The following is a 64,415-nucleotide window of genomic DNA, read 5'->3' on the forward strand; positions in this document are numbered from 1 at the left end:
TATCTGAGCGTCACCTCGTCTGCGATAGCGCGGGCGCATTTCTGTTCATCGTAAGAAACCGTCTTAAAACTGCTGCCACGCGGAAGGGATCAGAAGCGTAGATTCGATTTTGTGCCGAGACGCAAACGATTTTAGACTACGCTGAGGAAAACGGAATCGCTCTCCTCGGGCTTGAGACTAAATCGCGTTTTTCGTGTGTGAAATTGGATCGGTTTGTGTGCGTGTCGGTGGCGAAGGATGCCGCGTTCGAGTCCGTCTACGTTTTCTCCTCGTGTCGGAAAGGGAATAACGGGCGAGGTCCAGCAATAATGTACTCAAAAATAAACGCCCATGTTGTGGCGTACTCGAGAAACGATGCTTAGGTGTATAAATTAGACATTTGTAGGTGAAAACATTGCACCGTAATTGTCATTTCCCCCCCCTTAACCGAAGCCATGTCATCTGTGAAAGTGAACTTTGTTTCTATAGCTTGCCAGATTGAAATGTGAATGACGCCAGAAGACTGAAGCCAAGTTAGATGCGGACTGCATTCAGAGCAGGCTACGTCACCGTGAACTTCACCGCGAGGATCTCAGACGCCGGGTTCCTCGTCTCGTTCTCGCTGTCTGTCAGATTGAGACGTAACATTGTTTTCCTAAGTATGGTTTTATGTTTTTAAAAAAAAAAAAGTGTGAGATATATCTATATATTAGCAATTTAACCAAATTACAATAGAATGGTTCATGATTTTCATTTTGTACTCCTGTTTCTCTTCCTAGCTACCCAGCCATTTTACAACACACAAATTAATTGTGCTGGAATAAAAATCATGCGCAGCAGTGACCCACCGGCTCTTCTCTGAGTGTTATTGATCTGAAGCGCCCCGGCAGAGTTGCGTTTGTTCGTCTTAGTCATTCTGATCAGGCTTTTAAAGTCCATGTGAATTGCAGTGTTTGTTCTTTGGATTAACATGCATCAATGAATCAGTCACAGTAAAATTTGGATCATGCATTTGATCGATTTGTTAAACATGTGCCTCGGCTGCTTGTGTATATTGCATTTCATGTTCCAATGAACAGCCAGAGCTGGTCCTTTCTGTGAATAGGGTACAAATTGGTTCTGTTGCTTCAGAAATAAAAGCACAAATCCATTTCCGTGTCGAGAGAAATGTTAGATTTGAATTATCTGACACAGAAAGCTAGTTCACCAAACACATCAACAGTGAAGCAGATTCTAAAGGTGCATCAATCGCAGCCTGCACAGAGTTAATTCTCTTTTAGTTTATAAACATTTAATTTTTTTAATAAGCATATTTTATATATAGGTTCAATATATTATATATATATATATATATATATATATATATATATATATATATATATATATATATATATATATATATATATATATATATATATTTATATATATATATATATATTATATATATATATATATATATATATATATATATATTATATATATATATATATATATATATATATATATATATATATATATATATATATATATATATATATATATATATATATATATATATATATATATATATATATATATATATATATATATATATATATATATATATATATATATATATATATATATATATATATATATATATATATATATATATATATATATATATATATATATATATATATATATTATATATATATATATATATATATATATATATATATATATATATATATATATATATATATATATATATATATATATATATATATATATATATATATATATATATATATATATATATATATATATATATATATATATATATATATATTATATATATATATATATATATATATATATATATATATATATATATATATATATATATATATATTTATATATATATATATATATATATATATATATATATATATATATATATATATATATATTATATATATATATTATATATATATATATATATATATATATATATATTTATATATTTTCTATATATATATATATATATATATATATATGTAGAAAATATGGTTTTATATATTATATTCTCAGTCATTTGGGATATATATAAAATAAAAATTATATAAAAATTATCATTTGCAATTTTCCTCAATGTTCATGCTTCATTTTAGTACATTCGATAAAATCAAAGCAACATTAATCTCTTTTTAAAAGAGAAATTTTTACATTTTTAAAAATCCTATTTTGTACCCTGTTCTGTGAAATTGCCGGCTGCTTCGGTTACATATGTACAATCATATGCAATTATATACAGTATATACATCTGTCTTTTTGGTACATTTTAATTGTAATTGGGTTTTTGGAGGTAGCAGTAGTCTTGAACATGTAGACATGAAGCTTGCTGCGAACTTGAGATCTCACCACGAGTATTGAAAAAATAAAAGAAACAAAGGTGAAAGAATGACAGTGAGAGATTTTCCACCTTAAGTGGAAAAAGTATATGTTGTCCTTTTCTTTCTTTGCTGGAAACGGTGTTCTTGGAAGCCCTCAGAAAGAAATGCTGACCTTTATCAGTTCAGTGCACAAACTTCTGAATGTTTAAAACTGGTCCTGACTGATTACAGTGGGGGGTTTTTTTTCTTCTCTACAAATAACCAAAAAATGTGTTGTACCTTTTAGCTTTAGCTGTATCGATACCTTTGAATAGCTTCCGCCAAGATGTTTGGAAAGTGAGAAATTAAGATGGGAGAAGAAAATAATAGCTCATTTCAATAGGATTAAGTTTTAAGGGATCATTTTATAAAGTAAGATTTCCACACGTCCAGTATGTCTCTTATGTGGCTTTTATAAGAACGCTGGAAGCACATAGAGCACCCACCTGTGCCTCATAATTGAATATAGCTCTAATAATGCCTCTCTCACAATGAAATGAAGCTATCTCTTGTCTTCCTGTGAAGACTTGCGGTGGAAACGGGAAAGGGCTTTAGATGAACTTTGGCTCTGCCACACCCAGACCCGTTGGGCACGTAAAAACACACTGCCGCCACCCAGCGGAAAAGCCGTCCGTTTACACGCTACTGCTTCAATAACGAAGTAACGGGCGCAGTCACCGGTCAGTCTGCAGACGACCCGTTTCTCAGAAGTAGCCTAGTTTTGTTAAAAAAAGGAAACCGTGTCTTTGGCGTTAAAATATGTATGTGACCCTTGACCACAAAACCCGTCGTAAGGAGCAATTTTAAGTTTTATACATCACATAAAAGCTGAATAAGTATCTCTGTATATATGAGATACAACTATTTAATCTGAATGGAATCTGAGGGTATATATATATATATATATATATATATATATATATATATATATATATATATATATATATATATATATATATATATATATAAAATCGATCATTTTGACCCACACGATGTATTATTGGCTGTAGACTGAAATATAGCGTTATATACATTACTTTTTTAGCTGATTTTGTAGTACTGTGTCATTCTAATAATGAAATAAAGTTCAAATGTTTAGTATTTACGATTGCGTTCACGTTTTATACGCGGCTCTCGCGCTGCCCCTTTAAGAAATACTCTCCAGCTGTTCCCGCGCGTTCTCGCGGCTCTTCGGCGCCTGGCAACGCGCACGCGGTGTCCTCATACGGACCAATGGGATCAACGCTAACGATCAATTCCGGCCAATCAGAGCCCAGGGTTAGTGCGCACGTTTGAAAATCGGCTCGCTTGTTTCTCGCCTGTTTGTTTCTCAACACAAACAAGAAACTGTAACGTTTTTAAAACTAAAACGTATACGAAACAATACGAGACACCGGAAGTTGAAGCACAGAGAGCGAGAAGTGAATGCTTGACGGTAAGTGAACGAATCCTGTTGTGTTTGTTAGTGCAGTTGGTCATTTACTCGATAAATAATCTCTGTTGTGTTAATCTGAAGTGTGGAGCTGCTGCGTGCACGATGCCGTCCAAAACAGAGGACTACGAGGTGATGCTCACCATAGGATGCGGATCTTATGGGAAATGCCAGAAAATAAGGAGGAAATCAGATGGAAAGGTCAATAAAATACAGATTGCACTCTGTTTATATGTTCATATTAGATAAATCAATTACCGTTTAAATTACGTAGTACATACAACGTGTAGCATTTGTCTTTATTCGGTTGGTCTATTTCAATGGTTAAGTGAAGTTTAACTAATGTAGGGTACTGTGGATTATCACATTGTACTAACTGGTGTCTCCTCCAGCTTGTTGATTTGGACCATGTCATCTGATTTCCTTAGATTCTGGTTTGGAAGGTGCTGGACTACGGCACCATGGCCGAGGTCGAGAAACAGATGCTGGTGTCAGAGGTCAATTTGCTCCGTGAGCTGAAACACCCAAATATCGTCAGATACCACGACAGAATCATTGACAGGACGAACACAACATTATATATAGTGATGGAGTACTGTGAAGGGGGAGACCTCGCCAGTCTCATCAACAGATGCATCAAAGACAGGTAAAATGAAGCCGTTCGGGGCTTCTAGAGGTTTTGAAGTCTTAACCCTTTCACAAATAAAGGCATTGAAAAGGTCGTAAATCAGAGCAGAAAGTCCTAAAATGGTCAAGTTGCGTATTAAGTGTTGCATGCTTTGCTTACATTTTTTTAAAAAACATTTCTTCAGTTATTTTTTTTTTTAGTCTTAAATGTACCTCTGTAAAACTTTCAAAGCCTGGCTGCTGTAATTTTGTTGTTCAAGCTGTTTTCCTGTAGTGTGTTTCTTTTTCATTGTCGTTACAGACGATGCATGGAGGAAGAATTCGTACTGCGTGTGATGGCACAGTTGTCCCTGGCTTTAAAAGAGTGCCATGGAAGAAGTAACGGCAGCAGTACAGTGCTTCACCGTGACCTCAAACCCGCAAACATCTTTTTGGATGTTAAACAAAATGTAAAGCTTGGCGATTTTGGTTTAGCTCGGATACTGAACCATGATACAAGCTTTGCTAAAACATTTGTTGGAACTCCATATTACATGTCGCCTGTAAGTGTCCTTTTTTTTATAAAATTTTAACAATTTTGACCCTCCTGAACATCTGGAATGAGTCCAGTGTATCTTAACAAGTTTCAAAATGAAGAGAAACTGCTATTAAATGATCTTACAAGTATATATTTGTGCCATAGTTTTATAATTATATTGCCGTTGACTTGTTTGTGTCTTTTTTTTGTTGTTGTTGGGGTTTTTTTTTTTCATATTTTCCTCCTTTTAAATTCACAGGAACAAATTAATCGCATGTCTTACAATGAAAAATCCGATATATGGTCTTTGGGGTGTTTACTCTATGAACTATGTGCTTTATCGTAAGTATACATGTTACTGTCTTTATTACTATAATTAACTTATATTCATACTCAGTCCTGAGTCTTTGTTTTTTCTTCTTCTTCTTTTTTAAGTCCCCCATTTACAGCATACAACCAAACAGAACTGGCTGGAAAAATCAGAGAAGGGAAGTTCAGAAGAATCCCATACAGATACTCGGATAACCTCAATACACTTCTGTCAAAAATGCTCAACTTAAAGGTAAATACACTTTTGACAGAAGTATAAAAATGTGTGTGTGTGTGTGTGTGTGTATATATATATACACACACACACACACACACACACACACACACACACACACTGACAAATGTACAATGTAGGACAATATATAAAAATTAAATGGAATAAAAATTAAATTTAAAAAAATGACCCTTAAAGTTGTCCAAATGAAGTTCTCAGCAATGCATGTTACTAATAAAATCAAGTTTAAATATATTTACGGTAGGAAATGTAAAAAAAAAAAACATGTATTTTTGGCTATTGCTGCAACTATACCCTGGACGAATTATGTTGATCAATTTAAAAAAAAAAAAAAAAAAACTATATAATAAAAACATGCAAAAATGCATTCTGTATGAAAGGCCCAGCGTTCATTTCTGTGTAATTTCCAAATCTCAATTAGGCTTTTCCATTCGCGTCGCCTCTCGCGTGCTGTTTTGTCCCATTCTGGCTGTCTGTTTTGTCAGGACTACCTGAGGCCCTCGGTGGAGTCCATTCTGCAGAACGGCCTGATCTCGGGTTATGTAGCCCAGGAGCAGAAGAGGCTTCAGGAGAGACAGCGGCGCAGATCAGTAGACATAGAGCAGCCCAAACATCCAGAGCCGTCGCTTGTGGCAGAGCTGCGGCTGAAGGAGCAGATTCTACGCGAGCGAGAACAGACCCTCAAAGAGCGAGAGCAGCGACTAGAGCGTAAGTCTACGGTTTCATCAGGCCTCTGACAGCTGATACACAGCCCCAGAGGAAAATAAGCTTTCACAAAGAAATGTCATCATTCTAAGCACATAATTCTTCAATTTGTTTTAACCCAAATAAACACATGTGGTCAAGCATGCTTTCGTAATATCCCAAAATGAGCTTCATTGCTGCTTTGCGTGTCAAGCAAGTGCATTTGAGCTTAAGTTATCAAATTTGATATGCTCTATGTATATTCGTTAATGAATTTTTATGAAAAGTCTAAATTCATTGTTATTAAAGTGGTGTTGTCCCTTTTAAAGACTATTGCAGAATTCAGTTTAGGTGGTAAATCCTGCTAATTGGCAATTTTTGTTTCTTTTTTTTTCTCGCACCCCCCCAGAACGGGAACAGGAACTGTGCGTTCGAGAGCAGCAATCCAATGAAAAGCTGGCCAGGTAAATCTATATGAGCTGATCGCATAAATGCATAAACCACGTGCTCCACAGCTACCGAGCACACCATGTTCACGCGCTGTGATGTTAATAATGTATTGTTGTAATTGTTCTCTTGACAGAGCTGAGAGTTTGTTGAAGGCATATAATTTGATCCGGCAGCAGAGGGCACTGTCTCTACTCAGCGCCAGTGACACAGGTGAAATTGTTTTTCTATACAGAAATGAATGCTCTTAAATGACTGAACTGGTTTTGTTTCTTATTGTCTATACAGTCTTATTTCAGTGCAGTATTAATGTTCAATGTTAGTGCCTGGTATTTCTTTATATATATATATATATATATATATATATATATATATATATATATATATATGCTGCAGGTCAGACGTTTAGAATAACATATAATTTTAATTACTTTTTTAAAGTTTTTATTTTGTGCTAAATTATTTAGGATTAACTAAAAAAAGAGTTTTAGTTAAATAAAAAAAGTAATTCCTAAGCCATTATTAGATGCCAGTGTTTCCTGTCATGGCTATGTAGAAATTAGATCATAAATATGATATTCAATTGCACTGTTATGACTAAATTAGGGATGCTCCAATCAGGAATTCTGAGGCAGATCTCAGATCACGCAAACGGTGCGCTATCACTTTAATGAAGCGCGTGCAAGTGGAAACGATCCGTGCTCTGCTGCAGACGCACCGCTCCTGGAACGCTTCGCCAGACTGCAACCGCGTGCACTCTTTCCATTAATGATGAGCTCGGAAAATGCACACACGGCATGCTCACTAAACTGGTGGGGTGTGTCTTCGTGTTTCATGCCTTTTAGGTCCACGTCCACGAGTAACAAAACGCAATATAGGAACCATATAGCTTTACTGTAATTACACCACAGGTGTGCTGGGTTCGTGTGTGAATGGTTTAAACACCGGGAAGAAAAAATAAATGCAATTTCTGAACTTTAGTGCAGGTACGGGGTCCCGCAATGGAAGAAAATGCTTTCTTTTGTGTTTAAAGCATGAGAGTGACAGTGAAATTCTGCTTTTGACAGAGAACGAAGAGAACCTCTCCCCGGGAAAGAAGAGGGTTCACTTTGCAGGAGATGGCAAGGAGAACGGCAGACCTGAAAACAGACTGATCACTAAACCCCAAGAACACTGTCTTGTAAAGAGGCATCAGTGGGCTAACGTGCGTATCCCGGCACTTGGTGAAGAAGAAAAGATTAATTCACCAAAGCCCAGAGAGATGCAGGGCATCCGCTAACCATTGAAGCACAATGTGATACTGATAGTGGTGCATTAGTCTGATCAAGTCAAGTTTTTGTACATTAGGAAATAAGATTTCTGTTTTTATTTATTTGCTGCATCCTACAGTAGAGTGGAGCAACACTTGATTTTTGGTCATCACACTGGATTATTTCATCAAAGATAATGTCTTGTATTCTTCTCATTTTATGGATGTTTTATTACTGTGATTAATGTTTTATTGCAATAAAGCGTTGATAATATCATCTGTTTTAATTTTTATTCATTGTAACATGTTTGCTGTTTTGGGCTCCGTAAATGTAATGGCCAACATTTCAGGTTTGCGCACGTGCATCTATTTGACACCTGCTTTTACATCTGCAAGACATGTGTTTGGTGCAATACGTCTAGGGTATTTCCTATCTGATGTCTTTTGAGATGCTTATGATTTAGAATGTATGTAAAACTGCGGACGCTTTCCAGATCAAGAGATCTTTAAGGGACATCTTGCGGACGTGAGATGAAAGCTGTTTCGCCGAAGACCGTAGAATACCCTTAAAGGGACTTGACACCTAAAAGGAAGCCTGCTGTAAACGTATTGCAGATAAGCGAGCGAACCTAAAAGAAAAATACGTCTTGCAGATGTAAAATCAGACTCTAAAAAGATGTCTCTGAACTTGCGCTATCGGTGAAGTGTGGGTATTTTGACAAGGGGTCTGAACTGAGCGATGCGGTTCTTCGCTTTTCCTGCAACGAGTTAAATTGTCTCCGATCCCTAGCGTCCAGCCAATCGCAGGCGGGTATGGGCGTGGCCTGACGCTGAGCGTGTTTCGTGTGGAAAGTTCGCCGGTCCGGGTGCAAAGTTTCAGCCGTCTGCAGACGGGAGACGGAACACGAGCACAATAACCAGATAAAAGAGTCGCTTACCGGCTGCCGGCGTGAACGGGTTCAGTTATGGGATATTAGCCCGAAGCGGTGTCGTGTTCGTTTACAGCTTTGTTCGTCTCGCGGCGGAATCATGGCCTGCGCGCCGAACCGGGTCCGCTTGCTCTGCATGCTGTCGCTCACCTTCGGCTTTTTCATCGTGGAGGTGGTGGTGAGCCGGATCACGTCTTCCCTAGCGATGCTGTCGGACTCCTTTCACATGCTCTCGGACGTGATCGCGCTGGTCGTGGCTCTGGTGGCGGTGCGTTTCGCGGAGCAGACCCAGTCCACCAACAAAAACACGTTCGGCTGGATCCGGGCCGAGGTGATGGGCGCGCTGGTCAACGCCGTGTTCCTCACCGCGCTCTGCTTCACCATCATCCTGGAGGCCATCGAGCGCTTCACCGAGCCCCACGAGATCGAGAAGCCCGAGGTGGTGATCGGGGTGGGGGCTGCGGGGCTGCTGGTCAACCTGTTCGGGCTCTGTCTCTTTCACGGGCACGCCGGAGGCGGCGGACACGGCCATTCCCACGGAGGACACGGCCACAGCCACGGGGGGCACAAGAAGCACAAGAACGGGAAGGTTCGCCGTTGTGAGACGCTGGAGGATAGCCGGTCCGCGGGCGAGGAGACCAATAACCTGGTCGGGAATCAGAACAACAGCCCTAATGGCGTTAATCCGGACAGGCGCAGAGCCAGTATATCGGGTTTGTGTCATTAAAACTTATTCATGTGATGAGTAGGTAGATGTATAATGCCAAAAAACCGAGATCGGGCATGTTTTAACCATATTAAAGTAGGCTGATGTGCGGGTGTAACGAAAGAAACGTGTGCAAAAAACTTTCCACTTTGGGCTTTTGTTTCACGTTGGGCATGTTTGTTAATATGCAACCGTTGGCAACGAGATCAAGCGATTGTTAACCTTAAAATAAATTCTGGCATCGTGCACACCATCTTTGTGGGGGTTTTAAACCAGGCTTGAATCGTTTTGTTTTGTGGAAGGTGAAATATGTTTTGAGAGATGTCCCTGTGGGGGGGTTTGTTCGCGCGACAAAACCATTTGGTTACGGAGAGCCATCAGAGTTCGTTTTAAAAAAGTTTTAGCCGAAACTGATCGGTGGTTTGGAAGAACGCGACTGAACGCGTGTTAAACCATGTCTGTGAGAAAAAGCTCTAATTTATAATGCCCAAAGAGGGGAAAAAAAGCTAAAACCAACCTATGCTGGTAAATGTTCAACTGGTCCCCCAGTAGGACCAGCTAGAGAAGTAGTCAAAACTCCTCTAAACACAGCAAAAACTAGTTAATCAACTTAGGCTGGTTTTAGTTGTTTATATATATATAGATAGATAGATAGATAGATAGATAGATATAGAGCAGGGATCACTTAACTAAATTAAACTATGGCTGCATGATGCATGATGTCTGCTAACATAGTTACTAATACTATTACTACAGTCAAATTAGCTGTCACTGATTTTTATTTTTTTTAAGATGAATGCAGAGATTAGTAGGTAGGTACTTTATAGTCAGGATACTGTTGTACCACTGAACTGGTTCTGGGTTTTGTTTAGGGGCTGTCAAAAAGAGCCTTCAATCTAAGCCTCATAGGTGGTCAACTAACGGTTCTGTTTCTTAACCTCCTAAGTGTCACCCCCATTTTTAAACGTAAATGTGAACGCTCATTTTCGTAATCTGAATCTTGCTATAAAATTAAATCCTAGTGTCTCAATAAGTTCTGCTCCAAATTTGAAGTTGATACAAACATAATTCGGGTTCCTGTGAGATTTAGGCCCCGTTTGCGCTAGTGCGTTTCAGTTTGAACGGTTAAACTACTCCGGTGAACTTTTGCTTCAGACCGCGGTTTACTTCGAAAACGCCGGGATTTCGTTTCAGTGTAAACGGAGCGGCCCGGCGTATCCTTGACGACCGTGTAAACAATAATATCGCGCTTGTCTCTGTTCCCATAGATGTTTGTTTTTAGATTCCCTATTTGATCGTTCCAAGCACGCGGACGCTTCCGCGATTTAAATAATAGGGAATCTACATGTACGTATCTATGGTTGTACGTTCATGAATGGTCATGTGACGTGCGCTTTAGGTTCCCTTGTCCCGTTCAATTGGCCGCCATATTTGTAACGCTTCTGGGCAGCACAAACAAGGCCTGTCTGAAAGTCGTATGCGTAAATAACATTTTAAAAGCTTATGTTTCAATCTAGACTAGCCAATGTACATTGGTTACAATAAAGCCAACGCGTTTTTGATAGCGCACACTCCATCTGGTCTAGTCTCAGGTTTCTATGGGAACCGGAGCTCCTAATGGCCCTTGCAGTGAAGCAATGACTTTAACCAATCAGTAATTGGTATTTTATTTAGAGGACGGTAGTATCTCGTCATATTGCGCACTGCAGTTTTTAACATTCATATGTATAGGGGTGAACCGACTTAGTGTTTGAAAATAACCACCAAATATGGAATACTGAGACTCACTCCTGTTATCTTGTCAAGAATTCAAAACTTTTTGACCTTAAAAGACCGTAATACCTTTTGCAATATGATATTTGACACCGCCCACTAAGTGGGAGGAGACCGTCAAAAAATTTTAAAGTAGCATTTCCATGGTAACGCAATGTCCGGTTTGTTTGTTTGCTAGCCGACAACAACAACGGCGGGTATGCAAACCATTAAACCGTAAGCAGTGCTAGCTATGTTTGCATTTTTTTTGGTTTACGAATAAGGTTTTTTCTTAAAACCAACACCAGTTCAATATGCTTCGTCGAACAAGAAGCCACAAAAACAGCGCCTGACTAACAAAGCAGAACTTACCGAAAAAACTGTGCTGACAGACGATCAACAATGGCCTACCATTGGACAGCACCAGTAGACCATTAACTTGGTGGGTCACGGCCCTTAGAGGTTTTCCTGCTTATCACACACTATTTATATGATTAATTTGTTTTTGTGATTAGTTTTTGAGTAATTAGGTTAAATGAATTGCGTTTCTATGGATTCACAACAATGGGATGCCGTTACGGCTCTTTACTAGCGAAGCTCATGACCAAACACTTTCTTTCTGTTTTTTTTTTATCTGGTTTTATCAGATAAGCAGAATTGTAATCAGATAACGTTCCTTCAAGGAAAGCAGTTTACTCCAAACACACACTGAAGCAGTCACTCAGCTTATCTGGAGGAATTTCAACCGAGGCCTTGTCTGCTTGCATGTTTAAGACACCCCAGATGAAATATGAACAGATGGGTCATATCACATGAGAGATGAACAGATGGGTTACATCACCCACAGGCCTGTCTGAAGCTTCTGTGTATTTTGACAGTACGTTGTTAGTGTGGCTTTTGAAAGAACATTGCATTGGATGGCACACCATGGGCGATAACTTTTTAATAATTGTTCCAATTCGGAGAATAGGGAAGTGTACGCTGTAGATACAATTATGTGACCTAGAGCAATGATTTCATTGGAATCAACATTTTTTTCATGTGATGAAAACGCATCAACAACCAATGTGCAGTTTTGCGCAGTGGAATGAAGAAAAGATATGTCTTGAGAGTCCGAAAGCGTTTGATGTGTGCCAAGAAAATAATTATGGATGCTACAATCGTGTGATCATTCGAAGCAGCAATGGATTGTTCGTTCAAATTCCACTTACGTTGTTCGGTGTGCTTGTGTTTTTTGCTTTCTACATGTTACCCTATAAGGGTTTTTACTGCTTTTATTTAAAGAAGAAACCTATCCGATGTGTAGTTCACATTTAAGGCTTGATACTGTAGAAAAGCAATGCATTTTTCAGTTGTTTTTAGCTTGTTTATTTTCACCTAAAAGTATGGCATGCGGTTGCTTCAAGCAATGGTACATACATAATTCGGTGTAAATTGCGATGATTGTGTTGGTGTGAACGAGTCTACTTTCTGCTGTGGACACTGTTTTGTTTGTTAATTAAAGTCGGCGGGGTCCATTGTTTTTGGGCTAATTAATTATACGGGTTAAAACACATTCTAAATGTCTTCCATTGTGTTCCACAGAAGAAGGTAGGTTGTACAGGTTTTAAATGAGTATTTTTAGGTGAACTATCACAAGCAATACCACGTTTTACTAAACTGCACATATTTAAAAGCTGGTCTGGAACGGAATATGTGAGTTTTCCATCTCTTCTGAAAGTGTTCTGTAATCACTTGTTCCCTGCTTGTTGGCATGAAACACACTTTAAACCAGAGAAACAGTATTTTTTAAAAAAGGAGAGAGAATTCTTCTAACTCTAGTAAAAAAGTAATGTAACTTCCACTTGACGCTGCTCCCGTACTGTTGTGTGGAATGCTGTGAATAGAAACAAGTTGTACATTGTAACACGCAAGGTTGACATCTCCAGTGCTTTTTCTCAAATTCAGTTGGTGTTCCTCTTCGGTTTGTCTTTTTAGAATAACTGGAGCAAAGTATAACTTCTGATTATTTCAAGTAATATACACAAGCTGCTGTTTTGTGCAGATTTTTCTTGAATATTCATGCTTGCTTTCTTTCTCCTCCGTAGAGATGTGTCACAGCGAAAGCCTGGACTTGCAGATTAACGGCAGTGCTCCCTACGAAGAGCTCGAGAACGGACAGGACACGGCGTCTCAGCTCAACATGCGGGGCGTTTTTCTGCACGTGCTGGGCGACGCTCTCGGCTCCGTTATCGTGGTAATCAACGCCATCATCTTCATATTGGTATGGAAACCGTGCGAGCCGGGCAACGTCTGTGAAAATCCTTGCGTGAGCCAACACTGCGCAGACCATTCGCTCAACATCAGCAGCGCGGCGGCTAACAGCACCAGCGTAAAAGGGCCGTGTTGGGTGCTTTATCTTGACCCCACGCTCTGCATCATCATGGTCTGCATCCTCCTCTACACCACGTACCCGCTGTTGAAGGAGTCCGCGCTTATCCTCCTGCAGACCGTTCCCAAGCAGATCGACATGCATCAGCTCAACTCTCGCCTGCGGGAGCTGGAGGGCGTGCTGGCGGTTCACGAGCTGCACATCTGGCAGCTGGCGGGCAGTCGCATAATTGCCACGGCGCACATCAAATGCCACGACCCCGCGTCCTACATGGACGTGGCCAAGCGCATCAAGGACTTTTTCCACGACGAGGGCATCCACGCTACGACCATTCAACCGGAATTCGTCACGGTGAACTCCGAGTCGCGCGCTTCGCTCTGCGAGCTCTCCTGTAGAACGCAGTGCGCCCGGAAGCTCTGCTGCGGCGCCGTCGATTCGGCAAAGCCTCCCGATGGAGCCGCAGATGCGAAGAAGTCGTGCGAAGCCAAAACCCCAACGGTAACCAGTACTTCTGCTACGTCTCTGGAGATCATCAGCGAGTCTGTGGAGGAAACGAGCAGGCCGGAATCCATCGTGATTATGACTAGGGAGGTGGAATCGTCATTGTGAGCGACAAGCGGGTTAGACGTCTCTTCTGTTAAGGGTGTCGACGTGTATTTGATCAGCGGACCGATTTCTGCCATGCTGTGAGGAAAAACTGAGCCCAAATACACTCATGATAACACACACACACACAAACACCACACAACTCCACGTCTCAGACACCACACCGACATACAGACAATATAAATAGGCCGGAGAGCAAGGCTGACCTCCTCTGCATGTGTGTTTACTGCATCGTGGTGTGTCCGTGCCAAAGCTTATCTTCATAAAGGACATCAGATACTCGTGTACTTCCTGTGGATGTAATGCAACGACAAGCAATTTTAACGTTCAGCTGCTGGACGAAGTAGAAATGTCTGGACCAGTTTTTTGTTTTTCTACCCATGTGTTTTATTCTTTCCTAGTCATTTAAACATTCAATTTTGTGAGATGTAATTTATGTATTTAAGTTATTAGTAATCGAGACTATTGTAAGCCTATTGTAAGATTAGGCGATTATGATATTAGAGGTTTAAAAAAAAAAAAATTGTTTCTCTCATAGCAAATGATCTATGCTTTAACAGAGAGTATTTTTAGACGATGCTTTCAAAGACTGCTGTTCAATTTTTTCTACTTTTTTTTTTTTTTAGATGATCTCTTTTATTAGACAACAGAAGATGCGTTGACGGTACTTCACCACGCCTATAATTCAGACTGCTGTGTTCTAGACAGGAACTAGACAGACCTTCTTACTGGTTTTTATAAAAGCTGATGCCTTGTTTGTTCTGTTGTTGTCAATCAAAAAAAAAAAAATAGTAGATATGCTGTAAAAAAAAAAAAAATCTTTTTTTTTTGTTTTTGTTTCTTTGGGTGACAGCGTGACACGTTTTATCCATGCTGTCGTTAAAGCGAAGGGACCTACTCGGACTTGTGGAAAACATCAATTTGTGCATGACCAAATAAAGCTTTTGCAGACCAAGCAAAATTTGTAAACCAAAAGACGAGGGATTTGCTTTCTGAAATATACAGAAGTAGGTTTGAGCTGAACACGTTTGGGGTGTTGCACAATCTACTCAGTGGCCTTCATTGGGGGAAAAATATGTATCAGCTCTTCATGACATTATTTATGTCGGCAAACTTTAGCGTTTGATCAAAATATGCAATAAAAACACACACTACTAGTCTTTATTATTAGTTCTTTAGTGAATTACTTTACTTAGAAATCTGTAGAGGAAGTCCGTAAAACACTACACAGTAAAGCTTACTGTAAAACGTGCTGAAAGTGTTTGTATCACTGAGGATTTTAAAAGTATCATGCCAGCGGCGATGTTTTTGATATATTACTGTCAAATGTGTCATTGTGAATTAAACATGCTTGTTTGGTACTGTTCAAATTATGTCTGTTTTTTCACCTTTTTAGGGAAGCTGATTGAGTTTTATTTGATTTCACCAAGTAATGACCAGAATAGGATACCTGAACCGTACAACAAACAGAAAATCTCTATGAATATTATAAATCAGGCCAAATCAACTTTGCAAACTGGCCAGGATAAAACTTCGTAAATGCTAAAGAGCAACGGGCTCGGCATTGAAACCGGCCTTAACTTCACCGAAAGATACAAAGTGAAAACGATTAGATATAAAACTATTTTTAGAACAAAGACATTGTAGTGCTGATCAAATTTAGTAAACAGAAATGATCATATTACAAGTCAGTTCTGTATATAACAAAGACATGTTTTGTTTGATTCCAAGGCTTCCTATCCAGAAGTAGATTATACCAATATGGTGTATTCATAGTCGTTGTGGTATGTAACACAGAATGCAACAAATATTGTTTGGTTTAACAAAAAATAAATGTAATTTGTTTAATTACAGTGTTTTTACCAAATGAGCATATAAAGTAAAACTTAATTGAATAACAAATTATATAACATTGCAGTGTAACAACATTGAGCTATTCAGAATGACTTTCTTATTCTGGAATTTTAACATCATTCCCTTGACAATTCAACTCAACGATATATGTATAGCTATATTAATATTTCAAACATGATTTAATTCTACCACTGTTTGCTATAACCCCTGTGAACTCTACCTCTGCTATTAAAAACCTTGCCGTATGCAAACAGTGGAAGATATTTGGCTAAGTGCTCTAGTTCTTAGACATAGTGACTATTCATCTAAAAAGAACTTGCATTGCAAAAACAGTTTCTATGAAGAAGTATATCTGTTGACATTACATTCCAGCTTCCACTTTACAAAAAAAAAAAAAGTTTCGTTTCAACAATGGTGGGGCCACAAACGTTCATTGTATGCTGAACAATGTAATACCTTTTAAAATCTTATGAAATCTAAAGATAAGATATCTGTGGTCAGCACAATGCTATTCTGAGAAAATGATACTGAGATGTAAAAGACAAGAGACTCCATTCAGCCTGTTGCAGAACCATGATGGAAACTAGCTATGGCTTAATTAAAAGCAAAAAGGAGAGAGAAAGGTATTTCCATTGCACGAAAGCCGCATGCAGCCTGTTAATTAATCCCGCACAGCAGCGCTCTGGCTAATCAAAGCCGTCACATGAATCTGCAGTCTAACCGAGAGGTTCAGAAAAAGCCGTCTTTCATAATGACCCAGCACCTGTTCCCCTGTCGAAAGATTCACGTTAACCCCACAAAGCAACCTCCTTTAATGTGAAGAACAGTCAAAATCCTCCTCAATGTTATACAAGAATCTGAATATCCATTTAAACACTACTCAGAATATGCAGTCACTATGTAAATGTTCCTATAATGGGTTTACACAATAATCTTTTATCTTAGGTTAATCGTTCAGAATACATTTAGTCACATGAATCAGCATCTTAACATAAAAGGGTTTTTTTTTTAGTTCAATGAGAATCATTTCTGTAGATGTGAGAGTGGCCTTAGTACAGTAGAAGGTGAGATCAGGAGAGTAATAATGTGGCGAGAGATTACGCTTCGCTGCCTGCTGCAAACCACGGTCATATGCAGACTTTGATCTCACCTAGGTCAATAAGTACAATGTCATGTACTTCGGGTGATGTAACAAGCAATAACAGCAGATTTCAGATACATCAAAGATGAATTTCTAGCTATTTCAGTGTTTTTTCTGATTTTTATTTCAAATTTGTATTTTCTTCTGTCTGCCGGAAATGAAAGTTGACTGTATTTATTTGGTTATAGCTGTAAAAAAATAAAAAATAAAAACTGATTGCCTTCGTAATCTTTAAACCAAATCTGAAAATGCTCCTCCCCTCTAAAATGATGGGCCACTCCAATTGTCAGTGTTCATTTCCGAATGCAATGCCTACTTTTCTACATCCAATCCAATCAAAGTCTAAAAAAACAAGCCACGCCGTCCCTTTATAGTAATATTCAGTTTCTCTCGGAAGTACATCACAATACTGAAGTAAAATCAGGGTCACGTAGACTTTAACGCATATATTACTGATAAGGAATTAATCAATCCATATATATATATATATATATATATATATATATATATATATATAATATACAATACATATATATATATATATATATATATATATATATATATATATATTATATAAAGTCTATACTATTAACAAACCATTAAGTCTCACTATTAACAAACCATTAACTGCAACGTTTTATGACTACAACCCCAATTTGCTGCTTACTAATAGTACATAGGATGTAGAATATGGTCATGCAGAATATGTGCTTTTAAAACTAATAAACAGCCGATATGTTATCAGTATGTATGCAAATAAGCAACTAAAGTGAGAATTCGTCCCTATACTAAAGTGTTACCTTTTTTAACCTTATATTGTTTCATCAAAATATCATAACTTGAGTGGTATGACTCACTTATCTGCTGATGTATGCAGGCTGGACTGCACTTAAGACAGTTGCATTTAATCTATTTCGGTATGCAGCTCTCACTTTTCATGATTAAGTCAACAACCGCTGGATGAAATTCAAAAAAGTCTTGTCCAATATTTTGGTTTAATTGCAGCATCTGTTTCGTGCTGACATGACTGCCACTGGCATCTTGAAATGAGTGATTTCTCAGTTTTAGTTCACATTATACTGATTGGTTTTTACTTATTGTTCATTTCGTCCCTATATATAATGAGTATGTACATATCTTTGTGCGCTATAGAACCTCGCCCCAAAACACACACATTCCTCTCACAGCTGATACAAGAAACAAAGATTAAAACAACAGCCCAATATCACAGCGGGACTTTAAAGTTCATGGTGATCAGATCACATACAGAAACAACATAAACATGGGTGTGAACCTGGAGAGGCAAGGAGCCGAGAAGAACCTTCTGAGTGGAATGCTGCCTTAATGGTTCAGTTCACAGAAATGTCTAGATTTTCATTTCTGAAGACATAATTTCGAGTTTGTCGAGTTCAAGTGCTTTAGTTGATGGAAAGAACTGAAATCATGAAGATCACAAGGTCCATTCTTAACTACTCATGGGGAAATCCTATTAAAGCCAAAATGCATTGAAGACATTCAATCAATCAAAAAGGTAGTGTCCCATTTTGTTGAAATCCATATAAACCCAACTCTGGTCCACTTTCCTGCAGATTGTAGCTCCAACATTGATCAAGCTTGTAACTTTCTAGTGATCCTTGCTTACCCTTTTCGGGTGTAATTGATTAGGGTTGGAGTGAAACTCTGAAGGAAAGTGCTGCTGAGAACCTCGGCCTTAAACATGACTTTATACGGCCGTTCATGTTCTTACAGTTCAACAGAAGATGAAGGCGGAATAAAACCATGTGTTGTAGATCCCAAAAGGTACCGTTTTCTTTAAGAGGTTCCATCTCTCCTCGCAGAACAGAATTAGCAGGAATTAGTCTGGCAGGGAAGGGGTTTGTGGCAGGAGAACAGCTGTGAATGTCTGAGGGGTTTCATGTCAAAACACATCACGGCAAGAATGAATGGCAGCTGCTCTCTGTAAAACACTGCTCCTCTCCATTCGGGCAGAATGGAGAGCTATCCTATTTTTCTGATGGATAAACACGCAATTTCTGTGCATTTATCCATTGGGAAAAAATATAACACTCAGCAAAATCAGGTACTACAGACGTCTCTGAGCTCAGGGAGAGCATATCATTTGCAAATATATGTCAACGTCTACTAAACCTAAACCTACTCTAATAGCCTACTAGACTTAGTAGACAGGTGGTTGCAAATGAATGAGAATTAGTTGACAGTTGCTTATAGTTAGTAGAATGTCTGAAGTTGACTTTCAAAATAAAGTGTAACCAAATGTTGTAACGTATAAATGTATAATTTATAATGTAAAAGGGTAAAGTGTTTAACAAATCCATAATGTTGAAAGACTTCATTTGAGATTCTGAGGTTGTTCTAGCAATTTGTTAAAGCTTCTACACAGGTTTGCTTTTGATGTTCAATGGTTGATGAGTACGGAGAATAATCTCACCTTATTGTACCCAGTTAAGAAAATGAAGAAAAAGGCGGACTGAAGTGTTTTCCAACCCAGTGTTTGCTCACTCACTTGTTCACTGGACTATATTAGTGCAGTAAATAAGGACATTTTGAAATACTTCACTTTTTTTCCCCCTCAAACCAGTTATCCTATCCCAAAGTCATCAGTCAAAAAGGTCAAACGTCCTGGAAAAACCCTATGTAAGGAAATGATAGCAATGCTACCTGTCAAAAATGTATTACTAAGGTGTAAGATTAAAATTCACATAACCTAAAATGAAAAGGGTCAAATAAGGAAGTCATCCAATACGTGAACTGCTGGTGTGCTTCCAGAAACAGGGTTGGGAAACACTAGCCTATTGCCACACACGTGCTGAGATAAGACATTGCACATCAGTACTTCTACATGTGACCAAAACAAGGAAATAAAAACAATCACCTCTGAACTTGCTGACTAGAATAAGGCCAGATCCCAGTGGAAAACAGCTCCGAGAGCGCCGGCATCAGCACGCTGTTGCACTGGCCATAAAAACAGCCATTAACCCACTTTCACTGATAAACTTTTAGACGTAATTTCAAATTTTTTTATTCTTTCTGTTTTCCTTCCTAGAATCACATTTCAGGGATTATGCAACAAAAAGAAACGCTGAAGAAAAAGCGTGTTCTTTCTTCTACATGAGTCAGACTTACTGAGTCAGAATTGCGAAATCCTGAAAAAAAAAAAAAAAAGAAGAAGGGTGGAATCTAATGGATTAGTTCTCGCTTCATCAGAAGATGTAAAACTCCACTGATTCTTTGAGTTCTCTCAAATATCAAAATTCATTTAGTTTACGGAAACACGGGGCTGTCGAATATAAAACACGGCAGGTAAAAGTAAAAGGTAAAAGTGCAATAAAAGTATCGTAAATGTAGTCACTTTGAATATTATGATAGTTACATCATCACTATTACAAAATCAGTGGCAAAATGACAAAGAAATAAATCTGTAGGTGAATCCAAACACAGGCTAGAAGCGAGCTTCTGTGGGAAACTGATGCTGAACATTTCGATATGTTCTTCACACAAACTGCTTCCAGAAGACCTGAAATGTAGTAAACAAACCACATGCACTACTTAGTATCTAGTATCTAGTTAGGGATTTGTAAAGATTTCTGCCTTTACGTTCCGCGAAAAGGATGATGGCATGCAGGTCTGGACACGCGGCTGATTAAATAAGCGCCATTTTCACTTTTGGGAAAAACATTGCTTGATAGCCAAAAAGCAGAAACAAAAGTTGAGGCAACGAGGCCTACTGTAGCTTAACAAGATCAATTACACATATATTTATATCAGCGTGTGGGTTCCTAATCATTCCCCATTATCGATAAGCAGTGTGGTAAAGCTCAAATATACAGTCTAGGGTCATAAATAGTTTAGTTGGTAAATGAAATTAGTCCTTGAGCAAAGGCCATTAAAAAAGCTTGTGTAAGCAAATGCTGGAAACTCCCATCACTGGTACAAACCGCTCACATGATCTGCACTCGCACTTCCTTTTCTTTTCATTATTACTTAAATATCTCATTTCTCTTTTTTGCACAAAGTGTACTTTCTCTAATTATAAGGCTCTCTGTAGAAAAGGCAGGAATGGGGGCTCATTATAACTTGTATACGTCAGAACCGATTAACAAGAGGACGTTGGGTGGCTGGGTCACTTTCTTTAATGGCGTTCGGATCTCAGCGTAAGAGTAAAGCAGTGCAGAACTCTGTGTTGAAGTTAAAACGTCTTTGCTGCAGCATTTGATAAGCGCCTCGCAAGTCTGAATCACAGTCACACCAGACATGTGACTAAACTCTTCCTGTCTGTGTTCTGCGGCTTGTGTTCCAAGTCGTTCCTTTAATGAAATTCCCCCGATGCACTCATCCTTAGTGAGATTTGTCAAGGCACATGCATAAACCAAAAAATGTTCAACCACTGGCACGTGGTTCGGTTTTACAGGCAGTTTGCTATATCAACTAATTAAGCTAAAAACTAAACTGAGGTTTACAGAATTATTAGTCGGCTATCATTATAAAAAACTCGACTGGATTATATAATCATACTATTCAATATTTTTTTCTGTAAAGTTTGGGTACCAATTCTTACTAGTAGCATATTAGCATGGTTGTTTATCAGTACTTATTCTCAATGAGCATATTTTAAATCCTGTGTCATACCTAAACCCAACAACTACCTTGCTTATTATTAAAAAACATTATAGATGACAGTTAGTTAACGGTTAAAACTGGTCCCCAAATTAAAGTGTGACCTATAAAAACCTCTGAATACAATATTGAAGACAATACAGTCTTAGCAAATGCAACAAAAATAGCCTACATTTGCAGGGAAATATTTAATAGAGATATATTAAGTAATATATGTAATTCCTGTTCCTATAAGTTGCTGTGACAACATGTTGGCTGTTACTCCACAACAAAGGCCTATTGATTAACTTTAGCACTTTTAACTTAACTCTGGGACAAACTGTTTGAGGTAATTTCGCTGGAAAAGCTATATATAAAGTAGGCCATGTTAGCAGCGGTCAAAGTCTCCCTCTGGCGGTTAAAAGGCAGAAAAGCACATTTCTTAGGTCGTGGATAAAGTGAGGTTTTGCTGTAATGGCAGGTAATCCTAGAGTCAGACATTCAAACTTTAATCCAGTCGAAAAGCCATATTATATTTAAGTAATTTAAGCGTTGATTGTCGGTCTCTCAAAGGAAGGAATCAGGGCATCCATTTTAGCGCGTGACCAGGTTCATGCCTTACGCAAAGAAAATGTATTCTCCAACAAACGGACGATAAATACATTAAATGACATATTAAATGAAATTACACAGAATAATATTGTAAATATATTTCAAATAGTACATAAGAATCGATGCTTTCGTATATCGAAAAATACGTATATATCACGATATATGTTACATGACTTTTATATTTAGTAATACGCTATTTTGATACATGGTAGTGGTTCCAAACACGTTCCTGGAGGCTCCCCAAAGCTGCACGTTTTCCATCAACACACCTGTTTTAATCAAACACACCTGATTCAGATCATCAGCTCATTAATAGAGACTACAAGAGCTGAAATGTGTGTGAAACAAAGGAGAGACGCAAAATGCGCGGTGCTGGGAACCACTGTGGTAGTGCCTGTGTAAAAAAAAAAAAAAGAGTATATTGAGTATATTATTCATTCATGCTCTGTGTGTGTGTGTGTGTGTGTGTGTGTGTGTGTGTGTGTGTGTGTGTGTGTGTGTGAAAAATATGTTTTTTATATTTAAGAATCATATATGATTTACATGTTTCATATTTTAAAAGATAGCTGGCTTGAAGTAGCAAAAGCATACCTGCTCGTAAACACTTAGTTTACTTCACTAACTATCACTAAGTCAAAAAGTGCAAAGCCATTGCTTTTTAAATAAAGTAGCATTTATTTATTTATTATTATTATTTTTATTTTTTTGCCAATCCTCATCCTAAACATTTCTACTCTTCTGCACAAACTTACAAATACCAGAAACACTAAAAGATCTCCCCTTAAATGAATACTGAGCGAACATGCGTGAAATAACACGCATTTTTACATTTTACAAATAATAACGTTTTTAATTTTAGGCCCACTACATTATATTTAGCAGTATATTCCCATATATTATTGTTCTGTAAAGGGTCTTTGCCTTCCTTATTCAAGGATTATGAGTAATATCACACGAGCAATAGAAACAAATGTGTATATTAAGCAAATTACACTCTTTTTTGCTTATTATTTATAATACAATATTATTTATAGGCAACCTATTATTTATTTAAATTATTAAAAGTCACTTGTCTTACATATGTATCTAATCTCTTATTTTTTCTATGCTGTTCACCTTTGATGATCCAGTTTAACCACACCAATAAGCAAAAATGACTTTAGATAAATTAACAATTGTGTTTTTTAATCGCCGAAGAGTATCGAACCTTCATCTTCTGTATTCTACTGTACAGACGTGAATTTATTTTTCCTTCGGTCTGAGGTTTATTCATTAAACTTTTTGGTGTGGAAGGTCTTAGCATTTCTACATCTGCTGGAGACGCTGACAAACTGAGTATGATCATCAACGTCGAGGACCAGTGTCCTAACTTCATCTATTTACAGCAGCAGTGGACCATCGGCATGCGGTGCGAGTGCTTTTGACTCATTAAGAGACCAAACGGAGCGACTGGCCTCATGCATGTCATGGTTTTACAGCTAAGCTGAGACATCTGCTTGGATTAAACCTCTTCCATCTGCTGTCCTCCGGTCCACTGTCGAGCCGCTAGGTCACTAAAAGCACGCCAGAGCCAATCTGGTGGAAGAAACATGTCAACTCATACGAATACATTCAGGGATTTGTGTTTACGTCTTTATCGTTTATTCAAACCCGTAAACATGGAAATCTAACGCTCTTTCTAGGCCGCTAATCAAAACTCGCGATCCTTTTGAAGAAAAGGTCAGATATCCTCGCTTGCACTGAAGCTTTTGATTACCGGAACGTCTTGGAATCATGTTGGAAAACACGATCTTGAGGTTTTTACGCTTTAATTGGGGGGAAGAAGAAGATAAGGCCTCGACGTTAGCCTTGTACTAGATAGCTCGTCTTAGTCACATGACCTCGTAGCCCACACATGCTCGTAATCTGTTTATGCAGCGCCTGACCCGTCCTCCCCCTCTCTTCTGCCCTCCCATCCCGTCTGCCTTTCAGCTGATGATGCATGTGGCAGAATAGGCTTGGGGAGCATTGCTATAGCAACCGCAAACAGAAAGGCACTTCAGAGCAATCTCGGAGAGGAAATGTGACCTAGGCCATTACACATCTACAAGCCTCACAAGACAGCAGGATCACTTCTAAAGGTAAGCAGATCGAGCAAACGAGGAAGAAATAAAGAAGGGAATGGGGAAGGAGTGGGTGGATCGGCGTAGAGGAAGACAATATTGAGAAAAACGCAAGACTAATGAATTCAGCATGTTTTGAGAAGTCAAACTTCGTATTCTGAGAACCACCGGCAGTGATTTAGATTAATGTTAATGGTAACAGGTGAGCATCGAGCACATTATTTGTCAGTGCAGCGTTAATGCCAAAATAATATCTTCTTGATGGATCAAATCGTGCATTTACTGCTTTGGTCAAATTCTAAGTAGTAAAAGGCTATTGTCGTCAAATGAATGTACCTGAAAATCTTGAACATATTGTGAAATTGCACTTTAATTCTGATCTGGTCCCTCATTTGAGGCAGCTTTATGGTCGGCATACGGTTTTGTTTACAACTGGCTGCTGGCTTGCTGTAAATGGACAAACAATGAGACATTTCTCAAAAGATATGTTTTATATATATGTTTCAGTCATACAGTTTTTGATCATCATTTAAATTTTTAGGGTCAACAACTTATTTTACCTGCTCTTTATTATATATATCACATTAATTAGGTTATTTCCTTGAGTCATTCTCTACTATGGTCATGAAAAAAACAAAAAATAATATATATATATATATATATATATATATATATATATATATATATATATATATATATATATATATATATATATATATATATATATATATGTGTGTTAAAAGCGCTATATAAATAAAATGATTGATTGATTGATTGTTTGATATATATATATATATATATATATAATTTGTAAGTAAAACAATGATTGTTAGATTATATTTTACAATAGACTTTTCTGCGTTTATGCTATGTGATGGGTAGTTTTAGAATTGTGAGATAAATGCATATCATATGCACTCAAAAACAGCTTACTTTATGCACGCATGTGTCATATATCCACAAAAATCAATTTTTTGTATAAATACCACCAGTTTTAGTTTTTGTTCAGCGTACTATTTATGCACATTTTCATGAGACTGGGCTGAAAATTTACTAGCAACTGGTTTAGAATAAAAATAAAGAAAATCTTAAACTTGTGCGTGTGCAGCATATGGTTAAATGCAACTAACTATGTAAAGCGAAAACAAACTTTTTATCTGTATTATATTATGTAATATTTTTTTTATCACATTAACACTTTTGGATAGTGTTAGATCATATATAGCTGGTAATAACACATTTCCGTGTTTGAATCTAAGGACATATGTTTCCTGTTGTTTAATAAACCCTTATTTAGTATGTTTGGTCCAAATATGGGTCAGCGTCCTTCACAGATTCGCATCAGAACAGATTTTGTGTTGGAAATGAGCCGAGAGCTCAGTGCTGTGATGTCTGTCAGGTGTTAAAGAGCATCTGTGCTTTGAGGTTTAGGCTTGGTAACATTCATCCACAACAATATGATACTGCAAATTAATAGGCTGCAGCCTTAAAGGGATAGTCCCGAAACAGACAGTTCTTTTTGTCACTCACCCTCATCTCATTCCAAACTTGTACAACACATTGTAGGAGATTTTTAACAACAGTTTGGTTCTTCTACGGCATTGTTGTGAGTGAATGTTGGTAACCATTTCAAGTTCCACTGGATCCGTCAAGTACTTAAATACCATGGAAGTCAACAGGACCCGAAACTGTTGGCAGATGATCATAGAATTTGACACTTTATTCCACTTTATGTCAAATTCTGAGGTTAAACGAATAAGAAAAGGCAGTCCCACTATATTAAGTGTCTCTAATACCCGTGTACTTACATAGTAACTAGATGTATATGTAGTATGCAACCAAGCACACAATGGTACCTAGTATCTATAGCTCTAATTTTTGTGTAACTGTATAATTACATTTTGTAAGAATATGCATAAGGGGCACAACAATAATCACCCAGGGGGTGAAGATAGATAGGTTTAGGGGTGGATATGGCGTCCAGGGGGTGGAAACAGGTTAGGGCTAGGTTTAGGGTTATGCAAAGTTGGTGCACCACTGTAATACCACTGTACTTACATGGCAACTCCTCAGGAACTGTCTACTGTAAGTGTAACATTCTGGACACCAACCACAATTTATATTATACGGGCCACTTCTGTGTAAACTTCACTTCAAGTGTTCACTTCATTTTTACTTTCATTACCAAAAAGCGTTGCTACCAGTTTTCTGTTACGCATTTGTACTTCCACATACCATTCTGATGGTTGTTACTTGTGTGTAGTTACGCAAACATCAGAGCTGTAGATAGTATGTACTCTAAACTGTGGTTACATACTATGTACACATCTAGTTACTAAGTACACGGGTATTAGGGACACTTAATATAAAGTGGGACAGAAAAGGCATTAAATCTGGCTCGCTTTGTTGGGGACACCTAACTTCTAGTGATTTAACGTCGAACTGATTACAGAGACCGTCTCTGCATTTAATAACAAATTGGTCACATCCCTGTCATTGTACTCTTCTACATTATACTGTACTGTGCTTTGATGCAACCTGTGTTGTTAAAAGCTATATAAATAAAAATGATTGATCGATTGATTGATTAATCTCCAAAAAATCGAATCTCAGGATCCGTCATCCATTACCACCCCGACGTTTCTCTAAACAGCTTTTCATGGTGTGTATGCATGACAGCCTTGACTGCATCTCTCGCAGGTAAGACTGAAGGTGACAGCGGCGAACATGTCGTGGTTCAGCTGGAACGAGCCGTACTGCCGGAGCTCCCGACGTGAGCCGTCTGAAGTGGTGACGGACACCCTGATGCTGGAGCTGAGCTGGCAGATGAAGGAGGCCGAGAGACAGCAGCGGGAGCGAGACAATGAGTACCGGCGGCTGAAGAGCGGCGTGGACTACAGCTGGCTCGTGAGCACGCCACGCAGCTCTTATGACATCAGCCAAGGAGAGAGACTCGGCCTTGAGGACCTGTGCAGCAAAGTACCACCATCATACTGCGGATCCGTAATACAGAGGTGAGGCGGTAAAGGTCGAGGGGGAGATTTGTTGTGTGCTCCTCTTCGCACGTTTTGTTTTCAGCGTGAGGATGTTTGTCATCAGGGGTTCAGGAGAGGCCGATCTGGGTAATTCGTCTGCTAAGCCGTCTTTGTGATGTCACTACCAAGAAACGGCCATGTTTTTTTTTCTCTTGGTGAGCTAAGCAGCTCTAACCTGCTGAAGTGATAATTGTAAATCGCACAGAGGCCTCACGGGATGCGCACCTGACAGATTCAGATGAGCCCCAACAGACGGTGTTCGCTTTTGTTAAGATAGCAACTGCATAGCAACTGATTTTTCATTCAATTCCCCTCATAATAACCAACACCCGTGACTTAAAGGGACAGTTCACTCATAAATGATACATTTCTGTCATCACATACTCACCCTCACGTTGCTTCAAAACTACAAAAAAAAAAATTATCTTGTGGAACATAAAAGAAGATCATTTGGGATGATTTTTTCACTGATAATGGTTGGTTACCAACATATTTACATAAATAAATTAGTTTTCTTTAGAAGAAAAAAAAGATATAAATATTTGTACACTCTCAGAAATAAAGGTACAAAAGCTGTCACTTTTTCAAAAGGTACACTTTTGTACCTATTAGGTTCAAATATGTACACTTTAAGTACTAATATGTACCTTTAAGGTACAAAAATGGACCTTTTTAAAAGGTACCACCCCAGTGACAGCTTTTGTACCTTTATTTCTGAGAGCGTTTGGAAGCTTGTTTCTGCCACTGAATAAAAACCAAAAAAAGTAATTGTGACTTTTATCGTCACCACTCTAACTTTTTTTCTCACAATTGCAAGTTTACTTAGTTATTAGATGAAAAGTTCTAATAACTTTTTAAAAACAGTTTTATCCAGTGGTGAAAATGGGCTTCTATATATTCGTAATGATATGATGGTAAGTAAATAATCCCATAAAAAATTGGGTGAACTGTTATTATTTACTCATGCTGTTATTTTTTATCTTATGGAAAGCACACACACACAGACAGACACAATGGCATTATATTATGTGGTCGCTGAACTTAAGATTTTGGTGCATGTTTCACAGGGGAAAAAGAAACGATGCAAATTGAGTAAATCGATTTTTTTAATAAAGTTCTTACACCTTTGTCAGAGAGAATCTTTGAAAGATGAGAAGGAGGATCTAGTCCTTCCCATGAGGACTAGGTGAAAAAGTGAGAATTTTCAGAGGATTGTATTGATTAAACAAAGAAGTAGAAGGACCGTTAAGAAAACTCTGATTCATTGATTTAAGTGAAAAGATAAGGACCCAGCTTGGTAACCTATTTTAAGACTCCCTAAGAACATCTTAGTCTGTGGAGCAAGAGCGCACAGGTCCTGAGAGGCTGCTTTTACTCTGATGAGTCGAGTGCTTATGTTCTGCTCTCATCCGGACCACGGGCGATAATTCACCCAGGAAAGAGAGGATTATGTTTCCGCACTGATTTTGTCTGAAAATAGCTGTTGAATGCTGCATACTAGGTGTTATAAAACATTAGCAATTAGCAATTAGCTATTAGCCTACACGTAACAATTTTTTTCACGTTGTAAAATTTTTCTGAGGAAAGATGCAGTGGTAAATTATAGTCACTATACTTAAGTAAACTTATATAAATAACCTCAGTTCTTCATATGAAATGAGGAATAACACTTACTTGTGTTTAATTGCAACTTTGCCTTTCAATATCACTTAAAATCTCACAATTGTGACTGTTTCTTGGTTATCTGTGGCTTTATATTTCAATGTGACTTTAAATCTGTGACTGTTGCTTGTACTTCTGACTTTATACCTTATAACGTGCCTTTATATCTCCCAGGTGGGACTTTATGGCCTGGTTTCACAGACAGGGCTTAGACTAAGCCAAGATTAGGCCATAGTTCAATTAGGACTTAACTGATTTTTATAAACGTTCCTTAGAAAAAACATTAGTGGTGTGAATTATGAGAAGAAATATAGGCACAGATATATTTTAAGATCAGTCAGAGTAAGTTTCTTTCAGGTGAAACAGCTCAGACTTAGACTTTAGTCTAGCATTAGGCTTAAGCCTTGCCTTGGTAAGCTCTCAGGGTCGCTTTAAATCTCTCAAGTGTGTAACAGTTTCTTGTAACAGTGTCTTTGCATCTCACAGTTGCAACTTTATTTCCCTCAGCATGACTTTAAATCTTACAAGGGCAACTTTGTTTCTTTGTAATATTGACATTTTATCTCTCATTGTAAATTTAAATATTGCAATTGTGACAATAACTCTCAGAGTGACTTAGTTGCAAGGGTGATTTTATTTCTTGCAACTGCAACTTTATTTTCAGTTGCGACTTTAAAACTCACAGTTGTGAATGTTTCTTTTAATTACAACTTTATACGTCACACTTGTGACATTATTTTTATGTTAAATCTGAGTGTGAAATCAGTTGATATAAAAATTAAAAAATGTTGATTTTATATTTCACAATGTGTCTTTATATCATGCTGTAGACTTCATATTTTCCATTTGTGACTATATAAAGGGTGACTTGTAATTGAGACTTAATATCTTGCAGCGGCATCTTTATGTACTTCAATGTAACTTTAATTCTGACTTTATACCATTATATCTCTCAGTGTGACTTTTTAAATCTGACTTCATGTATCAGTATGACCTTAAATCCTGTTTTGTGTAATTCTGACTTCATTTCTCACATGCCTTTATATCTCTAAATGTAAATTTAAATTACACTGTTACTTATATAACTCAGAATATGTTACTTTATGAGTTACAGTTGTGAATTTGTATGTTCGTAATGTTACTTTGTCTTATTTTAAACGCATTTACCTTTTATGTTTTATGTTTAAACAGGCTTCCATGTGACCCTCGTCTTCATAATTTTAAGCTCATAAGCATAATATTTATTAAACCAGGCTTTATAGAATCCCTGATAGCACATATCCATCTCATTGAATACACAGTTTTTGCTTGTGTGAAATATTTTTCAAATCAGATGTCAAATTATTAAAATGTATGTAAAACTAAATCTTACAGACGTCTCTGATGTTTCTACACAGCAGATGCTTTCTAGAAGTGCTATATTTTTGCAGTTTAGTTACGATGTACGCCTTTTTTCCATTTTTATGTCATACAATACAACTAATAAATGAAACTCGAATGCTCCTCAGATGAAAGCGTTATTCATACACTCTCTCCTCTCTCCTCAGGTTTCGGCAGGTGCTGATGGAGAACGAGCCTGAGGTGCAGGAGGTTTCCGGACTCTTCCGCTCTGTTCTCGTGGACACACTCGAGCGCGTTCACGAGGAGCAGGAGGCCCAGCGTCTGAACCACCAGTGGAACAACAGACGCTCCATAAGCCTGTCGCTGATGAGCTTCAAGTCTCGCGTGCGGATCAACCCTTTCGGCAGCACCTTGGGACTGAAATCAAACAGCTACGGCTCGGAGGAAGATGGAGTAGACGTCAAGACTGTGTGCGGGGATGTCGAGAAAGGCCTCGGTCAGACGACGGAGAAAGCGCAGCGCGTGTGGAGCATGCCAGAGTTTCGGCACAAGGGAATCAATGGGAAAGCTTGAGCGCCCGGGAGCGGGATTCAGCCGGATCCGGTCCAGTCAACGACTGTCTGATATTCCCAGCATCGCCTTCGATGTCAGTGTATTTATATTTCCAAAAGTACGGAGGGAAGAGGTAGGCCTGTGCTGATGTTGGGAATAAAACTTAAGCTAAACCTCAAAAGTCAATAAAAACGCTACAAAGACTACAATTCATAAAGCCACGCTTTTCATTTTTGACTGAATGTGCATATATGCAGTAAAGCCAGATATTTGCCTGATCACTTAATATCAGATTCGGTTTGTACGAGTTATTCTGAAATAATACAGTTGCTGTGAACTTTGTAAAAAAACGACCCTTCTGTTTTACATTGAATATAATAAAAAAATAGGCTATAATATTCAAGTGCAGGTCAACTCTTCAGCTTTTCAGAGCAGGTGGTGCTGTATATGGTGTGGAAATGTTCAGATGCTTGTGACTGGTAGATTTTTACTTATTTATTTATTGCTTGTTGTATGGCAGGTTTGTTACGGATGTGCAAACGTATAAGTGGTCGCGAAAAATATTTAATTTTAATTACTTCGTCAACCGAGTTACAATCAGCGTAACTAGAATGTAAATGTACGAAACCAATAAAGGTTTTAATTTCATTGTGCTGAAAAAAAAAATAAAGAATCATGCACTTTTGCTTCTAGAGTTTGTGCTTCTGAATATGCACCTTACATTTTATTGCCTCTTTGTTTTCCGAAACCCATTTCTGAAAAAAAAAAGCCATTATACCTTTCGCGTTCTTTCTAAAGAGTAAAAGCCCGACCTTTCCTTTTTCATAATAATGTTCCATGCAAAAACTGCAACTTGGAGTTTTTAAGATTTGAGTTAAGGTCTATGATTATGCATTTAGAGCGAGCGTCGCTTCTCTAAAGTTTCTTATAGTTAGTAGAATATCTAATGTTGACTATCCGAATAAAGCGTAACCCCAATTTCAAATTATTGTTCATGATGTATGTGGTGTCAAAGCCTTTTTGAGACACTATAAAATAAAGGACACAAACAGGAAATTTATTTAACAGTATTGTCATCGGTATGGGCAGATGCATGGGACTCACAAAGGCAGATCATAAGCTTTCAACTACCTGCTAATGGCGCCTCTGCATTTGGCTCAGCACGGAAACACAGCAATGATCATCGGATAACAAGAAATACACCACTGGAACAACACAACTACAATGTTGTTTTAAATTGTTTTTGAGATATACAAGCTTCACGACTCTCCCCGGTCACAGACTGCACACGCATGATTCACATCCTTCCGAACAATCCCGCTCAGATCTGGACTGATTCTGTTTATCATGCACTTGAGGTCCGCATTTGAAAAAATACAAGTATACTTGTGTATTTTACAATTTCAGTAACATGTAAACAATGTTACGTCCAAGCTACAATTCCCATAGGGTACAGTTCATGAGACATGAAATAAGTATTTGGGGACAAATTCTGGAATTTAAAAATGGTAAGGAGCTATCGACATATAACGTCAGGCAACAACATTAATAGTTGAAGATGGTCTTTCCCTGAGTGGCGGTCAGGCGAATAAAAAAAAAAAAAAAAAAAAAAAAAAAGATGTCTGGTTCTGCATTTCCAGGTCTGGATTGAATCAGAAAGTGGAGTTTAAGAACTCTAGTAGTTCTGCTCTGTTTTTGTCCCTCTGTTTAAGAAAAAAAAAAAGTAAGTCAATAAAAAATCTGTGCAAAACTATTAACACGACTATAGTTAATCTGGTTTACACTCTAGCATTATTTTCACCGGCCATCATAACTATATAAAAGCATCCAATGAAAATATCCATTTCATGCTTTTATAAAAAATGTCTTTTATTTAGTGTATTTATGTGCCCAAATGAAAAACTCACCTGCTTGTCCTTCTTTGATTTTTTCACTTTCATTTTAATCTTTTTCCCTGAAATCATACTGTACTTGCCAGTTTTCTTCTTTTCCTTAAGATACTGGAGATGGAAGAAATGTATTCAGCTTTGCAATAATTAAAAAAAAATAAAAGCAAAGGGACTACAACACAAAAAAGAAATGTTGAGTTGAATAAAGTACCTTTGAAATTTGAACAGGTCCAGAGCTGTCGTCCTGCGCTTTGTGCCCCTTTTCCTTCTTCCGTTTACGTGTCTTCTCTTTTTTCCCTTTCTACAATAATAATAATAATAATAGTAGTAAAAGCAGGTAAGTGATCATTTATTCCAAAACAAAATTTAATTAATCAACATCAAACAGCTCCTTTCTTAATGGAAGGGTTCAGTCAAAAATGTATTTATTTATTTTTATTTTTAGTTTGACAGTCCTTGGTCACTAACTGACATTGCAGGTTAAGGGCTAAGTAAAATTATATAATAAAACATTTGTTTTTGTGTCATAAAGGGAAAAAAAATTATGTACAGGTTTGTAACAACGTGAGTGAATAATTAATTTTTTTTGTGAGATCTAACTCTGACAAGTACACAATTGATCAAATAAAGCAACAGCCAGGTACCTTTTTGCCATGTTTATCTTTCCGTTTTTTCGAAGATTTTCTTCGCTTTTTGCAAGAATCTAGCAACGGAAGCACAGAAAACATCTGCTATACCACAAGTCTTTATTTATTACAATTTCCCTCTTCCTGTTAATGAAGTATGTGATGCTTTACACGTACAAAAAGTAATGAGTAAATCATGCAGCATTCAATTAATGATTTTTATTTAACTTGCCTGAGCTACTGGAGCTGGAGTTACTATGTGACGATGAACTGCTGGATGAAGACCGTGAAGAAGAGGAGGAGGAAGAGGAGGAGGAAGAAGATGAAGAACTGGAAGATGATGAGGACGATCTGCTTCGGCTCCTTGCCCGTTTCCTGTTTTCCCTTCCTGTCCATGTACACAAAAGCAAAGTCAGAGTTTAGTGATCGTGTTCTCCGCAGTTCCTTTCCGAACACTGAACAGCTGTCTGGAGAAACTCACCTCCGCTGTGAGAACTACTTCTGCTTTTTGTACTCGACTCGCTTCTCTCCACGGTGTCCACTTTGGCAGACTGAAAAATAACAAATAAACCCCTCAGCATCCAGATCCTTTCAAACGTCCCAAACACGGACTGCGTTCTCCATAAGAATCATAGGCGCGAATCGCAGGTTCAAAGCTCTACATGATGCTAAAAAAAGGCTGTCAAGGTAAGTCATGGACCGAAATTAAACGGAATGTAGTCATTCTACAGCCAACTACTCATTTACTTCACAAATACGTTACACTTTTATCCATATACAACTAAAGTTTGTAGACATCAACCAAACAATTGCAGTTTCATCTGAAGGTTTAGCGAGAACGTTGATTTTAATGTAAGCAGTTCAACACTTTACCATGTTTAAACTGTGGTCCTTGCGACCACAACACAAAAAAACGTCAAATTCAGAGGATTAGCCCGATATAAATATAATCCGTGCTGCAAGTAAACTGCGTGTAATATGAATGACGCTTTTTCATTTCTGTGATCAGTGCGTGTGAATCAATAAGATAAACACCACTGCGCGGCCATCTTGTTTACGTCATCCAAACAAACCATATTATCCGGGTACTGTTTAGCGGCGCAGGCGCGTGACCGGCGCGCGCGGATAAAAGTCCTCATTTATGTACAGTGTATATTGAATGAAAAACCAAAACGTTAAAATGCGGTTCATGAAGGTTTGGGCTCTGGTCAGTCACACGCCCCCTGGGGAAGTTTTAAAGCTTCTTGTGTCCAATACGTACACGGGAAATTATCTACAACCTTTTACATCTTATTTACTGAAATGCTAAATGTGAATAGACATTTTCTTCAGGTGAGACACGTGTTATGTCTATACGAAAAAATACTTTGTTTATGTTTTTCTTTTTTACCACAATATAAACTAATATGTGTTTCCTGTGTTTCTTCAAAAATGACTGATTCATTTAATTTAATTTATTTTAATTTAAATGGTGTGTAAGGCAACCTCTTAGGAAAACGTTATGGGGTTTTAAATCAAAATATGACTTTCTTTTACGAAACAGGAAGTTGATTTCATACATATGAGCACACCGGGAGTAAAAACGTGTTTATTATGCATTTTGAGAGACATAACAAATGGATAGGGAAAGAAATTATATTTCAGTATTCTGTGAAAAACATTAAAATCTTGTCAGTTATTACTCCCGCTATTACACTTCTTTTTTCATCTTATGTTGCCCCAAAAACGCATTAATATGTAAATATTTAGAAATATATTTAGTTTATTGACACGTAGTAGATAATAAAAAAAAACCCTGTTAATGACCATTTAACACATATTTTGCGGAAAAACAGCATACCCAAAACAGAGTATATCCAATAATTCTGTTATAACATTGTTGAAAATCATCTTTATATAAAATTCGGTACGAAAAAACAATCTCGAAATCTATGCATTGGTGATTTTGAAAAAATAATGCTTTTGCCCGTGCATGTTCGTTCATGTTTTTTTTTCATTTTTTTTTTTTAAAGAAAATCAGTTATCCATGTCCTCAAACGAAGACACTTTGTTCTTAATGCATAAAAACCAAAAAACTTTTTTTTAAATGTAACACAATGCAATGGAAAATATTTCCTCTGTAATACACGACTTTTCCAACAGAGTGCGCCCACGACTAAATGATAAATGACAGTCCCCGAAAGTGAAGTCGACAATGTGGGTCCATTTCAATTAACCATTTCAGAATTGTGTTATTTTAGTTTTATCTCATGTAGCAATTTTTTTTTACGTATATTCCAGTAAAGACAAGCTTAAAAAGTGCATAAATATTATTTGTTATAATCAGATGTCAAATATGGCACGTCAAATAAAACGCGTGGCCCAAAACTGTAAAAACAATCATTTAAAACCTGATTATACACACAAATCACAGATTATCAAAACAGCCTAAAGTACAATCAGTATAACAAAACAGAACGCGGATCAGCTGTGTTTTTTTATAAATGACAGTAAAAGTTTAATACATTCACAGACTTTTCAAATACAATTAAGTGAGGTTTGGGAGTGAGGCATACGGGAACACATACATACAGAGACACACGTATATTGAATCAGTAAGTCAGCTTGCGGTAGGACTGTGCAAGGATTATATCCTCTTTATCATAAAAAAACAACATGGCATTTAGTAGTCTTACGAACTGCAAGCAGTGACAATCTGATCACGTCTGCTTACTTGTACTGTGAGCTAAATGAACTTTTATAAAAGGCTATCGAGTTTTACAAGTATCCTGTTAAACAGTAGAAGTTTCAAAATGTACAGCGGCCCCCGAAAGGCATTTGGACATCAACAGATTATTCATTTCTTAGTCATTTATGTCATTGCTTTTGATCGGTTGGTCCCAGGGTCCAGGTTTCACCTCAAGTTGTCACAAGTAACAACACCTGAAGATAATCGTAGAAACTATGAACATGTTGCACTAATATTATCCTAACAAACTGGAAAAGTGTGCTTTTTTTAATGCATGCCAATATTTACTTTTTCATATTTTATTTAATATTTAAATGTAACTTTATCTGTAGGTTTTAAATACTTTTTGGGGTCGCTGTACTTGCATAGTTTATATTACAATTGTGTGAAAATGCCAAACTCAGCAATATATCTGTTAGCTCTTTAGGATATGATAGCTTAAAATATGTCATATATCATCGCATAAAGGGGTTGTTACCGATCACATAAGCAACTATAATTGTTGCAAGAAAGTTGAAGGATCACTCTTTTGGGTGTTCTTTTAACAAATACATTAATATAGCAATGGTCAAAATCACTATTACTGATAAAAGTTGGGTCTGTACTAAATAATAATAATAAAAAAGCTGGTAACACTTTTATTTTACGGTTACGCCCATTAGTTGCTTATTAGCATGCATATTACTAGAACATATGTATTAGTGCTAATTAAGCACATATGAATTCTTATTCTACATCCCTAATCCTACCCATTACCTAATCTTAACTACCTTACTAACTACTAATAAGCAGCAAATGAAGAATTTACTGAGGGAAAAGTCTTGGTTAATAGTCAACAAGTGTTACCTTTTCTGCCAAAAAAAGCTTATTCGGACTAAAATGAACTACTTTAATAACGGATACTTAAGCAAAAGGTTTCTTTTTGGCTCAGATTTTTGGCACATTACAGTGAGCAACTATTCAGTTGTGTGCAGTTCAGCAGACGACACTAACTGACCTACACTTTGAGTTAGCTTAGCAATGCTTTGGTGATTACTTTTAACCATCTTACGTTTCATTATGTATGAGATGCTGCTTATCAGTGTCATAATATGAGTTTTTCCAAATTTAGCTACTTGTAAAACATAAATGTAAGAAAAAAAAAAATAGGTGACATCTCCTAGTACTTATGATGAGTTCGCTGTTGAGGATTTTAGTGAATGGAGATGCTGATGTTGAAAAGCCCCTGAGTTGCTTATTGGACCGGGAATCCTGTTTTGTGAAGGGAGCTGGTTTTGAGCAGAGCTTCAAGCCTCTGTTTTGTGAGTCAAACGCTCTTCATGTTCCTCCTCTTCCTCAGGTACCTGCATCGAAAGCATCCACAATTATCAAACTTGTCATCTTCAAGACATTTGAATTACAAAATAGCGTTAACATATATGAATCTTTTTCACGTACCTCCCAGAAGATTGAGTCATCGTAGCAGTTCTGATCAGGTGGCTGCCCCAAGAATGGAATCTTCAGAACCAGACCTGGAGAAGAAAATATAATTCTGTATTATTATTATTATTAATATTATTATTATTATTATTATATAGTTCTTACAAATACATGAATTCATGTTGGTTTTATATGGTTTTATATATATATATATATATATATATATATTTATATCTATGTGTGTGTATTAGTGCTTTCAAATTATTGATTGCATCCAAAATAACATATTATTATGTTTGTGATATATACATTTTTAATAAATAAATTTTAAAAATATATTTTTTGCATCTATATGTAATTCATATTACGTATGAATATATTTAATGTACAAACAATTATTATTTTTTGTAAATAGTTGCATGCATGTATGGGTTTTTATATATAAATAACAAATATACAACTTTTATTTTGGATTCCATTAATCGTGATTAATCATTTGACAGCACTAGTATATATATAATTCTATGAATAATGTACATTATGTGAATATAAATAATTACATGTAAATTCACGTGATTAGTTTCAAAATATATACTGCATGTGTTTGTCTTTATATATACATAATAAAAATGCACAGGACACACACATATGTTTATATAAGGAAAACCTTTATTTTAGATGAGATTAATTGTGATTAATCATTGCCTAGCACTAATTTATATTTTAAAATATCTTGTAGGTTTTATGGTCCTTGTATTAACACCTACCTGTGATCAGCCCTCCCACCAAAGCGAACCCCAGAGATGATGCCAAGCCACATGCCTGATAGGTTGCTGTAACACTAGGATAAATAAGCACAAAAATATTAAACCCATTTGTTGCCATACTGATAAACAGCAGTTTAAAGAACTGCCACTTACTTTTCTTTCTTTCCTAGTGCTGCTGCCACAATGCCAGCGAGGCCTCCTAGGATGCCTGGCATGCCGTGAAGGTTATGCACACCACAGGTGTCTTGGATTCCAAGTTTAGAGGCAAGGATAGGCTGAGGAGACCAAAAAAAACTGATTAATATTTGATTGTTTTTGATTATATTCTATTATAGCCACTGGTATGGGAAAGAAATTCATACAGTTAGGAATTTAAATCCAAGGGTGGAGATAATGCCTGCAGTGATTCCGATCAACATTGCTCCAAACGGCTGGATGTTCATGTCAGCGCAGGTACCCACAGCAACACCTCCAGCCAGCGTGGCGTTCTGAATGTGAACCTGTGCCACAAACACAATAGGTGGAGTCAGAAGTGTCATGGACTGCTAAAACGTGGTACAAAAGGCCAGGATGACCCACCATGTCAAGTTTCCCCTTCTTCTCCACCAGACTGGAGGTAGCGTAGGCAGCGAGAGCGCAAGCAGCCAGAGAGAAATAGGTGTTGATAACAGCTCTTAGCTGAGCGTCACCAGGTTCAGCAATCGCAGAATTAAAGCTGGGCCAGAACATCCACAGGTAGACTGTGCCTGCAGACAGAGGAAGAGTGGAACGGTGAGGTACCAGCAGAAGAGCTGTCAAAAAACCCTGAATTTCGAATATTGGTTGAAAACATCTAAACATCTAAAATATTCATTTTAACGGAAGTTCAACTTTCACAAATAAGGACTGCATGTTAAGTTTTTTAATTAAGAACGTAGCCTACTCTTTGTGATTTTTTTTTTTTTTGTGATTGCTTTAATAAACTATACGTAATTGTTTAAGCAACTTTATTAATTGCATATGGTTTATAAACATTATTTTGAACATTATACACTTTTTTCAAAGAAACTTTTTATTTTATTACGCTTTGAAGAAACATGCATAATATTTTGAGAAGCCAAAAATAATTTCTCCCTTACATAAATTATGCCCTTTAAATTCAAATATATTTAAATATTTAAGTAGAAAATTCTAATTAATTTTTCAGTAATTTTGTCACCAGACACAATACATACAAATAGTACTCTAACCTACTAAACTGTGTATTAATCCCTCACAGCCTCATTTTACTCCATTTACCTAATTTTCCAGTTGACTTGCATGTAGAATATTATTAAAAATCTTGCCTAAAGCCCTGTTGAAAAAACACCATATGCTGGTTAGGTATGTTTAGCTAAAAAAACATAAACAACATCCTCCTTACCTGGTTTGAGCTGGTCTTGAGGAGCAGCTAGTTGCTCAAGACCAGCTCATAACCAGCTAAGGAGGATCTTAACCCAGCTCAGACAAACTAGCTTCAAAACATCCAGCATATCTTTTTCAACAGGGACATGCAAACATTATATATTGATGCTCCAAGAGAAATTGGTGGGCTTGTAAGCAGATCTCACAGAGGCAAAGTTTCAGTTTCATAGCTGACTGAAAGGTCTACACACATACCGATCATTGCAAACAAGTCTGAGTGGTAGACTGAGCCTTCATTCTCGTGGCCGTTCCGAAGCCCCGGGCGGTAGAGAACACGAGCGACTGCTAATCCAAAGTAAGCACCAAAAGCATGGATGGTCATGGATGCACCAACATCAGAAACCTGTTAAGAGACGAGAATGTTTATGTTTAAGAGTCAATCAAGATAACATTAATATTAGTAATAATAAGTGTATTTTTTATCCGTTATAATTCAGACACAATAGATTGCTTTGTACGCTGTGTTTTAGTTGCTATTGGTAAACTGGGTGTGTTCATTAAATGTATCCTGCCAACTTTAGGAAGGAGATAGAAAATTGTCCAAACTGCCTTTCCTTCGTCTTTGACCCAGCTTCCTTTAGTAATAAAAGGAGTTCCTTGCTGGAGCTTAGCATGAGATTTCATGAGGCTCTTCTACCAATATCAAGGAACCTCAGCCTAATTAAAAGTAAAATCATTAGAGTATTAGTAGACTGTCTGCCTAATATATTCTAACACTTTATTTTGATGGGTCCACAATATACTACATGTTGACTATCAGAAACTTTGCAAGTATATGTGAACTTATTCTACTAACCCTAAACCTACCCTAACAGTCTTCTTTGTATGACAACTAATTCTTATTAATTAGAAATTTGCAAAGTTACTTATAGTTAGAAGAATGTCTAAAGTGGGCTATCAAAATAAAGTGTAACCGTAATATTAAAATGATGCATAAAGTTTAAATGTACACTAGCATTGCAAAATCATGTTGCAAATCAAGTTATTGTTTGAATATGCATAGAAGCGTCTTCACAAAGCAAATCATCATTGCAGCACCGATCTAAGTATATAAATTATTGAGATTCTACCAACCCCAAGCACTCCCACAAGCAAATGCTCATTCATGCAGAAGACAGTGATCTCCAGAAGGGTCATGATGAGAAGCTGAACGGGGCTGGTTTTTCCCAGAACTGCTCCAAACGAGATCAGAACAGTTGCTGTACTGAAGTCAGCATTAATCATTCTGCAAAGAAGGAGATATGCAAAGTTTGATTTCTTGTTATATTCAATCAGTAATGATCTATCAATCACCACCATAAACAAAATGTTTGTTTACTTATCAATGGTGACTGCTATTTTTCCTTCATGCATATGCCAGATGTTCTGGAGGAGAAGACCCCACTGCAAGCCGAAGGCAGCCAGCAACAAGTTGATCCCCACACTGCTGAAGCCATATCTCTTCAGGAAGGTCATCAAGAAGCCAAAGCCGATGAAGATCATTACGTGTACATCCTGAAACACTGGACACGTGGATAAAGAGTTCAACAGTTGTTTTTCAACACCTGAAGCCTGAAATGAGTCTCAGCATTTTTGAACCTCAAGCTTCATGAGTTTAGTTTGAACAGGTCAGCAGTGAAAGACGCACTGTTGTGTTATATCAGTACATAACAACATAAAATTAAGTCTGTTCCTCAGACAATCATATTGTATGTCTTAAAGGGACAATTTACCCAAAAATAAAAAAATCATAGTCTACTTTCGACATTCCACTTACAGTAACTTTGAGAATTAGTAGACCGAGTGCTTAATAACTTAACAGTCCACAACATACTTTAGTATATTTATATATAACTTATTCTACTAACCCAAAACTTACCCTGACAATCTACTCTGAGAGTTACTAGACTTGTACTTGCTAATTAATAAGAATTAGTTGACATTTATTTTCATTCTCTGTCAGGTATTTCATGTGTTCTACAGGAAACAATGTTCAACAGATTACTCAAAATAATGGTGAGGAAAATATAAGTTTTATATCTATTTAATTCCTACAGAATTACCGGAACAATTCAATAAGCACTCTTTTTTTCATCGCTGTACAAAGGTCTTGTGTGCTCTTCTATTAGTCTATGAATGAACTGTTAACAAGTTTCCTCTAGTGACCCTTTTGGTGTGTGTAATTTTATTCACTTCACATGACTCTAATGAGTGTTAATCTATACTTAATTCAAGATGGGTCACATTCAGAGCAATTCAGTCTTTGCATCGGTCTAACTGGATGCATCTTGACAAACCATAAGACATGTTTATATCTTTCTCAGTTTCTGAACATGGCAACTAACCATCACGTGTGCGCAGAAATCTAGCTTAGAATACGTGCAACACACATGTAAACGGATATGTGAATGAAACTTTAAAATGTAGGATACACATGAAGACAACTTTCAAAAACCCCCAGCTATTTGCAGTGACCTGAATTAGTTTTAGTCATTAGTTTTCATGAATGATACTCGCCATTGGTGATAGAAACCATGTGAGAAACTGAATGGCTTTGATTCATGGATTAATTATCCAATTACTATTTTTTTTACACTGCTCCATTTTGAATAAACGCATGCAGAATGTTTTCCTCTCAAGATGCAGATGATTGGAAATACAAAGAAGAATAGTATTCAACAATTTTGCAGTCCTGTTCCTCATGTACGTACTGCGTACTTATTGTAGTAATTACAACAACAAAGTAATACCTAGGTGTTTACCCTGAACCTAACCCCCTAACTCATGTAGTTACCTTATATCGCCAGGACTTTCTTGGATAAGTACACATGCTGTAAAATAAAGTTCAACCACAAATTCCAAAACACGCAATAAGTGAATGTGAACGCTGATTGTCCTGAAAATACTGCTGTTACTATTGCTGGCCTTTCCCATCTTTCCTGCAGAGAGGAAATGAGTTCTAGACTGTCCAACTCAGGAAGCTACACAGTCCCTGGGCACAGAGATAGGATACCGTCCAGAACACCTTATTCATCAGCAAAGTCTACACAATACAAACCATATCATTGTGTCTGCTTAGATTATAATCAGACACATTAATGACTGTCAGGAAGCTTAAAAAGGATTTCACTGTCAGTCCCAAGAGAGACAAGTGCAACTACGAAGCGTGAACCTCCAAAAGGTGCGGCACCAGACTTTGAATCCAGACTTCCTCAGAATGCCTCCGAAAACCCTCCGCCCTTTCAGTAATCCACACAAAATCTACCAAACCCAAATAGTCATCAATCATAGTGCTCATGGTCTGACATCTGCTACGCTCATCAAGATAACCACTGACCCCTGTGAGTACTACCAGCTAAGCTCAGTGGTCAGGAACTTTGATTCAGGACTGAATTTTCTTTGCTCAACGCATATTTTTTTATAGCTGGCTATATATTTTTTATAGCTTGCTGTCTTTATAAACGATCATATCCTCATTTTATAACATAGTCCATGCTCCCAGCAGACCGTACACAAAGAACAGCTGTATGATGATACAGCAAGGAAGAGACTAAACAGGAAAGCGTCTGATAAATATGTGATGATTAAAAATCTGCACATTTCGGGCTTATCTTTCTAAAAACAAACTGAATGTCATCTATTACTGCATATTCTCAATTCACAATGGTCATTTTTGAAGTTTCTTGGAAAAAATCTCAACAATATGTCCCCAAAAAATGTGATAGAATCTAAATTTGTTTTATCATCGCAGCCCTTCCCATCCTAAAAGCTTCCCGTGGTACAACAGTAGTGTTCTTAGTCTGTCTTAAACCAGTAGTTTATGTTATTGCTACTGGTCTTTGATGGTTGTTGAGTAATAAAATCTGCTCTTGCTGAAAACCCCTTAAAAACACTTCGGTGGGCCTCTGACACCGCTGAAACAGAGGTTATCGACCCTTATCAGCCATTGCATGGCCCTGGTCTTTTCCTCTGATCTTTCTGTTGATCTTGAGCAATACGTATTTACAATGATTGGGTTGGCTAAAAGACTTTTCACATTGACTATTTAATGTATGCAAACTTTGGAAGAGCATCACAGTGGAGTCCAGATAAACTTGTCGGCTGAGTAAAGGCGCACAATCCATTTTTCCCAACTGTTGGCTGCTACAACAAACAGAATAATTTTCCCAGTGAAAGTTTTCGCATTTCCCACATGCAACAGATTTGCTGATCAAATCTCAAAGGCCCCATTTTCCTAATGGGCGGAAAGTTTCCTCTCTTCGCGAACGTTCAACGACTTAATTACATTCTGTCAGCACTAATTTAGAGAGCAGTGACATAACTTAGCTATACGTGTTTTTTTTTTGTCAAGATTAAAGTGCCGATTTTTTTTTTTTCTTTTCTTTGAAGCTTTTCTTTCTCATGTCTGGAATGCTTTGCATGTATGTGCTGAAGTGACAGATGGCCTGAATCTTTCCAGCGTGCAAACGCATATGTTTTATATTTGTCTTTCATATTCACATACTCTTTTAATTGTTTTAAAAAACATGAAGTTCACTGGGGGGCAAATCATTTGTATGCTCTATTAATTGGGTTGTCACACTGTTTGCCCAGCTCTTCAGCATATTTAAAATTCAGTTACTTAGAAAGTTGAGTGATGAAAAAAATAATTAAAGTGACTAAACTGACAGTCTGTGAACACATCTTTTATAAATCAAAGACTTATTATTCAGGATATATATATATATAAAGTATGTGAAGAGCTTATTTGCAAAAACAGATTATTAAAAAATATATTTTTTAATTATTTTATCATGTTTTTATGGTGTTTTATTGTGTTTATTAGCTGTGTTTTTAGTTATCTTTAAGCCAAATTTAAACTTAAATTCAATTCAATTAAAACTAAAATTAAAATGCACAATAAAAACATTTTATAAAATGGCGTTATTTGCTTTTGCAAATGAACGCTTCATATATATTTATATACATATATAGGCTATATATAGGTATGCATACCCGCATACTGTATTGAGATTGTTTTGAACTGCGCAAATGAACTCTTGTTTGCTAGAAGGAATTGTTTTTTTAGCATAAAGAGGGACAGTCCAGCCTCTGAAAGGCACTGTGACAACCACAAAGAAAGTTAACAAGCAAATGACTGGGCAAATGTGTTTAATGAAATTATCATTAAAGCTTAATGTACTTGTACGTGTAATTTTACGAGTCTGATTACAAATCTTAAAGGGCTAAATGGAAACTTTTAGGACACATGTGACACTGAGACTAATCTTGCATGTTCATACTCTCCACACCCCAGAGTTGATGTCAGTCCAAACCGTGACCAAGCGAGCAACCACGAGTGCAGTTCAAAGATAAAAGGAAATAAGGGTATTTACAACCAAAGCATGCTATCTCTGCAAAAGTGAAGCGAATGCAATTGAATTTTAAACCGTCTCAAAGTAAACATACAGTATATGTATAATTTGTATTAATTTGTATCATTTATAGAATAATTTTATATATGTATCTATATCTATAATATCTATAGATCTGAACTGGTGGGTCACAATCCAAAATAAACAGGGAATGTGTCCCATCTTTTTAAAAGCTGACATCAAATTATGTACATCCAGCCAGTATTTTGGTTCAAATTCAACTGTCGCACTTTATTTAAAGAACCGATTCTCGCTATTAACCAACCAACTTCTGTCCTAATGTGCTGATTATTGATAGGTAGTTGTTAAGTTTAGGTTTTGGGCGGGGTTTTGCAGGGATGCAGAATATGGTTATGCAGAATATGTGCTTCATAAGCACTGATAAACATGTTAACGAAAGGCAACTAGTAGTATGCAAATACCAACACGGACATACATACCTATAACATGAGCAAAACTATGCAAGATACACATATGACCCAGATTATATTACATAAACATTCACTTAAAATGGAACCACTTTGCGCGGTTTGTTCAACAATAATGCTTTCTGTGCAATTCTTGGCATGCAGCTGATAAAATAAAACCAATTCTGTTCAATTCAATCCAAATCGGCCAATTTGATAATAATTTATATGTAAATTAAATTATAATGTAGCCTACATTAACAATTTAAACTGAATTGGGTTAGCAGTTGATGTCCAGTGTAAGATCTGGCTCCTGAATGAGAACTAGTTGAGAACCACTGTTCTAGACGTATGACATAAATGAAAAACCCTTCAACACCTTCTTCTCTTTGTCTTTCTCCTGAGAGCGCAAGAGACTGTGGCACAGAGGGAGTATTTTTAGAGACTTGCGTGCTGAATGAACGTTAGTGAAATATTGCAGCCAAAGCCTTCGCAAAAATAAACCCCTCAGTCAGTGAACACTGATGAATGACTAGCACTTGAATGAGTGAAACTTTATAGCAAAGTTTCCTACAGTAAACATCATCCTCAAAGATGATGAACGCCTTTGCAGTTCATCCAGCAAATGCTTTATTCAGACAATGATCAAAAGCATGAAGGCGATGACAGGTTTAAAGCATTTCTGCACAGATCTCAAAACTATATCCACCTAATCCGACCCTTAACATTGTAAATAAATGCATGTGTAAAAAAAAATGCTATTTTAGATCAAATTAAAAACTATGAATTTCGTTGCACATCAAGACCTCATACGTAGATCTGACGGGGGGATACTTACTGGGATACAGGGTCATTGGGTCGCTTGAATGAGTTGTATTGGATTCTTCATTGCTCTCATGTTCTTCATCACCGGAGTCATATACCACAAGGAGAGCGTACAGGATAATGGTCACGATTTCCAGCGTTAAGGCCAGAACGGGGAACTTGAGTCTCATGTTGGTGGCATGTGCTGGCATGTTTAACAGCTTCTTTGCTCTTCTTCCTCTCTTGATTCTCCCTCTTGTCTCTATCTCTCTCACTTTTCTCACTGTCTGGGGCTTGTGGGGGGAGTCCAGAAAGAGGCATGTGGTTTTGAATTGACTGCAGGTTTTGGAAGACCAATGACAAGTGAGATCATTAAGGTTGGGAGAGTCACACCCCTTGCTGCACTGTACCCGTAAGAACGGTTTCCTCTCTCCTCCTACTTATGTAAATGGAGAACAGTGTTTTACATCAACAACATCAGTAAATTGAAGCATATATGGTTTATATGTCTCCCTAGAGAACCATAAATGTAAAAGCACTCGAAGATTAGCGACACTTTAATTATTGTTTGTATTATATGGAAATGGGTTTACGCTGTAAACATTACAATGTATTATTTTGTCACGATTACCTTCTAATTTGCCTTTATATTGTTTTTATTGTGTATTTTGGTGGCTCTTTTAGATTGAACGCTCCCTGAAGTTACAGAGCTGAGTAGTAGAGCGTGGTGCAAGCAAGGGTTGTTGTAATGTTGTGACAAACAGGGACGTATGATTTTAATTCAGATCAAAATGGTATGAAAAGAAATGGTAACATTATACAGTACTGGTGTACAAATATGCATTAACAATACTTAACTACTGCACAGATAATCCAGAGTTAACGTATAACCTATGATGAACTTAAGCTAATGAACATTCTATATGATACATAAATTAATGACATAATTGCTAAAAGTGTCATAATGCATTAATTCCCTGATAACATATTATATGGTCAAACTTTTGCTGCTATTGAGGTGGGATACTAGTAAGGTTAGGGACAGTAATTAGTATGTACACAATAAGTGCATTGTACCAAATGATTAATTCATATGTAAGTACGCAGTAGTTGAGGCCACCTAATGTAAAGTGGGACCTATTATTTTATAAGAAATAAGATACATTTTTAAGAAATAGATACATTTTGTGTCCCTAATACCTGTGTACTTACATAGCAAGTAGATGTGTATGTAGTATGTAACCAGAGTGTAAGTACACATTAGTATAGTATATACAGCTGTAATATTTTTGTAACTATACACTTGCAACGACCCTCGGAACGGTACACCTTTGGTAACAACACTTTTTTTTCACTTCACTAATTACTTGTGTAACAGGAATTATATAACTACATTTTGTAACAACAATATGTATAAGAGTAATTGAAACAATATGACCTAAGGGCTGGAGATGGATAGGTTTAGGGCTGGATATCCAGGCGGTGGAAACAAGTAGGTTTAGGGATATGTAAAGTTGGTGAAGTTGGTGCACCATTGTAATATCAGTGTACTTACATGATAACTCCTCTGGAATATTGTTACTTGTGTAACAAAAGTGTAATATTCTGGACACCAACCACAATCAAACTTTCTGGCCACTGCTGTGTAAGATTAGAGTACTTACATGGTAAATAAACAAGAGCTTTTCACTTGATATAACGTGTCACGCTTTCTTTACCAAAAGTCAATCAATCAGTCACTTTTACTTATTATTTATTTATTTAGCACTTTTAAGAATACATTGTACCAAAGCATTGAAAAGTATCAAATAGGAGAATAGAGTGATAGTGACGTATAATGACAAGATTAACACTTTTTTTAATTTAATGCAGAGACGGTCTGTGAAATCAAATTGACAATAACTGGTAGAAATGAAGTGTGATTCATGAAATCGGGTAGTAATTTAACACTCTATAGTTTGAATCATATTAACACTGAGACATGATAATTTAACTCTGGGGATTTCTCTGTGATTACTATACATTTCTGACAAGATACTTGACGTTGTTACGCAACAAATTTCAAGAAATTTGTTCAAACCTTCAATAGGTCAATATTTATAACGTTGTAAAGGGTTTCCATTTCAAATAAATACTGTTAATAGAACTTTGCATTGATCAGAAAATAATGGGAAAAAGTTTTACATTTTATGCAGCAAATTTCTGAATTAATTATTAATTAATCTGCAATAACTGATAATACTCAAGCACCAAATCAGCATATTAGATTAATTTTTGAAGGAACGTGTATTTTTTTTTACCAATCAATTTCTCAATTACCAATCATTATTTAATATTATTGTCTTTACCGTATATAGTGGTGCATGTTCATGCATGGATCATACATAGAACATATTATGCATTATACATGCTCTTGAGACTTCTTTCTACGCTCACACCCACTATCAAATGACTTTCTAGGCTTCTCTGATATGCGTTTTATATGTGCCTCATAAATTATGATGCTCTAGGGCCTTTACATCTGCCTCTCTGAATCTAACTGTAATTTGACACAGACATTTTCCAGGTTTCACAAGTTAATAATGTGCACTGGCATTCCTTTTCTCCATCCTCAGGATCTGTTTACCATTATGTAGTTTCACAAGGAGCAATCCATAACCTTCATGGAGAAAGGTCACATGCTGGTCACACACATGTAATGTTTGCGGTATTCATGTCTATAGTGTTACGCCTCAGTAATAACAATTACTGCCTGCTGTTTCTGACTAGTATAAGTTTTGTCACCTGGCACACAACAATCACGAATGCAGTAATACAAATCATTTGAAAAATGCTATTACGCCTCAATTTTTATTTTTTTGATGTGAATTTTAATTTGGAAGATTTACATCTTCACATTATTCCATTTTGATTCATATTGCTTATCTTGTTAGTCTTAGTATATATATATATATATATATATATATATATATATATATATATATATATATATATATGATTTTTAATGTGTAATTCTACTCTGTATATTTAAATTATAATTTTTTAAGTACATTTTATTACTGTTTGTTTACTGTTTAATTATTAATGCAAATTGCAAAACAAATTCAATAAATATTCATTATTTAATCCTATTTCTATTTTCCTCGTCCTTTATTTACAATATATAATTCATCACTAATCGCTGACCTCCTGTACGCGCATCCTGTTTTCCTTTCCTTTTTTCCCATCTGGCAGGTTGGAGCCAATTCTTTTGGTTTTTCAAAGGCATCCTGATTGATTAAAGCTCTGGAGGAAAGGGTGGATGAGGCCACTTCAATTAAGTAAAGTTTAAGGAAACTAACATTGTAGACTGTGTGAACTACTCTAAAGACCTACTCAGCTCTATTGTCCATTTAAGTTAACTGATCGTTCTTTCAAGAGGCATTACAAATCGCTATTTGCCTCCAATTTTGTAGTGTAGCAAATGTTTTTTTTTTTTTTTCTAAATATTTCGATGAAACTGGTTTAAACAAAGAAATTGAATATTTTGAAAGAGCTCTTAATAGCTTCAAGATTATCATACATTTCAAGTTGGCAGCAGACTGAGACAAACTTCTGTTTTTGTTATCTGCATAATTGAGGAAAAAGAATTTAAAGATACTATCTAATGCCTTACTATCAGAAGAACTCAGATGTAAATATGGGACTTTGCATTTGATCTTGAAAGGTTTTTTTTACCTTAAAAAAAAGAAACCCATAATCACAAAATTATTTTGCATTAATAACCAGTGTGCTAAGTTTAATACCATTTTCTTTCCACTCAAAGTTCTGTAATCTTTGCAAAAGGGAGGAAGTCCAGCAGATAATCCAGGAAATAATTAGGAAAAATTTAACTAGTATTCGTTTCTTTTCTTCACGTCTCAGTTTTATGCAATATGAAAATGACTACAGAATTGTTTAAAAGATCAAAATTGCATTGATTTTGGGCCTTGCATTGGTATGCACCTATTGATTTCATATTCTATTTCAAAATGTGCTGTGCAAAGTTATGCTTCTTGCTTCTCTGAAGAAGAAAAAAATCCCATTGCAACACGCTCTTGACTTCATTTCGCCGGCTGGAGCATTGCGTGTGAGTCACAGGCCATCCCTCACTCCGCCATCAGTAACGCGCCTGTTGCGCATACCACCACGCTCTTACAAACCCAGAATTAAATCCAGACCCTCTTGCTGTCAGACAAATGATCTCAGGTGCTCTGAGCTATTTTAAAAGCAGACACTGATTTGCACATTCATATACAGCCCAACGAGCAATAACAGATCCGTTGTAATACATGCATGCGGTTGATATAAGAACGACTCGAATGGTTCTCAAACGGCCGTTAACTCAAAGGAAACATCTTGAGTCTATAGTCAAACACCTGCTTTGTTTAGTTATTAATAGCAGATTTCTAATTAAGGGTATACAAATACTACTCCAATTTTGAACAAACAAAGTATCTGTTGTAATTTTTTGTAAGCATTACGTAATGTTTAGGTGCAGTATATGGGAGACTAATGCTAAACAAACAAGATGCTGACTTGTGATTGTTCTTGATTACCAACATCCAATGTACTGATTACTTGCCTGTCTGGGTTTCCATCCTGGACCCCTTATCAGACGGCACAAGATTTCCCACAGCCCCTTACCACAGGAAATGAGGGTGTGGTGGATTTGGGAAGGGGTGCTATTGGCATCGAGAATCCTCCAGAACTGATAGAGGTACCACAGCAATATCTGTTGCCAGCACTCACTGTCTCATACGTAACTGGGTAAGAGTTTGTAGCTAAGGCAAATCAGCAATTTTGTTGGACCATTAGGCTTTAATAAAAGGATTGAGCAAGAATGAGGTGCATTCTGAAAGAAAAGTTGCAGATATCATTCTAATTTTTAGTGGAGATTTGTATAAAATATAGCAAATTTGGCAAAATGTAAAATAGCAGAAAAAAAGAAACTTTAAAGAAAGTCAAGCTATGAGAATATAAAGATATTATAACATAATATACGTAATATATATAATATACATAAAATAATATAAAATTTAGCATTTGCTAAATATATTTGTAACTTAATACGTGAAATACTTGAAAGACATTACAGGATTCTGGGATATAAAGTTGCAATTATAAAGTCACATTAGACATATAAAATAATAAATAATAAATAAAATAATTATGAGAAATGTTATCAGCTGAGCAAATAGTATCAGCTGTGAAATATAAAGTTCTGGGATTAAAAAAATCACATTCGTGAGAAATAAATAGAAAAACAAAAGTTGCCAGCTTAAGATCTAAAGTTGAAAGTCTAAGATTTATGGTCACTAATAAAGTTTATTTAATACATTTAATAAAGAACACACAGTTAGCAATTAGGATACACACAAATATGTGTACAGATATTCGCATTCAAAGCACACAGTTTATGTGGGGCCACATATAAAAACCATAATTGCTTTTTTAAAAGCATTTACAAAAACTGGAATTCCATCGATGGTAACCGCATCAACACTGCCTATATGGGAAGCCATCAGTGTTGAATGGGGCATTTATGGCCAGTACTTTCTTCAGGAAGCAGTTCTAGTTGGAAGGCTTTCGACGAATGAATTGCGAAACGTAACTATAGTTGAACACACCTAACATTTCTTTGACTATGCAGAGGCCCAGGGCTTCTGCTGACAGACCTGGGCCGGCGTACGTATTGATGTAGTCCAGCAGCTGTGGGACCCTTGAGGTGATGAATCGGTGGACAGCTGCAGGTCAGCACAGATTCGCTTACACCAGCCTCAAACGCACAACATATGAGCTTTGAGCTTGTTTTTTCATGTTATGATAAATATGCAATGCACATTCTGAAGCACCGGCGGGAGTGTATTCTAAGAGTGCTGAACGGAAAGCATTGATGTATAATAAATCTTTCATTCCTAACAGATCACTTGTCAGTGATTGATACATTTTAATTTTCATTTACATTTATTCGCCAGACAGATGCTTTTATCCAATGTGACTTACAGATGAGAAATACAACAAGCGTTTTTCCATAAGTTGACAATAGACAGGAGAAGTGTCTGTTATATAAATAGTAAAAGCTAGTAAGAAAGTAGAAATAGATTACGTGTTGTTGAATGGTAAACGCTGTACTGCTGTACTGATGGGGTGGTTGGGAAGATGAGAAGCTCTGTCTTTGCAAGTCTGAGTTGCAGGTGATGTTTTTTCATGCTGAGATGACCGTCGGGCAGTCTGAGGTTGGATCATCTGGTTGAAAGGAGAGGTAGAGCTGCATGTAATCAGCATAGAAATGGTAGGAAACCATGTGCCTGAATGATGGGTCCCAGTCATGTTTCGTGTAAAGAGATAAGAAGAGGGCCAAGAACTGATCCCTGAGGAACCCCAGTGAACAGTTGTTATGATGGTTACCGCTCCTCCCCAAGACACCGTAAAGGACCTACCTGTGAGGTAATCAGTGGAGTGCGGTCCTGGTCGATGCCCATTAGGCCTTTCGCACCGCTTTAGTTCCATAATTAAAAGTATAGTACTAAAATACTGGGTCGATTTTGTGAGAACTATTCCCCATGACCATTTAAAAGTGGGTAGAGAAGAAGTGACGTAAGACGGTTGACAGCAACATAATTTGTGCGCGGTGTCCAACAAGAAAAACAAAGAATACCAAAGTGAACAACAGGCGCATGGAGGATTTTGTGATCGAAGCTGTGTTTTTGTTTCACAATAACGATCATGGAATGCTGAAGTATATGTCAAGCTAATTTAGATTCCTGGAAACAAATAGAGGCCCTGATTTCCTGAGTTCCATGCGTTCCTGGGTCAACAAATTTTGTTGACCATGGAACAACATTTTAATCCAAAAATGTTTTGACTTAGTCTCTACCTAAACCTTACCCATGAGTAATGCCTAAAATCAGATTTAATTATAGATGAATGATACTGATGTACAAGCACCAAACTCTGATTGTAAGACTAAACGTTACAAAAACTACAAACAGGTTCTTCAAATCTTGCTGGCTAATCACAATGTTGTTCTAGGGTAAACAAAGATGTTGCTCCAGGAACACGTCACACTCAGCAAAATCAGGTTTCGCATACGAACACACCAAAAAGTGGATAGTACCTCAATTAGTTTGGGTACTGTGAAATAAATCCTGCGGTGTGAAAGGCCCTATTATTAGGTTATATACAGAAGGATTGGATGATTGACAGTGCAGAATGCAGCTGAGAAAATTTTCAGGATGACAACGGAATTTTTGGACTCTGTAGCGCTTCAGTGACTGCCTGGAAGGCATTTTCAGTTGAACGGTCACATTCCTTTACCCTCTTAATCGAATGGGATTTAAAGCAATAGTTCACTTAAAATAAAATAAATAAATAAAAAATCTGTTTTTTATAGTGATATTTGCCCCCAATTTATGGGGATGCTAAAATCTATTTCTCTCGCTGGATAGAAACTTTTTATTCAGTTTTGCACATTAGAGAAATTCACTGCTTTGGATGGACACAAAAAAATTCTCAATTTGGACTTTCTCTTTAATGACTTATTTTGTGTGTCACTGTAGAAACTAACAAGGAACAAGTAAGAAAATGATGACAGAAATTCTCCAGTGACAAATGTTTGTGAAATAGGCTTTTAAAGAGATACTGTAAAAACTTGTCTAGTCAGTTTGTTCTGTTATAATACAGACCACCTAAGATCAGAATGTGGACATCAGAATGTCCAAGAAGAACAAAAACATTTTTCTTTTGCTTGTTTGTGTATTCATTGTGGGCAGAATCGTGACCTCAGTAACTCTCCATGTTGCTGGATACCTCCCATTCCTCAGTTCTCTGGCATGAAGCCAATTTTTTTGAGTTGTCTTTAGGAAGTTTGGCAAATCCACCTGACGTTTAGTCTAAGCATTATTTTTGAGCTATTTGTCTCTGTGACAAACACACAGGAATGTTTAAATTGCATCTCTCTCTTTTTTCTGCATACACTCCAAAGGATGCAATAAATCAGAGCCGATCCAGTCTACTAGTAGATGCATGATGTGTGATATAGGAGACCCGCTTTTGTATGCATACCATTCCCACACAGTCAACCAGTACTGGGTTATGTCACATTCACCCAACTTATCTGCTCTTACAGCGCTGAATTTCCAAACTTTTGTACCCTGTATACCATTGAGTAGATGTTAATGATGATGACAAGGCTTACATTAAAAAATAAGTACAATGTGGACATTGGTATTGTGGTCATATTTTACTGCAAAATATATGGGTTATGGGTAAGGACAGTTAGGGACAGGTTTGTTGGTATGGGTAGGTTTAAGGGTGGATTAAGGAGTAATGAATGGGTCAATAGTGTAATTATAAATTAAGTACTGAAATTAATTACTATAGGTGTAACTACTATAGGTATTTTAAAAAAGTACTGTAAAAACATATGTGTACACAATAAGTAAACAATTTATTTCAACGTTAAGGCCACCTAATTTAAAAGTGGGACCACAAAACCCCTAACTTACAAAGCATATGATCCCGTGTATCCATTTTTATACATCCTCTTTGCAAAGTATAAGTACAACATTATCAGAATTGTGGAGGGAGGAATGTGTGTTAATTAATTCAAGATGGTGAGAGGCCTGCAGCGCTGTGGTATATAACAGTCAACACTAGAGGTACGAGCTCTGATTTACTTATAGAGGTCAAGACACCCTGAGACCTTTGCATGAGGGGAGTTCTGGGTATGAAACAGGAGAATCGTTTGAAAGAGGCTACTGGTTAATGATTCAGTGACCCACGGTGTCTGCACAGACGCCGCAGGCTTGGCTCAAAGCTGCCATCATCCCATCAGGTGGAAAAATATACACAGCTTTCTTTCAGAAACGGTTCACATTATGATCTGATGAATGTATTCAGGGTGGCAGAAGTCTTTAAAAGCCTTCTAAGAGATTTTATCTTAAACAGCCATAAAAATGATCCACGAGAAGCCTCTAAGGTCTAAATCTACACTGACCCTCCAAGACTGTTCTGTTTATTACTTATTAAATGAATATCATTGAATAGAATTTATAGGATTGCTCTTTTTTCACTTAAGATTCAAATACATCTTTATACACAACTTATATATTATTATATGTTATTTATTAGCCAAAACTTTCTTTGGTAATGTATCAAGGTCAAACGTAGTAAGCATTAAAAACTTTTTCAGCATCAATAATTATGACACTGAAGCAATGATGCAAAATACAGCTTTGATAAAATATTATCATATGAATAAATTACACACTTTATCATATTTTTCATTAAATAAATGCATGGATTTACTTCACTTTTTCTGGCAACTGGTGGGTATAATTTTAGTTTTATGCTTATGAAAACTTCCCTTTCTGAACCCTGGCTGCACATATGTTTGCAATAATAATAAATATACTGTTGTTGATTGCGCCACACAATCAGGGTTTCCAGATTGTGTAGTTTACCTCCCAATTTGGGAGATTTTGATTAATTTTTGTGGGACAAAATTACTTTGGTCAGCATATGACAAGCTGATTGATTAAAATATTTTACTAAGTCTGTAAGCCAGCTATTTATGACTGATTAGCTATATTCATCTTTCAATTACATTAAAACTTTCGAGTCCATTAAGAGACTCCACTGCATGCATGTCGTGCCACGAAATGTTCTCATCTGAAGAATAACTGCAAGAATGTTTTTGTTTGCGATAAGAAGCCCTGAATGGCAGAACCAGTGTTATCAAACAGAAGCCAAGTACTGGTGCCCTTCTCTTCACCCTCCCTCTCGCCGTTGCAGCTGCTATCTTTCCTGACTGAGCAGAAACACTCCAGACTTCTGTGGGTGATTCAGTAATGAGTCTCAACAACAACAGTTCAACCTCCTGAGTTATTATCTATAACATCTGTTGCATGATTATGAATCTTGTTTCCACGTAAGTGTACAAATGTTTACTGTACTCTCTTTGTTTTCAATAGTAATACAAAAATATTAATGAACTTTAAATAAAAAAAAAAGCATGAGCAAAATATGCGTTATATTTTGTATGTATACATTTTTGGCTGTTGCATCAAGACTTAAAAGTTTGTGAGTATATATATATATATATATATATATATATATATATATATATATATATATATATATATATACATATACATATACACACACATATATGTGTGTTTTCGTGTGTGTGTTTTAGATTTGAGACTTTCAGCAGATATTTGCCTAATTAGGGCTGCAGATCAGAGTGTTCCTTAAACATTAAGATAAGCTATATCTTCAGCCTGATAAGTAGCATATGTTTGATGTCAAAGGTCTTAAAGGAGGATTGTTTTCTTGACTGCTGAGGAAAACATAATGATAGTGTTTGGTACTAAAAACTCGTCCAAAGCTCTCCATGTAAACAACAGGAACATAATATGAAAAGCAACACGAGTGGCAGCAGATATGGGAGAAGTTTTACATCTATTTTAGTTTAGCCTCTAGTGTATGCAGTATTTTTAAAAAAACATTTTATTGCTTTCAGTTAAGTGCAATGAAATAAATGTGTAAATCAATAAATAAAAATGTTTTTAATAGTGCTTTAATAATGATTAATCTTAAATAAAAGCACCCAAAATAAAAGTTTGTTAAAAGTTAATTTGACACCACATTTTTTATATCTACTTCTTCACAAAAGCATTTGAATTTGTAAATTATTCTGTAATTTGTTTAGAATACTGTGTGTATGTGGTTTATGAGGAATCAAGTTTATATAATGGCATGGATATGACTATGAGATATTATAATGTGAAGGTAAAGGCTTATAAATTATACAGAATAATGACCTTTTTCTATCTAAAAATGCACAGTTTACTATGAGGGGTAGGTTTTATAACCATAAAAACCAATGTGTGTGAGACATATAGTGTGGACAAGTGAGGCCTTCAATCAATCAATCAATAATTTTTATTTATATAGTGCTTTTAACAACACAGGTTGCATTAAAGCACTGTACAGTTTAAGGTAGATGAATACAATGACAGGGATGTATAATGACGAGAGTGACCAATTTGTTATTAAATGCAGAGACGGTCTCTGTAATCAATTCGACGATAATCACTAGAAGTTAAGTGTCCCCAACAAAGTAAGCCAGAGGTGACGGTGGCAAGGAACCAAAACCCCATCCATACAGAATGGAGAAAAAAAAAACATTGGGAGAAACCAGACTCAGTTGGGGCCAGTTCTCCTCTGACCGCACACCCAGCACTTAACTTCCAGTTCAATTTTAAACACAGCTGTGTCAGATAGAGTAAATGACTTAGTGTGTGTGTGTGTGTGTGTGTGTGTGTCAGGATCTGGTGATCTGTCCACGGGTGCATCTAGGTTTTCTGGTCTCTGATGAACATAATCTCTGGGTGCTGATCCACCATCTAGTCTAGATATAAACTGTGAAAACAGCTTAAGAAAGAGACTAATATTAGCGTAGATGCCATTCTTTTTACAATGTCACAAGTACATCGTATTTTAGGAGTAGTGTTCCCGGTTCCAGCTAATCTAAGTAATGCAGCCTAAAAATCCTTTAACGGATTTGAATAATAAAAAGTATGTTGGGGCGTTATGTGAAGGCTAAGTTAAAAAGATGTCTTTAATCTAGATTTAAACTGGCAGAGTGTGTCTGCTTCACGAACAGAGTTAGGGAGATTGTTCCAGAGTTTAGGTGCTAGATAGGAAAAGGATCTGCTGCCCGCAGTTGATTTTAATATTCTAGGTATTATCAAATAGCCAGAGTTTTGAGAACGCAGTGGACGTGCAGGACTATAATGTGATAAGAGCTCGCTCAAGTATTGAGGAGCTAAACCATTCAGGGCTTTATAGGTAATTAATAAGATTTTAAAATCTATCCGATGTTTGATAGGGAGCCAGTGCAGTGTTGACAGAACCGGGCTAATATGATCATACTTCCTAGTATGCGTTTTGGACTAGCTGAAGTTTGTTTATCAAGCGTGCAGAACAACCACCCAATAAAGCATTACAATAATCTAACCTCGAGATCATAAACGCATGAATGAATATTTCTGCATTAGAGGTTGAAGGCATAGGTCGTAATTTAGATATATTTTTAAGATGGAAAAATGCAGTTTTACAGATGCTAGAAACATGGTTTTCGAAGGAAAGATTGCTGTCAAGCAGCAGACCTAGGTTCCTAACTGATGAAGAACAATTAACAGAGCAGCCATCAAGCAGCCATTCTAGATTATTATATGTGGGGTTTTTAGGTCCAATTATTAGCACCTCTGTTTTTTTCAGAATTTAGCATTAGGATGTTACTCATCATCCAGTTTTTTATATCGACATTGCATTCTGTTAGATTCTCAATTTGGTGTGTATCATCAGGCTGCGCTGAAATATAGAGCTGAGTATCATCATCATAGCAGTGAAAGCTAACACCATGACTCCTGATAATATCTCCCAGAGGTAACATGTACAGGTTGAAAAGTAACAGTCCTAGCACTGAGCCTTGAGGAACTCCATATTTCACTTTTGAGAGATGATACCTCCTCATTTAATGCTACAAACTGATAGCGGTCAGATAGATATGATTTAAACCATGCTAAGGTGCTTCCTCTAATGCCAACATAGTTTTCTAGTCTATCCAATAGAATGTTGTGATCGATAGTATCGAATGCTGCGCTAAGATCTAATAGCACTAATAACGAGATAAAACCACGATCCGATGATAAATGCAGGTCATAAGTAACTCTAATGAGAGCAGTCTCAGTACTATGGTACGGTCTAAAACCTGATTGGAAATCCTCACAGATACCATTTTTTTCTAAAAAGGAATACAGTTGAGGATACTACCTTTTCTAGTATCTTTGACAGAAAAGGGAGATTAGAGATAATTTACTGTAATTTACTAAGTCTTTGAGATCAAGATGTGATTTCTTAATAAGAGGCTTAACTACAGCCAGTTTGAAGGTTTTGGGAACATATCCTAATGACAATGATGAATTAATAATGTTCAAAATAGGATCTATGACTTCTGGAAGCAAATCTTTTAATAGTTTAGATGGAATAGGGTCTAACAAACATGTTGCTGGTTTTGATGATTTAACAAGTTTGTACAAGTCTTCTCCTATAATAGTGTATAAGTGTAACTTTTCCTCAGGGGATCTATATCTGATGTGAAACTGTAGTTGATGGCTGCATAGTTACAATTTTATCTGAATTTTATCATGAACTCATTGCAGCTATACTCTTGGGGAATATTAGCACCTGTTGACATTTTATATTTTGTTAATTTAGTTACTGTACTGAATAAATACTGGGGGTTGTGTTTGTTTTCTTCTAAAAGGGATGAAAAATAATCAGATCTTGCAATTTTTAATGCTTTTCTGTATGACAGGATACTCTCCCGCCAGGCAGTACGAAATACTTCTAATTTAGTTTTTCTCCACCTGCGCTTTTCCGGGCTGCTCTCTTTAGGGTGCGTGTGTTGTCATTATACCATGGAGTCAGATTGTTTTCTTTCATCTTTCTTAAGTGCAAAGGAGCAACTGTATCTAAAGTGCTAGAAAAAAGAGAGTGCATAGTTTCTGTTTTTTTTCATCAAGTTTTTTCGTCGTATTGGATGTGCTAAGGAATTGAGATAAGTCAGGAAGATTACATATAGAAAGCTTTCTTTTGTGGTGGAAGTGATGGTTCTACCATACTTGTAATAAGGTGCAGAGTTTACAGGTTTAACTATACAGAGTTCACACAAGACTAGATAGTGATCTGAAATGTCATCACTTTGCTGCAGAACTTCAACCATTTTAACATCCATTCCATGTGACAGTATTAGATCTAGAGCATGATTTCGACAATGAGTAGGTCCAGAGACGTGTTGTCTAACCCCAACAGAGTTCAGAATGTCTAAGAAAGCTGATCCTAATGCGTCTTTTTCATTATCAACATGGATATTAAAATCGCCAACAATTAAGACTTTATCTGCGGCCAGTACTAACTCAGTTATGAGGCCTTCATGGATGTGATTTGTTAGTCCAGAACACAGACCCTCAGTCAGATTGAGATCTGGGGGGTTTGAAGATCAAGGCAATACTTCAAACTCTTTAGCTTCTCAAACAATTCCTGAACAATCTACAACAAGTCTAGGTGGTATCATCCAAGCAACGGAGGTCTGGTGTATCTGCTGCCATCTCTTATTAAGGTAAACAATGCAAGCATTCACCCGTCCACCTGATCTAAAAGAAACCATTAAAGCATGCAAACTTTAACCTCTCCACTCCAATGTACGCGCTTTCAGTGGTGGACAGAAGTCATTAAGTCAAGCCAAGCCAAGTCAAGTCTTTATTTGTATGGTGCTTTATACAATACAGATTATGATAAAGCATCTTTACAGGGAACACATGTGCTCATAATGCAAGAGGACAATAGAAAACAGTTATTTTTTTATTTAGTGATGAGTGATCCAGCTTCAGCAGAAATTAAGTGTCTCCAACTAAGCAAGTCAAAACCAAAACACCATCACTGACAGAAATTAAGAAAAAATTCAAAAGTATCAATTTTCAAATAGTGCAAGATGTAAAATTGTCATGAAGTCATTACATAACATTCTGTAAAAATTAAACATTGTTACTCAAAAATGTACCTGTAAATCATACTTTCGTGTACGAAAGTTCATTTTAGCTGCAGCGATTTGCATAGGTATGTTTTTTCAGTTTTGCAAAAGTGTATGAAGAGGCATGTATTTCCAATGAGCCTAGATTGTTTGAGCTAGAGTAGTGTGTGATTAGACCAGATGGACTACTCTTCGCTTCCCACTTTGGACCCACAAATTACTGTTCGCAGAAGTCTTCATGATCACAAGTACAAAGGCTACACCAGAAGATGCAAATCACATTAGCAAGAAGAATAGAACAGCAAGACTGGAATTTGCCAAAAAATACAGAGATGAGACTCAGAAACTCAGGGACAAAGTTTAATGGACTGATGATACCAAGATTAACCTTCACCAAAGTGACGGAAATGCTAAAGTTTTGGACAAAAAAAAGTATCTGCTCATGATCCCAAATGTACAAGTTCATCTATAAAAACACAGTGGAGGTAATGTCATGGCTTGATCTTGCATGGCTTCTTCTGGGACGGGAACATTAATTTTCATGATGGAAGCAATAAAATGAACTCAGAAGTCTACAGAAACATTTTGTCTGCCAATTTAAAGAAAGATGGAACCAAACGTATTAAGAGATCCTTCATCAGGATAATGACCAAAAACACGCTGTCAAAACAACAAAAGCAGTTCATCAGGGGCAAGAAGTTTTTATACTGGTTTTATACTGGCCAAATCAATCTCCAGACCTAAAACCTATAGAGCATGCCTTTTACCTGCTAAAAAGGAGAATGAAGGGTTAACTCCCCAAAACAAACAACAACTGAAAGAAGCTGCGCGGAAAGCCTGGAAAAGCATCACAAATTAACAATGCAAAAGTTTGGTGATGTCAGTGCGTCACAGGCTTCATGCAGTCATTGAAAACAAAAGATTTGCAACTAAATATTAAGTCTCATTCACTTTAATCTATGTTAATTCTATCTGATCCAATACTTTTACTCCCGGGTGGGTTCAAGCAAAAGGTGATATCTTCTAAGTTGTGTGTCAGATCTTGTAAATACCTGGAAATAAAAACTGGTAAATCTCGTCTGATATTCATCTTTGGATGACAAACCCAAATATTTTCAGTCTACAGCAAAAATAAAGGATTTGGCCTCACTGGCCCAATTCGTTTGGAGGGGAGTGTAGCTAATAAATTGTTTACAACCACTTTTACAACTTTTTTTTAAGTGTACAAGATTTGCTGTTTGGAGACGCTCTGATCCGACATGTGTAAACATCATTATTTGGCCCTTATCAAAGTCAAAATAAAATCTAGTAAATCTCTTGTATGATATTCATCTTTTGATGTCAAAGCCAAATATTTTCAGTCTACAGCAAAAATAAAGGAATTGGCCTCAATGTCCCAATACTTTTACAGGGGAGTGTAGCTAATAAATTGTTTGCAACCACTTAAGCGTAAAAGATTTGCTGTTTGGAGATGCTCTGCTCTGACACTTGTAAACATTATTATTTGGCCCTTGTTCAAGTCACTTAGATGTTTTCCCTTGTGCATTTTCCCTGCTTCCAACAATTAAAAACAAGGACTTGATTTCTGCTGTCAAATATGTCCAACTCCTTGACAGGTGCCATTGTAATGATGTAGTCAGCGTTGAAGTCTTCACCCGTGAATGGTTTTAATAACTTCTTCCTCCAGAGAAGTTAACCACTGTGACCGGATCATTTAATCCAGGGGTGGGGAACGTTGATCCTGGAGGGTGAGTGTCCCTGCAGAGCTTAGCTCCAACCCTAATAAAATACACCTGAACCAGCACGGTCTTCAGGACGCAGGTAGGTATTTTCTCCTCAAGGTTGGAGTTAAACTCCGCAGGAAAGTAGCCCTCCAGAATTAACGTTCCCCACCTCTGATTTAATAAGTAAACAGAAGAAATGAATCAGGGCCCATATTCCCAAAACATCTTGGCTCTGAAGTCGCCAATTTAAGAAAAAATTAGGACTTCTAAATTTTTGCTCTAAGTGTATTTCACAAAGCATCTAAAACTAGCTTCTAAATCTGTGAAACAATAATAGTAGTGAGGAGGACTCCTAAGTCACAAAGACCAAGCCAAAAACTATCCTAAAATGCCTGTTGCCGGCAATATGCCTCAGAAAGTAAACATATGAATTAATTTGACTTTAAACATTCAGAATTAATGTGCTTTAAAAAAGGAGTTTAAATAGTGATACTTTGCCTGCATTTTAACATTTAAACATTTAATATAAAAAACATAACATTGCACTACGATATTTCAATTAATACATCTCTGACAGAGAACCCTCCGCTCTCAGCCAGTCACTGAGTACATAGCAAAGACTATAGAAATAGCATATTTAATAAGCAAGCTGACACAATACGACTTCAACCCCGCTCTTATTCTATATTCTCAGCAGCTTTGTTAAGATAAAACTTGCTAAACATTTTTAATGATGTTTAGGACAACTCTTCATGGTATGGACAACTCTATCTCTTCAAGATATATGGTTTGGGAGTACAGGCCTAGATTCATAAATGAAATGTTATGTTAACCAGCTCAATTAATTAATTGAAAAGATCTGACTGACAAGAATAATTTGTTTAGATGTAAACAATGACAGTTGGAGTCAACTAAACATTTATAAACATTAAAAGCTGTCAAACACTAGGGAAAAAAAACCTCCTTGTGCACCTTCCTACCCATCACAGAAAACTAAATAAAGCATGTTTCACGCAGCCAAGGCTGGCTAAATCTTACATATTGCAAATATATAAGCCTATGCTGTGTATCTGTTTCCTGGCAGAAGTGTGTTATGTTGTTCTTGGACAGATAGAGCTCACGCACAGTTAATTCTTCTCTTCCAAACTGAGCACATTATATATTGCCATCTAGTGGAGACAGTGCAAATTCAAATTCAAATTAAATTCAAATTTTATTTGTCACATACACATACATACATGGTACGACATGCAGTGAAATGTTTTTTACAACCGTCCAGCATCGGAAAGAAAACAAAATATATATCTATAGAAACAAGAAAGAAAACAAAATATATATCTATATATATATATATATATATATATATATATATATATATATATATATATATATATATATATA

At 36.7% G+C, this 64,415-nt stretch overlaps 6 protein-coding genes across 8 annotated transcripts in view; 4 read left to right on the forward strand and 2 right to left on the reverse strand.

Annotated features, from left to right (window-relative positions):
• lpgat1 (lysophosphatidylglycerol acyltransferase 1) overlaps positions 1-822 on the forward strand; it is a 23,617-nt gene extending 22,795 nt beyond the window's left edge. Inside the window, exons 8-9 of one of the 2 annotated variants that reach the window (XR_006247230.1) lie at positions 1-638; positions 759-822. The exon at positions 1-638 is cut by the window's left edge and continues 1,471 nt beyond it. The gene's annotated coding sequence lies outside the window, so the exon portion shown is untranslated. The other variant, XM_043219598.1, reaches the window with a different exon arrangement.
• Positions 823-3,406: 2,584 nt separating this feature from the next.
• nek2 (NIMA-related kinase 2) lies at positions 3,407-8,188 on the forward strand. The gene is made up of 10 exons (XM_043219274.1): positions 3,407-3,828; positions 3,910-4,026; positions 4,254-4,471; positions 4,754-4,994; positions 5,229-5,311; positions 5,405-5,531; positions 6,020-6,242; positions 6,628-6,682; positions 6,802-6,878; positions 7,733-8,188. Exons 2-10 carry the CDS (start codon positions 3,931-3,933, stop codon positions 7,942-7,944), a joined length of 1,332 nt encoding a protein of 443 aa, XP_043075209.1. The 5' UTR covers positions 3,407-3,828; positions 3,910-3,930; the 3' UTR covers positions 7,945-8,188.
• Positions 8,189-8,758: 570 nt separating this feature from the next.
• slc30a1a (solute carrier family 30 member 1a) lies at positions 8,759-15,648 on the forward strand. The gene is made up of 2 exons (XM_043219273.1): positions 8,759-9,556; positions 13,389-15,648. The coding sequence occupies exons 1-2, from the start codon at positions 8,944-8,946 to the stop codon at positions 14,279-14,281; spliced, it is 1,506 nt and encodes a 501-aa protein (XP_043075208.1). The 5' UTR covers positions 8,759-8,943; the 3' UTR covers positions 14,282-15,648.
• An 8,801-nt stretch (positions 15,649-24,449) lies between these two features.
• On the forward strand, positions 24,450-32,819 carry rd3 (retinal degeneration 3, GUCY2D regulator). Its single transcript, XM_043219150.1, has 3 exons — positions 24,450-24,619; positions 27,302-27,615; positions 30,846-32,819. Exons 2-3 carry the CDS (start codon positions 27,329-27,331, stop codon positions 31,210-31,212), a joined length of 654 nt encoding a protein of 217 aa, XP_043075085.1. The 5' UTR covers positions 24,450-24,619; positions 27,302-27,328; the 3' UTR covers positions 31,213-32,819.
• si:ch211-22i13.2 (uncharacterized protein LOC553945 homolog) lies at positions 32,228-36,038 on the reverse strand. 2 transcript variants are annotated; one of them, XM_043219152.1, is made up of 7 exons: positions 34,580-36,038; positions 34,188-34,257; positions 33,939-34,094; positions 33,725-33,783; positions 33,292-33,381; positions 33,099-33,191; positions 32,228-32,894 (listed from the first exon to the last, which is right to left on the reverse strand). In XM_043219152.1, exons 1-7 carry the CDS (start codon positions 34,580-34,582, stop codon positions 32,844-32,846), a joined length of 522 nt encoding a protein of 173 aa, XP_043075087.1. In that variant the 5' UTR covers positions 34,583-36,038; the 3' UTR covers positions 32,228-32,843. The 2 variants fall into 2 exon arrangements, with proteins under 2 accessions (XP_043075087.1, XP_043075086.1); XM_043219151.1 differs by having other exon boundaries at positions 34,188-36,038.
• A 140-nt stretch (positions 36,039-36,178) lies between these two features.
• rhag (Rh associated glycoprotein) lies at positions 36,179-46,982 on the reverse strand. Its single transcript, XM_043219149.1, has 10 exons — positions 46,702-46,982; positions 41,382-41,565; positions 41,138-41,288; positions 40,259-40,406; positions 39,200-39,366; positions 38,983-39,120; positions 38,774-38,895; positions 38,621-38,694; positions 37,872-37,945; positions 36,179-37,777 (listed from the first exon to the last, which is right to left on the reverse strand). Exons 1-10 carry the CDS (start codon positions 46,877-46,879, stop codon positions 37,721-37,723), a joined length of 1,293 nt encoding a protein of 430 aa, XP_043075084.1. The 5' UTR covers positions 46,880-46,982; the 3' UTR covers positions 36,179-37,720.
• Positions 46,983-64,415: the final 17,433 nt, after the last annotated feature.

This window comes from Puntigrus tetrazona, chromosome 20 (genome assembly GCF_018831695.1).
Source record: "Puntigrus tetrazona isolate hp1 chromosome 20, ASM1883169v1, whole genome shotgun sequence".
Taxonomy (NCBI): domain Eukaryota; kingdom Metazoa; phylum Chordata; class Actinopteri; order Cypriniformes; family Cyprinidae; genus Puntigrus; species Puntigrus tetrazona.

Bases quoted from the DNA above. Each gene is read 5' to 3' on its own strand.
- nek2 (XM_043219274.1), top strand. From the start codon at position 3,931: ATGCCGTCCAAAACAGAGGACTACGAGGTGATGCTCACCATAGGATGC. The intron at 4,472-4,753 runs GTAAAATGAAGC...TTGTCGTTACAG, and splicing joins AACAGATGCATCAAAGACAG to ACGATGCATGGAGGAAGAAT. The intron at 5,312-5,404 runs GTAAGTATACAT...TTCTTTTTTAAG, and splicing joins TATGAACTATGTGCTTTATC to TCCCCCATTTACAGCATACA.
- slc30a1a (XM_043219273.1), top strand. From the start codon at position 8,944: ATGGCCTGCGCGCCGAACCGGGTCCGCTTGCTCTGCATGCTGTCGCTC. The intron at 9,557-13,388 runs GTTTGTGTCATT...TCTCCTCCGTAG, and splicing joins GCGCAGAGCCAGTATATCGG to AGATGTGTCACAGCGAAAGC.
- rd3 (XM_043219150.1), top strand. From the start codon at position 27,329: ATGTCGTGGTTCAGCTGGAACGAGCCGTACTGCCGGAGCTCCCGACGT. The intron at 27,616-30,845 runs GTGAGGCGGTAA...CTCTCTCCTCAG, and splicing joins TGCGGATCCGTAATACAGAG to GTTTCGGCAGGTGCTGATGG.
- si:ch211-22i13.2 (XM_043219151.1), bottom strand. From the start codon at position 34,287: ATGCTGAGGGGTTTATTTGTTATTTTTCAGTCTGCCAAAGTGGACACC. The intron at 33,382-33,724 runs GTACCTGGCTGT...TTATTATTGTAG, and splicing joins AAGATAAACATGGCAAAAAG to AAAGGGAAAAAAGAGAAGAC. The intron at 32,895-33,098 runs GTGAGTTTTTCA...TTTCTTAAACAG, and splicing joins AATCAAAGAAGGACAAGCAG to AGGGACAAAAACAGAGCAGA.
- rhag (XM_043219149.1), bottom strand. From the start codon at position 46,879: ATGCCAGCACATGCCACCAACATGAGACTCAAGTTCCCCGTTCTGGCC. The intron at 38,896-38,982 runs GTATGAATTTCT...TGGTCTCCTCAG, and splicing joins TTGGATTTAAATTCCTAACT to CCTATCCTTGCCTCTAAACT. The intron at 38,695-38,773 runs GTAAGTGGCAGT...TATTTATCCTAG, and splicing joins GCACTAGGAAAGAAAGAAAA to TGTTACAGCAACCTATCAGG.